The 72089-nt window shown below is 40.0% G+C and overlaps 2 protein-coding genes across 2 annotated transcripts; both read left to right on the top strand.

Moving 5' to 3' along the window:
* Positions 1–13325: 13325 nt before the first annotated feature.
* On the top strand, positions 13326–14238 carry LOC114687728 (UBX domain-containing protein 2A-like). The gene is given in 2 exon segments (XM_028862363.2): positions 13326–13597; positions 13600–14238. Coding segments are annotated over 2 exon segments (774 nt in total). The 5' UTR covers positions 13326–13452; the 3' UTR covers positions 14229–14238.
* Positions 14239–29390: 15152 nt separating this feature from the next.
* On the top strand, positions 29391–53090 carry LOC114687729 (carcinoembryonic antigen-related cell adhesion molecule 1-like). Its single transcript, XM_037211016.1, has 7 exons — positions 29391–29445; positions 30228–30503; positions 46161–46293; positions 46521–46623; positions 46872–46923; positions 51646–51798; positions 52965–53090. The coding sequence occupies exons 1-5, from the start codon at positions 29391–29393 to the stop codon at positions 46881–46883; spliced, it is 579 nt and encodes a 192-aa protein (XP_037066911.1). The 3' UTR covers positions 46884–46923; positions 51646–51798; positions 52965–53090.
* Positions 53091–72089: the final 18999 nt, after the last annotated feature.

Raw genomic sequence — 72089 nt, 5'->3', positions numbered from 1 at the left:
TATTGGTGGAATTATGCAGTTTATTACTATGCTAATCCTCATTTTAATATTTAAAAAGATAGTCAATTTAAGTGCCAGGATAACAGCTTTAGAAAAACTTGTTAAACCTGTAAAAATTCAGACAGAAGAAATTAACAGTGAAGTTGTTTCAAGTCTGGATCATAAGGTTACAGAAAGAAAGCCTGTTTTCACATAGTCACCCTTAATTTATCCTGTAACTGTACAGCAGATGCCTGATCAAATGGCTACACAAAATATTTCGGATCCAATTGAAATGTTGGATTTAAAAAGGTTTAAGGAAGCAATAGTATCTTATGGCATGCATTCCCCATATGTAAAGCAAATGTTAAACTCTTGGTCAACATATAATAGGATTGTACCACAGGACTGGCGGGACCTTGCACAAGCTGTTCTGGAACCCTGCCAGAGACTTCAATTTCTGACCTGGTTTAAGGATGAGGCTAAAAACATAGGAAAACAATGGAGGGATAAAGGAATACAAGTTTGCCAGGATCAGCTTATTGGAGAAGGCCAATATGCTTCAGTACAAACACAATGTTTATATGATGTCCAAACCCTAATTTTATGTCGAACAGCAGAATTGAATGCGTGGGTCAGAGTTGAGGAACCAGGAAAAAAATCTGAGTCATTTATAAAGGTTATGCAAGGCCCAAAAGAATTCTTTACAGATTTTTTTTTACAAAGACTGGCTTCAGCAGTAAAGAGAATGGTCTCGGATTCAGAAGCTAGTAAGGCAATAATTGAATCTTTGGCCTTTGAGAATGTGAATGCAGCATGCAAAAGAATAATCAGGCCGTTAAGGGCAAGATATGCACCTTTGGAAGATTGGATTAGAGACACAGTGCTGAGGCTGATGAGCATGATGATATGTGGGTAGGAGAAGCAATTTCAAAAGGTTTGAGGAATGTTAGATGTTTTGGATGTGGAAAGCAAGGACATTTGAAAAGGGACTGTAAAAAGGTCATTCCTAGAAACAATGTTTCTTCAAGGAACAATGGCAACAGAATGCCCCTTCCTTCTGGAGTATGCAGAAGGTGTGGTAAGGGAAAACACTGGACCAACGAATGTAGATCAACAAAGGACAGACAGGGTAATCCTTTGCCTCAGGCTTCAGGAAACTCCCAGAGGGGCCTCATGCAGGCCCCCATAGCAAATCCAGTTCAAACCTTTCCTGCAGTTGTAGAGGAAATCCCTACTCAGAGCAACTAAATAACCAAATGCCTATTGGAATAAATCATGTTGCTCGGGATAATGAAACAGAGAGAATAGAAAATTAAGGAGAAAACATAAAAAATTTTTTTGGCAAACTTCTATTAATGTACAAAGACCAAAACTAACAATAAAAATAAATGATGTTTTGTTGACTGGTCTGGTAGACACAGGTGCTGACATTACCATAATTGCACAAGAATTTTGACATCCAACTTGTCCTCTTCAGAAGATAAATGTTCAACTGTTAGGAATTGGAACATTATTTCAAGTGAAACAGAGTGCAAGATGGCTCAAATGTATAGGTCTAGAGGACAGAGAGGAAAATTAAAACCATATGTGGCTAACATAGCTATGAACCTGTGGGGTCGAGACTTGTTGCAACAATGGAATACTCAGATTAACATCCCTGCAACCTCAGAAACATATCATAAACTATCAGCTTTAATCTGAGAGCAATTTTAGAAGATATTATTCTAATGTGTGGTTACCAGCCATCCATATTATACGAGAACAGGGCACAACTGATGATCTTCCAAAAACACCAACAGCTCTACCTTTAAAATGGTTAACAGACAAGCCTGAATGGGTTCAGCAATGGCCTTTAACAACAAAGAAACTCCAGGCTTTAGAAGAGCTGGTAGAAGAACAGTTAAATGCTCAGCATATTGAAGAATCAACCAGCCCTTGGAATTCTGTATTTGTTATTAAAAAGAAATCTAGTAAATGGAGAATGGTAACAGACCTTAGAGCAATTAACAAAGTAATTCAGTCAATGGGCTCTCTACAATCTGGAATTCCTTTGCCTACTCTGTTACCAAAAGGATGGCCTCTCATAGTTATTGATTTAAAAGACTGTTTCTTTTCAATACCCTTACAAGAAAAAGACAGAGAAAGATTTGCTTTTACAGTGCCTACTTATAATAATTCTCAACCGGTTAAAAGATTTCAATGGAGGGTCCCCCCTCAGGGAATGTTGAATAGCCCAACTCTGTGCCAATATTTTGTACAACAGCCATTGGAAATGATACGTAAAAAATTTCCTAAATCTATAATTTATCATTATATGGACGATATTTTACTAGCTGACTCAAATGCAGATACTTTAGAAAGAATGTTTGAAGAAGTAAAGAAAATTTTGCCTTGCTGGGGATTATAAATTGCTCCTGAAAAAATACAAAGAGGAGATTCTATTAATTATTTAGGATATAAAATAGAGCTACAAATAATTAGACCCCAAAAGATGCAAGTTAGGAGAGATCGACTACAGACTCTTAATGACTTTCAAAGGTTATTTGGAGACATTTCTCATCTCCGAACTGTTGTTAGCGTAAAAAATGATGAACTAAATAATTTGATCAAAACCTTAGAAGGTGACAAGACTTAAACAGTCCAAACGAATTATCACCTGAAGCTGAGAAAGAATTGGCCTTGCTAGAAAAGAAAGTACATGAAGGGCACATGGACAGTATTGATCCAAAGCTGGATTTCATTTTGGTTATTTTACCCTCTAAGCATTCTCCTACAGGAATATTAATGCAGAGAGAAGATATTATATTGGAATGGATTTTTACCAAATAAACCAAATAAAAATTAAAAAATTATGTGGAAAATATCTCTGACTTGATTTTGAAAGGAAAATTGAGACTTTGTCAATTAGCAGGAATAGACACAGCAGAAATTGTACCTTTAACTATGGAGGACATTGAAAAATTATGGACAGAAACCTTGGCAAAGAGCTTGCAGTAATTTTTTGGGAGAAATTAACAGCAAATATCCCAAAAGTGATAGAATTGATCTAATAAGGAGAGCTGATTTGATCTTGCCTCAAATTGTACAGGAAAAACCCATATCTGGAGTTCGTACATTTTAAACAGATGCCAACAAACAAGGAAAGGCAGGTTACAAATCAGAAAATTTAAGTAAAGTGGTTCAAAGTCCTTATAATTCTGTTCAAAAATTGGAATTGTATGCTATTCTGTTGTTATTAATGGATTTTTCAGAACTTCTCAACATAGTAACTGACTCTCAGTATGCTGAAAGCATGGTATTACATATTGAGACTGCAGAATTTATCCCTGATGAATCAGAATTAACTGCACTATTTATTCAGTTACAAGATACAATCAGCAAAAGGACTCATTTTTTATATATAACTCACATCTGATCTCATATGGGTCTGCCAGGCCCTCTAGCACAAGGCAATGATGAGATTGATAAATTATTGATAGGAAATATGCTGGAGGCTTCAGAATTTCATAAAAAACATCATGTCAATAATAAAGGTTTAATAAAGGATTTTTCCATAACCTGGCAACAAGCCAAAGAAATAGTAAAGAAATGTCCTACTTGTTCCTTCTACAATCAAATGCCATTACCAGCAGGATGTAACCCAAAGGGTACTCAGAGGAATGAAATCTGGCAGAAGGACGTGTTTCACTTTGCAGAATTTGGAAAATTGAAATATGTATACCATACCATCAACACTTAGTCAACATTTCAATGGGCAACTGCTTTGAGTTCTGAAAATGCTGATTTTGTAATCACTCATTTGCTAAAAGTTATGGCCATTATGGGCATACCTGCACAAATCAAAACTGACAATGCTCCATCATATGTCTCTTGTTAAAATGAAACAGTTTTTTGCTTATTACAATATAAAGCACATTACAGGTATACCACATAATTCTACAGGTCAAGCAGTTATAGAAAGTTCAAGCAGAACTCTAAAGGATATGCTAAATAAACAGAAAGGGGTAACAAACCCCCCCAGAAATAGACTATATAATGCTCTATTAACTTTGAATTTTTTCAATGCCAATGAGAAAGGAACAACAGCTGCAGAGAGAGATTGGATAATAGAAAAAAACTACAGAATTAAATCAGCCTATCTACTTTAAGCATGTGCTGACCTCAGAATGGAAACCAGGATATGTGTTACATTGGGGACGAGGTTTTGCTTTTGTTTCTACAGGAGAAGATAAGCTGTGGGTATCATCAAAATTGATAAAGGTTCCATTTGAACAAGGGAGGGCTCTTAATTAGAGGAGGTGATAGTTCATCAACCAGCATGAACATCCAATTAAACTGAAGAACACTGGACAAATGATACAACTGAAGAAAAGGGACAAATTATCTATCCCAGGATACAGAGTGAAATGGCGTATGGGTATATCATCTAAAAATTTTATAAGTCTTCCTAAATGTTTGTTTCTGCTCTTCTCTAAAGAAATTTAACACTATTGGTCTTCTACTAGTCCCAATTAAATTAAAATTTAAAGCTGACTATGGAGTTGGAGGATGGCTCTCTCCTTCTTTAAACTCAAGCATGTTGTTAAAAGGAAAATGCAAACTCCCTGTATCATGCCAGAAGAAAAGAGCCATCTTTTGCTATGGAACAGGAGAAAAACCAAATTAATTAAGGGACTATTCTATTATTAATCTCAACTCTTTGATTCTAATCTGATTCTTTAAACTTTTCTTAAAATATGAATTTTATATCAAATTTAAAAGATTAATACACACACACACACACACACACATATATATATATATATATATATATATATATATATATATATATACATTTTAAACTTTGTTAAGATATGAATGGTCATACAGAGTACTAACTAATTCTAGAAAAAAGGCTTCAATTAACTGCATATATATGTCTCTGTGGTCAAGTTTCTTATCAGTTTTCTGCAGGAAATCACGGCCAGGCCTAACATCAACTGAAATCTCCAGGAAGAAGATGGGGCCCCACATCAACAATTCCACATGGACAATAATAATATCACTAAGCTGACAAACATCATCTACAGATCAGCTTTGAACTACAAAGTGCTCAGAGCAATTTTGAGAGGGCTAGCTGAGATGATCCAGTCTCAAAGACTACTTGAAAAAGGACTTGAGATAAATCCTGAACTTTGGCATTATACACAGACTGGATAACAAAGTATATAGTTACCTTTCCCAGAATTTGACAATTAACCTAAAATTTTTCTTTTCAGGATAAAGATACCTATGCCCATACCCAGCAGGAAGCAATATTACGAATATGATGTCCACATTCCCAAAGAGGTGGTGTGGTGTGGGTGGTTTTTTGGTCTTTTAATGGATTTTAGGTCTGGGATAATTTTCATTGTTTATGGGGGTTGGTTACAAGTTGTTGTCAAGGGTTAGAAAAAGGGCTAAGCAAAGGAGATTAGATTTAAGGTTCTTGTTTAAAAAAAAAAGAAGGAAAAAGAAAAAAGACAATTACTAGTTTTAAATACTTTACATTGGATTAGATTGTTTTATATTATATACAAATTATATATATTGAAATTGATATTGTTAGAAAATGCTATATGTATATTTCAAATTGTACTTATACTGTTCATTTAACAAATAATGCAATTTTCTGATCCTTGAATGTTATTATTACCAACCATTAGGATAAAAAGAAATGAAAGTTAGTAGTTAGACATTACAAAAGACCTTGTAGTCATATTAGGTATGATTTCAAGATTGAGCAGATATATTTTAGATAAACAGATCATCCTCAAACCCTTCAGAGATCTACAGAATATGGCATTTAAAATGTTTTAATAACTTAGAAAATTTTTCTTTTTGTTATGACTATGAGACATGTCCCCTCCTGGCAGTACCAATCTACTTCAGAGAAAATATGGGCATTGAAGAAACTTCATATGAAGTTAACTTTCAATGTGGCAAAAGTTAGCCACTGGACAACAAAGTATCTTCGAATCAACTGCTGACAAGCAGGACATACAGGACACGAAACAAAGGACTACCGATTCTTGACAAAACAAGTGTGGTTATGGTTTTATCAAAGGCATCTTCTAAGGCCAGGACAATATGGCACCATCCCTGAAGTAGCCTTCGCAATCTGGAAAAGGTACAGTGCCCTTTTCTTCGAAGGCAGCTGAACAGGCAGTGGGCTGATGGCTTCTGATGTGCAGTGGAACAGCAGCTGAAACAGTTATTCTTTTTTTTTCAATTCTGAATATGAATGGAAAGTATTTATTTATTTATTTATTTATTTATTTATTTATTTATTTATTTAGTAATACCTGAGTAAAAGATCGGGAACTTCAGATGCAAGTATAACCAACAGAATGCAAGAAATGGAAGAGAGGATTTCTGGCATTGAAGATACAGTAGAAGAAATAGTTTCATCAGTCGAAGGAAACACTAAAGCCAACAAAGTCATGAACCAAAATGTCCACGAAATTTGGGACACCATGAAAAGACCAAACCTACGAATTATAGGGATAGAAGAAGGTGAAGAATACCAACTCAAAGGCACAGAAAATATGTTCAACAAAATTATAGAAGAAAACTTTCCCAACTTAAAGAAGGAAATGCCTATGAAGATACAAGAAGCCTATAGAACACCAAACAGACTAGACCCCCAAAAAAAGTCCCCTCGACACATAATAATTAAACAACTAAATGTACAGAATAAAGAAAGAATATTAAGAGCAGCCAATGAAACAGTTATTCTTAAAGAGTAACTAAGCTCTCAATAGCAGACTGGCATTTAATAGAGTGATGTGGAGAATGGGATGCTGAGATGAAGCCACATATATACAGCCAAGAAGAATGGACAGCTGAATTAAAAAACCATCAAATAATATCCAGAATTTAAAATCCTGAATCATGACATGACACTAGTGGAATTCAAGTGTTTCTGGTACATGTACTGCTCTCACGCAATGTGAGGCTGAACTGTTGACCTTGTGTACATCCTACTTCACAAATGAGTCTGTCAGATATGCTAAGCCTATAGGCTGAAGATGATGCCCCAACACTGCGGAGAAACCTCAGGTGACTTTCAAGGCAGCTGGCTGTTTCGGTCAACTCACAATTTTTTGGAAGTTGCTTGCATGCACTTCCTGTTTTTATTTTTGTTAGGTAATATTATTTCCTTCTTGGGTCTCTGAAGGAATTGAAGATCAGTTAGTTATAGTTGAAGATTAGTTAGGATAGAAAGTGAATTAGGTACATTTTGGACTTACCAAAATAGGATAGAAAATGGAATTATTTTCTCTGAATTTGTCATATACAAATGGACTAGACATTTTTTAGGTATTTATTGCTGGTACATATTGTATATAGTTATTGTACTTTTGTATATAGTTTTTCTTATGTTAGTTATAACCTTTTTCCTTTTTCCTTTTTATTAAAATAGAAAAGGGGGAATATGGTGATATTTTATTTGTACTGAAATGTGATTTTATTTGTATGTTAGTAAATAATGTTGCCTGGGGGCCAGAGCTAATAGCAAGCCATAGCAGAGCTGGGTGTTTGTGGCACACACCTTTTTTTTTTTTTTTTTTTTTTTTTTTTTTTGATTTTTTTTTTATTTTTTATTTTTTTTATTTTACAACATCATTTATTTCAACATAATAGCCACAGATTCCCCTGTTCTCCCACTCTCGCCCCCCTTCCCCCTTCCCCCATCCCACCCCCCATTCCTACCTCCTCCAGATCAAGGTCTCCCCCGAGGACCGGGATCGACCTGGTAGACTCAGTCCAGCCAGGACCAGTCCCCCCCTCCCAGACCGAGCCAAGTGTCCCTGCATATGTCCCACGATTCAAACAGTCAACTCATGCAACAAGCCCAGGACCCGGCACTAACACACGGCTGCCTCCCAAACAGATCAAGCCAAATGACTGTCTCACCCGTTCAGGGGGCCTGATGCAGTTGGGGGCCCCTCAGCCTTTGGTTCATAGATCCTGTGCTTCCATTCGTTTGGCTATTTGTCCCTGTGCTTTATCCAACCCTGGCTTCAACAATTCTCGCTCATATAAACCCTCTTCTTTCTCACTAATTAGACTCCCAGTGCTCCACCAGGGGCCCAGCCATGGATGTCTGCATCCAGATTCCTCAGACCTTCCTTGGATGGGGTTTATGGCACAACTAACAGGGTGTCTGGCCATCCCATCACCGGAGTAGGTCAGTTCCTGCTGTCTATCGACCATTGCCACCAGTGTTTTGTGGGGGTATCTTTGTGGATCTCCGTGGGCCTCCCTAGCTCTCTGCTTCCTCCCCTTCTCATGTGGTCTTCATTTACCATGGTCTCCTATTCCTTGTTCTCCCTCTCTTTCTTAATCCAGCTAGGATCTCCCACTCTCTTTCCCTCGACCGTCGCTCTTCATTGTTCCCACTCATGACCAGGCTGTTCATGTAGATCTCATCCATTTCTCCATGTCTTTTTTGGGGTCCCGTTTTCCAGGTAGCCTCACTGGTGATGTGAGTAGCAGTTCAGTCATCCTTGTTCCACATCTAGTATCTTCCTATGAGTGGGTACATACCATATTTGTCTTTCTGAGTCTGGGTCACCTCACTCAGGATGATTTTTTCTAGATCCATCCATTTGTCTGCAAACCGTATGATGTCATTGTTTTTCTCTGCTGAGTAGTATTCCATTGTGTATATGTGCCACAATTTCTTTATCCATTCTTCAGTTGAAGGGCATCTAGGTTGTTTCCAGGTTTTGGCTATTACAAACAATGCTGATATGAACATAGCTGAGCAAGTGCTCTTGTGGTATGATTGAGCATTTCTTGGGTATATGCCCAAAAGTGGTATAGCTGGATCTTGGGGAGATTGATTCCCAATTTTCTAAGAAAGCGCCATATTGATTTCCAAAGTGGTTGTACAAGCTTGCATTCCCACCAGCAGTGGAGGAGAGTTCCTCTAGCTCCACAACCTCTCCAGCATAAAGTGTCTTCAGTGTTTTTGATCTTAGCCATTCTGACAGGCGTAAGGTGGTATCTCAGAGTTGTTTTGAGTTGCATTTCCCTGATGATTAGGGATGTTGAGCAGTTCCTTAAATGTCTTTCAGCCATTTGGGTTTCCTCTGTTGAGAATTCTCTGTTTAATTCTAAAGCCCATTTCTCAATTGGACTGTTGGTCGTTTTGATGTCTAATTTCTTGAGTTCCTTATATATTCTGGATATCAGTCCTCTGTCACCTGTGGGGTTGGTGAAGATCTTTTCCCATTCAGTAGGCTGTCGCTTTGCCTTGTTGACCGTATCCTTTGCTCTACAAAAGCTTCTCAGTTTCAGGAGGTCCCATTGATTGATTGTTTGTCTCAGTGTCTGCGCTACTGGTGTTATATTTAGGAAGTGATCTCCTATGCCAATGCGTTCAAGATTACTTCCTACTTTCTCTTCTAGCAGGTTTAGAGTAGCTGGATTTATGTTGAGGTCTTTGATCCGTGGCACACACCTTTAATCCCAGCACTTGGTAGGTAGAGCTAGGTAGATCTCTGTGTGGTCAAGGATACAGCCAGCATTGAGGACACACACCTTTAATCTCACTACCAACCATAGAAGACCTGAAGGTCTGTACAGACAGGCAGTGACGGGATGGTCATGTGGCTGGCTTTACAATCAATGAGAAGGCAGAACAGAAAGTCTATATAAAGACAAACACACAGGAAGTAGGTCTCTCTTGGCTGAAGAGAATCACTGAAGCAGGAAGGGTAAGGCTCTTAGCTCTGACTTCTTAGGCTTTTATCTTTACATTGGCTCTGTGTTTCTTATTTAACAAGATGGTTACTTCTACAGATATGATATCTGTGGAGGCAGAGAAGAAGGCATGTCTTAGATTGCAGTGCAGTTGCAATAGAATTTCTGCAAGGTAAAGGCTAAGTTCCCTAGAGTCACCAACCAGAGGTATTTGGGGTATTACAGAGTCTGACTTGCTATAATACCAAACTGCAGAAACCATGTTCTCTGCAGAGGGCCTGGTACAATGAGGGTCAATAGCCTGGGCCTTCTGTCACAGCCACAAGAGACGACTTATTCATGGCTGCCACAACTGAGACCCTGAGAATAAGATGTAGCCATGGAAACACTGGATATTGAACACACAAAGTTGCAATCACCCTGTCTCATATTCCCACAGCTTCTCGTGATTGCCTCGATGAAATTGATGGAATTTGAGGCTTGGAAGAAAGAGGGAGAACTAACCTAGAAACACAGTGAGGTGAAAAGGACACTTGCTAGGATCCTCACACTTCAAATCACCCAATCAGTCTTCTGCCAGCAAGGCTGGAAGGTGTTTATCAGCTGTAGGAGTTTCCTGGTTGAAATTTCTGGGTCACTTATGCATAGTATTGTATTGTCTGCAAATAGGTAAAGTTTGACTTCCTCCTTTCCAATTGTATCACTTTGATCTTCTTTTTGTTGTCTTATTGATCTATCTAGAACTTCGAGTACTATATTGAGTAAATATGGGGAGAGTGGACAGCCTTGTCTTCTTCCTGATTTTGGTGGAATCACTTTGAGTATCTCTCCATTTAATTTGATCATGGGTGTTGGCTTGCTGTAAATTGCCTTTATTATGTTTAGGAATGTTTCTTGTATTCCTGATCTTTTCAAGACCTTTGCCATGAGGGGTGTTGGATTTTGTGAAAGGCTTTTCCAGCATCTAATGAGATGATCATATGGTTTTTTTCTTTCAGTTTGTTTATGTGGTGGATTACATTGACAGATTTTTGTATGTTGAACCATCCTTGCATCTCTGTATGAAGCCTAATTGATCACTGTGGATAATTTTTTTTTGCTGTGCTCTTAAATTTGGTTTGCCAGTTTTTATTGAGTATTTTTGCATCAATGTTCATGAGGGAGAGTGGTCTGTGATTCTTTTTCTTTGTTGCATCTTTGTGTGGTTTAGGTATCAGGGTGACTGTAGCCTTGTAAAAAGAGTTTGGCAATGTCCCTTCTGTTTCTATTGTGTGGAACAATTTGAAGAATATTGGTATTAGCTCTGCTTTGAAAATCTGTAAGAATTCTGTGCTGAAACCATCTGGTGCTGGGCTTTTTTTGGTTGGGAGATTTTAATGATTGTTTCTATTTCCTTAAGTGTTATAGGTCTATTTAAATTGTTTATCTGGTCTTGGTATATGGTACCTATCCAGAAAATTGTCTATTTTTTGAGATTTTTTGAATTTTGTGGAGTAGGGTTTTTGAGGAATGATTCTCTGGTTTCCTCCTTGTTTCTTGTTATGTATCCCTTTTCTTTTTTGATTTTGTTTATTTGGATGCTCTGTCTGTCCCTTTTGGTTAGTTTGTGCAAGGGCTTGTCTATCATGTTGATTTTCTCAAAGAACCAACTCTTTGTTTCATTGATTCTTTGTATTGTTCTATATGTTTCTCTTTTATTGATTTCAGCCCTCAATTTGATTATTTCCTGGCTTCTATTCCTCCGGGGTGAGTTTGCTACTATTTGTTTTTGAGCTTTCAGGTATGCTGTTAAATTGCTAGTGTGAGATTTCTCCAACTTCTTTATGTGGTCATTCAGTGCTATGAATTTTCCTCCTACCACTGCATTCATAGTGTTCCATAAGTTTAGATATGTTGTACATTTTCATTGAATTCTAGAAAGTCTTTAGTTCTTTCTTATTTCCTCCTTGACCCATTGGTGATTAGATTGAGCATTATTCGGTTTCCTTGAAACTATAGACTCTAATTTTTGTTCTTGTTGAAATCTAACTTGAAGCCATGGTGGTTCAATAAAATACAGGATGTTATTCTTGAATATTAAGGATCCACCTTAATAATATTCTTCTCATGGGCCAGAAGAGAAGTTATGAACAGCGACAATTATTTTTGGAAAATGAATCTGAGAAAACCATGCTCTTTCTTTGTCTGTCAAGTTTATTCCTCTGGGACACAATCCTGTCTACAGAGGTACAGTTCTATTCTCCTGCCTAGCTCTTTTTACCTGATTTCTCTCTATATGTATCTACTGTCCCCTCTAAGTTCTATCTTAATTCTTTCATCTTAATTCTGGCTCATCAGGGCTTTCTCATCTTGGCCTTACTCATCTAGTAATTCTCTATCTGGATCTTCCTCATCTTCCATCTTGTCCTCAAGTTCTCCCCTCAAAATCTTCCTCTAAGTCTCCTTATACCTAACAATCTCCAAGTCTCTGAGGTATTCAGTTATAAACCCAAGCAATAGCAATCCTCTGCCAGAGCAAGTCATCAGGCTTGAATTCGTACAGGGTTATAAAGGCAGGTAAGAATTTTCCTCAAGGAGTGAGTATCAGGCTTTCTTTTACAATGCAAAAGGGAATGGTAAAAGAAGAGGTCAACTGAGAGCTAATGATTGATTACTATATCAAGAAAAGGGGATTAATGTGCTCAGTCTACATTTCTAGAAGTGGTTAGGTAAGAAGTTAGGTGTTAGTGAGGTTCTATAAGAAAGGAGGGTCTCTGCTTAAATTGCACAAGAAATGAAGCTATCCTCCTGACCTAGGAGACAGGCATTGTTTCTATAAGGTTGTTACCTTAGTTCAGGAGATTGTTTGGCCTCGGATGCTTGATAGGTATTTTAGACAAATACACTGTTAGGAGTTCTTGGAAGCACACATAGCATACAAGAAAATCATTGTAAGAACCAGCTAATATATATGCAAAAGCTAAACTATCACCAAAACTTCTTAAGCCATGACTTGACGTTTACAAATTTCCCTGATCTTTCCAAGTAGTAGCTTTTGGGATAGTAGCTGAATTCCATTATGTTTTCCTATGGCTTGCAGCAGTTCCAGTTTTTTGTTCATTGAAAAAAAGAGAATGTTTTATTCTCTCTAGGGTAGTGAAAAACATGAAAAATTTAAATTTGTAGATGACTTGAAAAATGAAAAATTATGGTTAATTAGTATTTATAATCAGTAATCTATGTAGATGGCAAGCTGAGATTTAGTTTAGCCATCTAATAGGTGTAGTTGTATATGATCAGAATATTTCTGTCCCAAGAAGGGAGCAGAGGAGTACCATAAAAATCTATCATTAGCTAGTATAGCATAATATGGTCACATGTGTCTAAATACTGTAACTGTGACTTATCAAAAAATTATTAGTTTGGAACATAACTCTATCAATCTCTGATTAGTGGTATTAATTTGGTTAAACTGTATTTTAAAGAGGCATTGTTAGATAAGGAGTTACTCGAGTTAGTCGTGAGCACCTGTGGGACCAAGACTGCAGTTAAAACTGACCTAATGGGCGCGCTCCCGGGGCGCGTCCGGCGGACCGAGGGAGGCGGACCGTCTCTCCGCGCCGGTCCCCAAAGAGGGTGTCCCCCAGGCGCCCCTGGCCTGAGCGGCTCCCGCCTGGCGGCGGCGGCGGCAACGCTTGCGGACCCTCAGGGACCCGAGGACTAGGCCGCGGGACCGCGCCCCCAAGTAGCAGAAAGAGAATGAAAGAAGTAGATAATCTTGACAGTGTAAAAGAAGACTGGGTTTGTGAAACAGGACCTCCTGACAATCAGCCCCTCAATGATAATCAGCAAAGGAACTGTGACTATTTCGTTGACAGCCTTTTTGAGGAAGCAGAGAAGGTTGGTGCAAATGCTTGTCCCCCACTGAACAGAAGAAACAGGTAGATGTAAATATAAAATTGTGGAAAAATGGATTCACAGTCAATGATGACTTTAGAAGTTACTCTGATGGTGCAAGTCAGCAGTTTCTGAACTCCATCAAAAAGGGGGAATTACCTTCAGAATTACAGGGAATTTTTGATAAAGAAGAGGTGGATGTTAAAGTAGAAGATAAAAAAAATGAAGTATGTATGTCTACAAAGCCTGTGTTCCAGCCCTTCTCAGGACAGGGTCACAGACTAGGAAGTGCTACACCAAAAATCGTTTCTAAAGCAAAGAGTATCGAAGTTGAGAATAAAAGTGCTCTGTCTGCTGTTTCACTGAACAACTTGGAGCCCATCACCAGGATCCAGATCTGGTTGGCCAACGGGGAAAGGACTGTCCAAAGATTTAATGTTTCTCATAGGGTGAGCCACATCAAAGACTTCATTGAAAAATACCAAGGATCTCAGAGAAGCCCCCCCTTTGCCCTGGCAACAGCTCTTCCTTTTCTCAGACTTCTGGATGAGACACTGACATTGGAAGAAGCAGATTTACAGAATGCTGTAATCATTCAGAGACTCCAGCAAACTGCGGAGCCTTTTAGAAAACTCTGATAGTTTTGAGAGACTTTTGAGAGACTGAGAGAAATGATGGTTGGAAGTGGACATGCAGAAGTGGGAGACAGAAGTCAGTTTGCCTGAGCTTGTGGTTTGAGTGCTACTTAATTCCTTAGGAGGATGTTTAAATAATCACAAGTTAGGAGAGTAATGTATGGCTGGAAACCACAGTTAATGCACTTTTCTCAAAGGCCACTCAGAAAAAAATGTGTATCTTCAAATACTAGTTAACCAACATGATATATTAAATAGCTATATAATTAATCTTCATGTGGTCTAAATTAGCAGAGTATTAGCATTGAAACATTATTTCCAAATAGCAAATATTAATATAAATGTTAGCTCTCTCAGTTTTTAAATAGCAATACATTAAATATTGTACATGACATGTTAAAAGCATCAATGTTATTATTGTATTACCTATACCTAACCCTCACAGCTTCTCAGTTTTCACTCTGTGATAACAAGAGATATTCAAGTATTAATTTAGCAAGAGTATCTAAGATGTATAATCTTTTAGGAATAAAATTGTGTAGCTTAGTACAATGTTAGTATTAATGTGCCTACACACTTTTCTATACCTTCTATATGTAATTTTATGGACTGAGGTAGATGGGTTCAGTGGTAGAGTATTTGCCAAGCATATATGAGACCCCAGGTTCAATCAATCCCCATCAAATTAAAAAAAAAACTTTAAATATGAAATGTAAAAGCACTCACAAAAATTCTCCAAGAACCACAGTTGATTCTCTTCCTACTTTCTCCCCAAAAACTAAGAATTTATTTTTAGCTAACATTTGTAATTAACCATTCATTTGCACCATTCAACTAAAATCTACTTTATCATATTACATATTTGTGAATGTTTCTTAAATTCACAAAAAGTACACATTTTCTACTTCATATCACAGTAAACCTGTGTGTAGACATTCTAGGAAAACATGCTTAGTGTATTATACTTTTAACTGAAAACCAATTATGTTTCAATTTTCAGATTAAATCTCTGTGTTTGGAAATAAGTTAAATGAACTATTTTGCATATGATCTATTGAATTAAACTTTAAGTAATTAAAATATAAATAAAAATTAATAAAAATTAATAAAAACAAAAGTGAAGTATATATTATAGAAAGGATTAAGTGGCCCATACCAGCAACAGTATCCATAGGGTGCTGGGTGTATGCTATAAACCTTTTATGTGAGTGAGCTATTTTGCAAATGGTCTATTGAATTAAACTTTTAGTAATTAAAATATAAATAAAAATTAATAAAAACAAAAGTGAAGTATACATTGTAGCAAGGATTAAATGGCCCATACCAGCAACAGTATCCATAGGGTGCTGGATGTATGCTATAAACCTTTTATGTGAGTTATATGTATAATAGTATTAAAAACTCAAAAGTTTGGCCAGGTGATGGTGCATACCTTTAGTCCCAGCACTCTGGAGGCAGACACTGGCAGATCTGAGTTCGAGGCCAGCCTGGTCTACAGAGTAAGTTCCAGGACAGCCAGGGCTATATAGAAAAACCCTGTGGGGTGTGGGGGGAAAACCTCAAAGCTTTCAAGTATTTATTCCTTTAAAAATAATAACTTCCAAGCTGCCCACAGTGGTGCGTGCCCTGTAGCTGTCACTCACCCTCACACCAAACTGAGAGGAGAGGGTCACTTGAGCCCAGGAATTCAGATCAGCCTAAGGAACATAGCAAAGTCCTGTCTCTACAGTAACAACTTTCAATCCTGGAGGGATGGCTCAGCAGTTAAGAGCACTGGCTGCTTTGGCTGTGCACCCAGGTTCAATTCCCAGCACCCACAGGGCAACTCACAACCTGTAACTCCTGATTCTAGGCATCCAGCTCCCTCTTCTGACCTCTGTGGGTACTGCACTCAAGTGATACATGACAGGAAAAACACATATACGCGTTAATTTTTTAAAAGATTTAAATAAATAATAATTTCCAAAGCATGAAAAGATTTCTTGAGAAAGGTGATGTGTTTTTCCCAAAAGTTTGTCTGACAATGAATATAAATGAGTCTCACCTGTTCCTGTATTCACTATGTTGTAGTATCACTCACTTTATAGCCTCTAGAAGACAGCCTTTTTCATTGGTGAGAGTGAAAAAGAAACACTACATGATTAGCAAAGACATTCTGACAGAGGGTCATTTGGGAGTCCTTTCCAAAGGGCCAATACCCGGCCAAACATGGTAGCCCATATCTGTGATCATAGCACTTCGAGGCTGAGGCAGAAGGATTACCATGAATGAGGTCAAGGGCAGCTTGGGCTGCAGAATGAGACTGTCTTAAATCAACAAAGTCCATTCCTGCCACCTTCCACAAACACGGTTCACCGTGTCTGAGATGGTGCCAGCTCCATCTGGAATCTCGAGTGATTCGTAGGCAGTTAGTGTTCTAACTGTAGGAGTTCTGTACAGGCCTGAGTCCTGTGGAGGTCCACGCTGTGTGCTTCAGCACAGACAGTGAACCACTCCAACGAAATGAAGCCTCTGCACCTCGCTTAGCTGCGCCCTCTTCCCAGGTTTACTCAGGCTGTTCTCTAAGCTGAACCATTCATGATGTAACCTGTGCCTTGGCGCTCAGCCACAGATGAGGCAGGAGTGGACAGTGTGAGTGAGGTTTTAACTAAGGCTCAGGAATGCCAAGAGGGAACCCGTGTGCGTAACTGGATGTCCTGGATCAGCCCTTTCTTTTGCAGTCCTGTTTTAAAGATGCTCTCTTCCCTAGCTCCAACCTTCCACATGCTACACCCTGTCTTTTGGGTGGACAGTGTGGAACAGAGGATGAAGGAGAGCATTTTCATTTTGCCCTTAACCTAGGAATTCAGCAGGTACATAATAGAAAAACTAAATATTTGTTGTCGATAATGTTTACATAGCAATATCAGAGCCCTCTTTAGCAAAATAGAAATAATTAGGATAGTAAAATCAATAATTTTATCTTTCAGATATAGGCAAAAACTTCTGATTGTTAATATGGTCAGGAATCTAAGGAAATGTTTCATATAGACCTATCATGAAACCTTTCTATATGCATAGTTGTAATTTTTGAAAGGCCTCTCACAAGAATGTTTCTCATGTATCGACCAAAAAAAAAAAAAAAAAGCCTCCTTTGTGGATTTTCCAGTTTCTCATTAACCGAAGCTACAGGGGGTTTCTTGTGTATCTTGTAGAGTACATGCCAGTGGGAAGTTCCAATAGGAAGAACAGTCATCAGCAATAACTTGTGTTTTTTTTAAACTGTGAAAATGTTAGTGTAAATCATGTTCTTGATGATAATCATCTGATAAAGCTGTTTACTTGAAAATTCAGAAGTTGTGAAGTTGCTAGACTCCTTACTGCAGGTTGACTTTGGAAGCATAAATGGCCAAGGGAAGCAAAACCTGAAACAAATGAACATCTTAGGCGTGGAATGCAATCTGACCCAAGTCATTGCTTCAAATCCGTCACTAGTCCTTTATCTTGTGGATAAGATGGAAGTTCAGAAGTACATGTCTGATTTACACATCCGAATCTGCTAGCTAGATTACTATGCATTCAAAACTAAAATAGTCTTACTTTATCAGTCAGTGCGCGTCATGATGTTTCCATACATTGACAATGCAGTATGTGTGTATTTATTTTAGTGCCTTAATATATTTTTGATGTGGTATTTTGCTAATGGTTAAATGAACTGTTCTCTTAAAACGCTGTTCATTGAAAGGGTTTGTTAAATGATTTACACTTGTTAAAATAGTACATGTGAATGCTTTTGTCATTTTTTTTATTTGGCTACGTCATTCAGTTTGAGAATCAGTGATTATTTATTAGATGCCTTTTCTTTAACCAATGTTATTTTCATGCTCAGAAATGTGAAAAAGTGATATTTTAGTATCAATCCAACGGTCGTATTTGTTCTCATGGCATAGCATGGAGGTTTATTAATACACTCTTTTGTTTTTCTTTGCCAAAGAATAAACCACTCTGGTAAAAAAAAAAAAAAAAAACAAAAACAAAAACAAAAAAAAAAACTGACCTAATGATTTAAGTTTGTAATCAAGGCAATATTGACCCATTTAGCTATGGGAGGATTGTAATAATCTGTGTCAGGATATACATAGCAGACTTCTATACAGAACAATGTCAGAAGTACTTGAGGAGAAAATCTGATAGGATATACATTTCAGGATCATGGGCAGAATTTATAGTATTAATTAATCAATTAATTAATAATAGAGCATTTTTAAGGTCAGTACAGCCCCTGGGCTGGGGAGTTTAGCACTGAAAGAGGGTTAAGTCACAACCGGTCTATAGAAATTTTTCATGGTTACTTCCTGCTGATATGGGTCTGAAGCTGAGGGTGTTGAAGGTTGGAATTCAGTGGAAACCCAGGAAGAGCAGGTTCTTTCAGGCTCCGTAAGACATGGGTAGCAGGATTTTCTGTCTCATGTGTGAGAGGGCATGATGCAGGGCTGAGATGGACAGCATATTCATTTGGGCTGGAGAATGGAGGATGGGGTGCAGACCTGTAGCTAAATAGCAATTCTGTGATCCAGAAGATGACAATGTGTAACTCTTTAAATCATCAGAATTTCTTCTGGAAACAAAAATATGTATTAGAACATGCATTTGATGAGTTTTAAGGAGGAAACTTTTTCACTTAAGTGTACCTATAGAATATTAAAAGCATGGTTTTGGCAGATGAGAGAAGGGGATATTAGGCCAGCAAGAGCGGGCAAGATCCATCCTCCCAGAGAAGAAAAACAAAATGTGTAATTGGAAGACATAAACTGTAGTCAGGTTGCATTCATTCTGATATTTCTTGGCTTGTTGAGTGTTGGTGAATTTAGATCTCCTGAAGCTTATAAGAACCTTTTAAAAGAAAAAAATCTTTAGATCTATTAGCAATATGATAACAGTGGTGATTTTTCAGAGCAAAATTGTGAATCTTTGTTGTTTCAACAAAACAGCAGCATAGTCAGAGAATGAAATCTGAAAAGTTTCATTTATAATATATCTCGTCTTGATCATCTTTTGATCAAAATTAATAAAAATTCATTTAGGACAGGATTATTTCTAATTATAATTCTATAAGTTTTGATATCATTGATGAACAGAGTTCATCAAAAAAATCTGGAATTGTATCATTTATTTTTAAAGTCACAGCTCAATATTTAAGTATCTACAGGTAAATAACAGCCTGTATTCAGACTGGCAGCTTTAAAGCACCTTTTTCCTGCAGCAGCCTAATATTTGGTGTGACCAGTCAATCCAGGATTCATAAAGATGGGTCAGTATCCTGTGAAAACATGTAAGTACATCCTCTTTTTGACATTATGAAAACATCAGGACCTTTACAAATACAAGTGCGAAGGTTCTGACTGCTTAGGTATAACTTTGTGGCTTGGCAGGTGGTATTAAGGAATGCCTGTAGTGGAGATATGAAAAATTAAGCACCAATTGTTAAGAGCTCTTGAAGTATATGTAAGGCCTTTGTCCAATTATGAGCTCTAGGCCTTCCTAAAATAGAAAAGCAGTGGAAAAATTCTGTTTTATCTCTTTATTTCATACCCATAAGTCATAATGACATAGGCCTCATGGGTGAGCTTCCACAGGGAGAGAATTTGTAATTGTTGGACAGACATGAGAAAGTGCCAGTATAGACCTATCTGCCAATCAATGGGACATAGCTTTATAGTTTTTTATAAATGTAATATCACCTGTGTAATAAATATATTGTTATATATATGTGCATGTATATATATATATATATATATATATATATATATATATATATATATATATAACTGAGTTAGGGACTGAGAGGAAAATATAATTGACAGATAGCTCTTATAGTTAATCTGTATATATGATGTGGAACTCAGCTCAATCAATGAGTTCTGGATAAACAGAACTCATATTTCCTGCTCTGCATGTTAGCATTTGAGTTTCATTATGTCAGGGATACAATGCAAACTGAAAGTGAAATGCTAACAATATTTAGGATGAGGAGGTATGATGAAGAAACAACTCGTAAGTGTATGACAATTATATTTTGAATTCTCGGTGTGGCTGTGGGCGATGGCAAGCCAGGCTGTGAAGCTCCTTTTGGCTCCCATAAAGTTCATTTAATATTTTAAGGTCTTGTAACAGCCTGTAAGCCTGATTTTGTTTCTAATCTACAAATATTGGGGTGACTCAAGGGCTGGTGGGAGGCTTTATGCCCTATTTTTAAGCTTTCCCTCCACCAGACAAATAGCTGCTACAATTCTCTTAGCATTCGAAGTCCATTGTTTAACCCAGATAGGAGCATCAGATTTCCATGTAGAGGGGTCAGCAGTCAACAGTGGCCGCTAAGATAAATTTTGATACCCTAGGCCATGTCTATCATTTATAATTTCTAGAATAATGGGCTCAATTATGCCTTTGGTTTGTTTACCTGGGTTCTTTTAAGTTTAACACCCGTCTATAGCATCTGAGCTGATATTAGTCCATAGCAGAGATTAATGATACACAAATTAATTGCAGCATGTCTCTTCCCCACAGAGTGTTAGGTATAAAGGGGATGCCTGTGGGCAGAATAGGCTTTAATTTTATCTATCTGATTGTTTTAATATTTCTGAGCTTTTGGTTACAATATTAGCTTGACCTAGACCTGTAAGAGATGAAGGAGTAATAATTATTTTAAGTACTTGTCCAATCATTTTCTAAAATGTAAGAAATGTCTAGGCTTATGTCTAGCAAGTCAATTATTTTCTTTCCATGTCTTATAATGATTTAGTTGTTCCATAATATTCAGTTTCCTGAACCCAGAAGACAATAACACTAGAATACAAACTGGCATCTCCATTAGTCACTGCACTGTAGAATCTGAATTTTTTTTGTGGGAGGTTGACAATAATATTAATTTTCCCAGTAAACTCAGGATCAATCATTCCTGGGACTATTATTATACCTTGTACAGTGGAGGAGCTATGGCCTATTATTAGACCGAGTGTTCCTTCTGGTGGACGTCTGTATACTACTATATTAATGCAAACATGAGTGTATTTCTAAAGCCTATTATCTCAGATTTCAATAAAAACTTTATCCATAGATCTAACTTAGGCATACCTTCTCAATATCTCCAGGTTATTTACTGAGACTTGATTACCATTCATACCATATCTAGATGTTTATATGTTATAATTATCTATCCCAATAATTGGCAATTCATATATCATAAGATATTATTTAACTTTCCTAAATGGTCTCTATATCTAAACTTTCATACCCTTATCAAAACTTTACATCAAACAGCATTTATGTATTTAATAAATCAGGGGACATAGGAGACTGATTATTGAGAACATCCAATATAAAGTGAATTTCTTTTAATGAAGGAACAGTAAAAGCTTATTCTGAAATCTGTTTGGTGAGATATCTTTTATTCAAAATTGGATAGCAAAGCATATTCTCTTCAGACATGGTAAATGGAAATATTATCTAAATGATCTCAAAGTGTAATTTGGGCTAAATTCTCGGAGTAAGAGGCATGGGATAGTTAAAAGTGGGAAGCTTAAATTTTTTTAATGTCATGGGTGAAGTAAGAAATTTTATGTTAATATTCAGCATATTTATCATGTTTCTAAACATAGTTATGTATAGAGAATTTGATGATTTATCAGATGATCAAGCTTTAACTTGTATCCTAATAACTATCTTTAATAGCTTATAATTTATATATGACTTATCCTTAAGAATGTATAGTTTAGGTTGGCCAATCATGTGTATTTTTAGAACGACTGCTGGTGTTACACAAATTTTGTGTTTTTGGTTGTGAGGCAGGGTCTCACTACATACTCCTGCTGGCCAGCCTAGAATTCCTAGAGTAGTGAGATTGAAGGTGTGCACCACCATGCCTGGCCACTAAGCATTTCTTTTTTCTTTTTTACATTTTTGGTTTTTTGACACAGGGTTTCTCTGTGTATCCCTGGTTGTCTTGGAACTCACTTTGTAGACCTGTCTGGCATGGAACTCAGAGAGATCCACCTGCCTCTGCCTTCTGAGTGCTGAGATTAATCATGTGCCACTAAGCATCACTCCATAGCATTTCTCTTCTTTTGTTTTCATACATGAAGATTTAATTAAATGAAAATTTATTTAGATCAATTTTTTTTTTTTTTTTTGGTTTTTCGAGACAGGGTTTCTCTGTGTAGCTTTGCGCCTTTCCTGGAGCTCACTTGGTAGCCCAGGCTGGCCTCGAACTCACAGAGATCCGCCTGGCTCTGCCTCCCGAGTGCTGGGATTAAAGGCGTGCGCCACCAACGCCCGGCTAGATCAATTTTTTTAAACCCACAAATGTTTGTCAAGATTAGAAAGTGGAGATAGTATGGGTCATACACCATGATTGACAACATAACTTTATGAAATCATTAGGTTCTGTATATTCAAGTATATATAGTTCATACTTGCCTAATAAAAAATGATGCAATTCTAGCAAAGCCATTAAAATTTAAATAAACTTTCTTGAGTTTTACACCATGGCTCCCAAATCTGAAAGCTTAGATTTGTTTTATGACCAAAATTATCTTTATTTCTTGCAAATGTGATCAGCTTTCTAAATAAGGCAAATATCAGTTTACACAGATCTCATGAAAGACAGGAGGAAATTGCAATCATCTAACTGTAGAGTTTGAACCATAGACTCAAATTGTTCCATTATCTCCATTGTCAGATCAAGTCAAGAAAGCCTGTTACAGACTGAGTGAATGTGATTTTGTACGAGCCACAAAGGTGCTTTTTGAAAACTGATCATTCTCAATTAGTACTATATAGCTACTCAGAAATTATTTTCAACTGTGCTCCAAGGGATATCTCTTAGTGAATGAACTTTCAGGAATCCAAGGGACAATACCATTACCTACGTTTCACAGGCAAATAAGACAAAAGAGGATTTAGGATTGAGTTATCCATTCCAGATTACAAATTAGAAACACTATCTTGGAGTTAGTTTTGCCCCAAAGCCTTTTCTACTGGATAACCATTACTTTATGTTTTTTCTTCATCTTTTTTTCTTTGGATTTTCTTTTCTTTCTTTTTGTTGAGACAGGCTTTTGTTATGTAGCCTTGACCTGGAATTCACAGAGATCCACTGTCTCTGCTTCCCAAGTGCTGGGACTAAAGGTGTGCACCATCACACTTGGCTAAATAGGCTATTTTAAATATTGTTTTATCTTCAGGACTGTCTTAAAATTAAGTCTATAGTCTGTGAAATTTGTCCTGCCAAAATAAAAATATGCTTGTCTACTGGATTCTGATTATATTTAAAGTGACAAACACTTTAATGAGAAGAAGGTAAGAGATCTCAAAGCACCTGTTTCACAGGAAAGAAGTGCTCTATTACATGGATCTATAAAAACAACCCAAACTTCAGAGACAGGAAGTTGATAATCTGATTTATCTTAATGGCTTTAGCTCATGAATAAATGATAAAGGCTTATGTTTTTTTCTTATAAAAAGATGATGAGTCTTATTTGTACATTTGTTTTATATTTTAAAAGATTTCTAATTACTAAAGCATTCTTTATCTTATTTGTAGTAAGTCAAAACATTAAGTGAAAGCCATTCTTTGACCACGGTTAGCCATTAGCTGAAAGTCAGCAAAGAACACAGGTTTGTTCACCAAATCAATAAATCTAGCCACAGGCCGTCTAAAAGCTTCCTTTAATATTCCTATCAGGTTCCTTTTAAATTAACAGACTCCCTCCATAGAATTATTCAGGCCAATGACATGGTTATATATCAGAAAGATCACATAACTCTTCACAGAAAAACACCCAAGGAAACGAAAAAGAACCCATTCAGCATATTTCAGGAATTACTCAAGATGTAGGTTTAGTGAAGAGCAGAAGGGCTTGTCCTGAAAAGCTTCAAGAGAAATGGAAAAGTCAAGTTCATTTCCTGATTGTGCAGATGATTCCCAAGGCAGTTAGCGTCTGGTCCAGACGAGCTATTAGTGGTAAAGTAGTTCCCTTTCCCTGGCAAGGCTTTTCCCTGAGGTAATGCCTAAATTTTTAAATTTTAATATCTTACCCTGTTTCTTTTAGATCCATCCTCTCTCACAAGTAAACTCTACATATTTCTGCCATACCGACTGCATTTCTTTCTTTTTTGTGTTTGTTTTGAGACAGGGTCTCACTATGTAGCCTGGCTGGCCTGGAACTCACTCTGTAGACCAGGTTGGCATTCAACTCTCAGAGACCTGCCTCTGTCTCCCAAGTGCTGGGATCAAAGATATATGCACCCAGCCCTGCACTGGACACCTTTTCAACTGGAATTGACACTATTCAAATGGTTCAAAATTCAACTCAAGAGTTACAACATTACCGTTTAATTTAGACCTGTGTACTTCATAAAATTTATTCATTTTAGCTATTTAACTCAGTAAATACATTTAAATTGTTTTTTACAAGTTAGTTTTTGAATATAGATGTTCTTCACAAAAACACAGGGAAAGTGGGTAATTTCTCTAAATTCAAATTCCCTAATATTTTTGTCACTCTTTTCTCTTCCCTTCACAATAACTAGTTCTCTTCTCAAGTCTTTACAAATCTTTACTTTCCAATTTCTTTTCATTGTAGTAAGTACCAAAGGAAAGATACAGGACATTTCAGCGTAAATCAGTCTCTCTCCTGTTCTCACTTAATACACACTTCAAAGCTACACATATGGCAGTATTCTGAAAATATTAACAGTTGTTAATACCTTGAAAATGAAAAGAATAAAAAAGTCAGAGAAAATACATCATAAGCAATCAGTCTGAAGTATATTAAAAACTAAGCAGATCTTTACTTTCATATAAACACTAATTTTACCACTATAAAAGACATGATTATATTTTACTTTTCTTTATAAAACTACCTTTTAACAGAATATTCGTAAGCTAGTCATCCCTTAGATAGTTCTGCACTGATAAAAAGTTACTTGTAAAAGAAAAATATTAAAAATAATTGTTTCACAGAAACAGAAGGTTTTATCAAATTCTGATAAAAAGCTGTATTTATGAATAGAGTCTTACCACACTATAACTTTTGCCACCAAAGATGTAGACTTAGGAAATGTTATACTGGTTAATAAGATGAGCATCTCAGCAAGTTCAAAAATGCCACAGCAAAGATAAGGTAGTCGGAGACTCCACTTTCAGGAAGGGTCAGCATCATCTTTGGGGGTATGTAGTTATCCGACATGTGTTCATAGCCTGAGCTTCATTACATCTCTAAGAGGCAATCTTGAGTGGCTACCTCTCACAGAGATCAAGACAATCTTTAGACCACTAAGGCAAAAAAAATTCTAGAAGAGAATGGTACCATTTTCCCCATTTTAATTTTGTAATTGGTGAAAAAAATTAAAGCTATTAGTTTTTGTTTTATGTCTTTTGGTTTTTGGAGACAGGGTTTCTCTGTGTAGCTTTGCGCTTTTCCTAGAACTCATTCTGTAGCCTAGGCTGGTCTCGAACTCACAGAGATCAGCCTGCCTCCACCTCCCAAGTGGTGGGATTAAAGGCGTGTACGTCGTCTACAGCCATACCACCCTGAACACGCCTGATCTCTTCTTTTTTTTTTAACTTAAGTTTTTTTTGAAATAGGGTTTCTCTGTGTAGTTCTAGTGCCTTTCCTAGATCTCACTCTGTAGACCAGGCTGTTCTCAAACTGGCAGAAATATGCCTGCCTCTGCCACCCAACTGCTGGGATTAAAGGCGTATGTAATCACTCCCTGCACCCATAGCAGTTCTAAATAGCTTTCCAGTTACTGTATTGAACGGCCACAACCCAAACCAACTTGGCAGTTAGGGTTTATTTGGCTTAAATGTCTTGATCAGGGTCTGTCATTGAGGGAAGTGCAGGCAAGATCCATGGGGAAAGCTTCCTGGCTTGCTTCCACAACTTGCTCAGCTGCTTTTCTTATAGGGCCCATAAGAATGGGGCTATCTAAAAGGGGATAGCACTGGGTCATTCTCCACCAAACAGTAATTAAGAAAAAGCCTTGCTGACCATTGTGGTGGAGGTGATTCCTCAACTGAGGTTTTCTCTTCCCATGTGAATTTAGTCTATCAGATAGACAAAAACTAAGCAGCCTGTCTTTGTTGGTCATCTGTTCCTCTTTCTTTAAAAGAAATGTCAGGTCTTTTCCTTCTCTTTGGATTGAGCTGCTTGTGGTTTTATTGTTACTATTGTTGAACTGTGAGAGTTCTTTATATATTTTGACCCATGTTCAGATGTACAATACATAACATTCTCTGGCATTTGAAAATGATCTCTCCACTTTCTTGATCCATGGTCTATTACTTGTTAATAGTCCTTTAAGTTGCCTTCAAACTGAAAGTAGTCTGGAGAAAGAGTGTAATCTTTGATGTCTGTGTACAAGACAGAATGATTAAGTCAACTATTTAACATGTACTACCCCATTTATCTCCCATTTGTTATGGTAAGATATTGGAAATTTGTCTTGGCTACTCTGAAATATACATGGCCATTGACTACAATTCTCTATGGTTTATTTCAAACCTGCTCCTCTTTCTTATATGTAATTTACATCATGCTACTGAAGCTTCTTGGTGTTTCCTTCCCACAATCTGTTTAGCCTCATTTTATATTTATTTATTTATTTTATTTAATTATTATTTATTTATTTATTAAATTATTTATTTATTATGCAATGTTTTGCCTGACAACCAGAAAGGGACACCATATTTCATTATAGATGGTTGTAAGCCACCATGGGATTGCTGGGAATTGAAATCAGGAACTCTAGAAGAACTGCCAGTGCTCTTAACCACTCGGCCATCTCTCCAACCGCTGTTGAGCGATTATTTCATGTAGAAAAATAGTAATAGACACTGCTTCGTGGAAGATCAGGTCATTGTTCACATTTATGGTTAACTTGCAGGCCTAGCAATGATCTTTTACCATGTTTCCTATTATAGGAAAACTTAGACAGGAAACACAGTGGTTGAGTCAGGGTCACATAGGCCATCAGTGGCACAAGCTATTGGTCCACAACCACATCTCCAGGTCCCCATCATGGAGACCTACTAAGTGACCTTCACTCCTCTAGATCATTTCATAGACTCAGGATTCTTATAGGGCTCCCAGATTCATGTCAATCAAAATCAAACACCTGACAAGAATAGTCTACCTGTGACCCAGCATGACCTAAATATCAGGCACATCCTGAGCTGTGTGAGATCTCTCACAGTCTGTCAGGTTTCTCAGGGAAGCTCAATGGGAAGACTAATCATAACTTATCTGTAGGACAGCCCTGAAGAGCAAAGGCTTGGAGAGCTCAGGTCTACACTCAGCAGGAGAGGTCAGTGTAGCTGGAGGGACCTGATCCTTGTGTCTCAAGGCAGGCAATGGTTCAGTGAGGACCAGGAAATAAAATGAGGTCTCTCATTCTAAATCTTGAGTCTGACCATCACAAAACACCACAGCTCAGTTCACTCATGAGAAAGTCCTTGCTTCTTCCATACACAGCACAGGAGGCCCCATTATCTCTGAGCACTCAGCCACTCCATCTGCCTTTAACTTACTTCCTGCCTGATTCTTTAAGGATCTGGGTAAGCTGGGAGTTAAGAGACTATCTCTGGTTGTAAGAGGCCTTTGCAAGAATCAGAAGTAAAACACAGGGCAAATATCTCTCTGTGGTCAGCACAGCACTGCTACCCAAGCCCAACATCACAACCAACAATTCCAATCCCTTGGACGGTGATGACTCAGTAGCATTAATGTGTGAGCCTAAGACTCAGAATACAGCCTACCTGTGGAGGATAAATGACCAAACCCTCTCAGGAGAGGACAGGCTGACGGACAACAGGACTCTCACTTTACTCAGTGTTGTGAGGACTAACACAGGTCCCTATGAATGTGAACCTAGAACCAAGTGAGGGACCCCAAAAGGGACCCATTCTCTCTGAACATTACCTGTAAGTATTTTCTGTTTCATCCTGGTACCAAATGCCTAAATACAGAGGGCTAGAACTACCATGCTTAGTCCCAGTTCCCTTGGGTTCACGACACAGACCTAATATACAGATACCTAGGCTGCCAGGGCATCCTGAGCCAGCCCAAGCATATGTGGACAGGCCCACCATTGAGCTTGAATGGGCTCCAGGGTCTTCTGCCTAGAGAGGTTCAGGGTGATGGAGACAGGGAACATGTTAGACTCAGGCTCAGTGTACACATGAGCGTGCAGTGGTGAAATGTGTGTTGTGCTTGAAATAGATCAGGGCTTGTGATGCTGAATGAGTACTCTTCTACTAATCTCCTCCCCAGCTCTGGGTGAAATCTGCACAATTAGGTTATAGCACAGCTCAAAGAGATACTATGTCTTCTGCAGACCAGTATTTCCCCTTCCCTCTGCTGACATCACCTGTGGCTTTGTTCTGTTTGCTCCAGATGGTCCAGGTGTCCAAATCATATCCCCCCATATTTTTTTCCATTCAAGGACAATCCATATATCTCCTGCCACACAGATGCTAACCCACCCCCACATTACTCTTGGCCTGTCAATGGAGAGAGCTCATGTCATCCTCCCAAGAGGTCTTCATCCCCAACATCAATACTAATAATAGCGGATCCTATTCCTGCCTCATCTATAACTTTTTCCCTCTAATCAATAGGACCACAGTGAAGAACATTATAGTTCTTAATAAGTGGATCTCTGTAATATCAGCAGAAGGTCTGAAGTAGAGTCCTTAGGCTTTTTTTGGAAGGTGCCGAAGCATTTAATTTCCAGCCCATGTCTATGGGAACAAGCAAAACTCAGTCTTCCCCCAAAGCTCCTGCTCCATCCCTATGTCTAATGACTTTCTGGTTTCCTGATTTCTGGCTGATAGGGATGGAGCTTGAAATGTAAAGAGGAGGTTATCCAAGTCTTGAAAAACCTAAGGTTGTGCAGAGGGTCTTTTCATGGTTAGGAGAGACTCAAGATCAATATTTATTTCTGTGCCTAACACAAGCTTTCTGTCCCCTCCATTTTCATTTTATGACCTCCATGACTTATAAGGAACACCCAGGGCTTTCAAATGTGCTCACATTCTTATTCTCCAAATTGGAGGAGAAAATTCCCCACAGATGGGTATAGGAACTCTGCTCCCAGGTGTGCTCCTGTCTCAGCTCTGACTCCATGGAATTTGAAGAGTGGGTGAAAAAGGTTCCTGGGAGCCCTGTTCTGAGTCAGGGTGAGCCATGTCACTGACAGTTGATGATGCTCTTTTGCATATTCTTCTCAAGGCTCAAAAAACAAATATCAGCTGAGTGTGGTGGTACACATTTTGATGCCAGCTCTGAGGAACTAGAGGCAGGTAGATTGTGTGAGTTTGAGACCAGCCTGGTCTACATAGCAAGTTACAAGCAAGCAAGGACTGTACTGTGACCCTGTCTCAAAATATATCAATACTGAGGATTAGAGTGGCAGGCTGTGGTCAGCACTATGATTATTCACTTCCTCCTCTGTAGTTTTAAATCCATATCCATGGTCAGGAAATACTATGTTTTTCTACAAGCAGAAAGCCTTCAGTTAGGGATTTCTCCCAGTTCTTAGGTCTAGCTTTTAACCCCTTTAAGATTAGCTAGGCCATTTTAACCCCATGAAATTTATTTAATAAAAAAGAAACAGAAGACTATTTAATAAAAGAGTGACTTGACTGTTCACAATTACAGAGAGTGTGAAAAGAATTCCCACAAATATCATTGGGAAATACATTTTCCCTCGCCACCATGAGATTTCTGGACAGGTGGGTTGAAGAGGCTCCCAATGTCAAATCTACACAAATACCCTGAGTCAGGGTCAATGCGGGTGGTCTTGGTAGCAATAAGATTCAGCTCTTTCTTTACAGACCATATCTTGATTCCAAACATGCAATCTTGAAGAGGGTCCCTTCATTCTACGGGCCCTATGAGCTGGCTGAGATCTCTGATGCTGAAGGACTCTCAGCTGGTCTCCTCCAATGTTTATCCACAGATCCAGTGACTACACCCTTCATCCAAGTCACCAATACCACAGTCAAAAACCTGATCTCTGTGTTCCTGACCTGCTTGTCAAATGACAATGGGATCTCCATCCAGTGGCTCTTCAAAGGCAATATTCTTGTGATCACCAATAGGAAAATGCTGTTTGAGAACAACCACACCCTCCAAATATTCCCTGTGAGGATTGAGGATTCTGGGGACTATCAATGTGAAGTATTCAATAAAGTCAGTTCCAAGAGGAGTGACCCAATCCAGCTGGACATAATACGTGAGTGACCTCTGTTTCCTCTATTGATGAAATTATTAAGGCTACTTCACGTAGTTAAAAGGATATTTTTTTTAATGGCATAACTTACAAATTAAGGGATAGGTAGGTTGCGGGGTCTGGGGAATGTGTATCAAAGTCTAGCGGTGTTCTCTGGAGCTCCGTTCGGTCCACCTCCACCGTTCAGGGTCCCGGAACCAAGAGAGTGCTGGCCCATCCAGATCTTGGGTCTCTAGATGCCTCCCTTGGCCCTGCCTTGTAGGCATGACAGATGCCGAAGTCTCGATGGGGGTTGGAACTTCCAGATCAAAGTTGGAATGGCTACACACTAAATCTCCCCCTTTTTTTGTCTAAATAAGAAGGTTCTAACCTAATACAAGACTACATGCAAAGGAATGGTTATCAAATATTATCCAGGAATAATGAGAGATAATGACCTAGATAAGATGGAACTACAACCAATGCAAACAATATCAAGCAAAAAACACATACTAAAATCCAGAGAAGTATAGAGCTTAGGTAAATGGCATGTTACAAAGATCATTCCAAAAGGTGTCCTATCCTAAAGAACCTGAATCTAATACTTAATATGTTCTATCTAAGATATTATATATACTAAGTTGTAACTATAACTGCTAGTCTTCAATACCATCAAAGACCTGAGAAGGAACATAATGGTACCTGAGAAATGGTAGATGGATGCAAGCAACTTTCGGGAACCTTGAAAGAGCAGACCAAGACAGCTGGCAGCCTGGACAGTCACCTAATGTTTCTCAGAATTGTTGGTGCATTCAAATTGGCTACAGACATAGAGTATCTGACAGACCATTTTCAGAAGCAGGAATTCTGAAAGACCATCTTACCCTGTCTTGGCAGAGTACAGTGGTCGCTTTCCTTGTGTCCCGCTTGTCCAGAAAGGACAGCATTGCATTCGTACTGTCAGCAATCAAGGCAAGGGCAGTTCTTTGTCCAGTAGGCCATTTTGTGCCAAGAAGACAAACTTCCAAATGGAAATGTCTTAGAAGCCCAACATTATCTCGGGATCATTGGTGCAGCCAGGAGCAATTGTGTCTCATGTCAACAGAATTCTAAGTTATTTCAATGCCATATTCTCTAGGTCTATGAAGTGTTTGAAGATTACCTGTCCATCTGACCTATGTATCTGTAAATCTGGATAACCTAACTAACGTAACTATAGAGATGACAGGCATAGGTGACTATAAATCTATAAGTCTTATCTACCGAAATAACCTAAGGACTAAGGCTTTATATAAACAAGGTAAACAGTCTATAAGCAAATGTATGGTAAAGAACAATGACTTCAAAACTGTGACAATACACAAGATATTTATAACAGAGGTAGGAATATATAGTGCGATATGCAATATGACAATAATCTTAAATATATATCAATATACCAAATAACCTAAACAGAAGCAGAACATACATAAAGTATGACAGATATAAATTTACATTTGTATCAATATAAAAATATTTCAAATAAAAATCAATATAAAAATATTTCAAATAAGAGTAGAAATATATGTACATTATAACAAATATAGTTATGTATTTGTATCAATATACAAATTATCTTAAACAGGAATATAAAAATAGTTTACATTTGTATCAACATATAAGAATCCATAACAGTACAAATTACAGTGCAAATTATCTAAGGTTGCTATTTTACTAAATTTGTTTACTAGTATATACAATAATCTACCATAATATCTTATACCTATCCATTCCATTTCTTCTTTTCCCTTTTTTTAGAATATTGAGTCTAATATTTTCTTCCACCCCCAACCCTATAACCATCATCCATAACCCTGAGAATTATGAAACCTAAGGGAGAAGGGGTGTTGTTTTCTTAGAATTGCTTCCTGCTGTTTAGGGGGTGATGTTATCTCTGTTGGGTACTGTGAGAAAGCTCAGATAGTTAAATCTCAGACTAACTGTAGGTTCTCACCAAGTCTTAGAGTAATGGATAAGATTGTCTGAAATTCTGGCAAAAAGTGTAGTATGATGATTATTACCATGTCATCATTCTGGATTGGGTAGAGTTGTTGTTGTTGGGGCCCCATCTTCCTTCTGGAGACTTCCAAGATTTCTATTGGAAAAACTTATTTGTTATCAAAAATGGAAGGTTTGGATTTAAAGAGGACACAGCATGTAAGAAAGGATTCTGAGAAATCAAGAGTAAGCATGGAGAGAATTAGAATTTAGAAGACAATGGTCCCTTTTATTGGTTTCCTTCTGTCCCACACCAGAGGGCTCTTATGATATGGGACTGAAGAATCTCTCAAACTTTTTTTTAGCAATATGCTTGGGCTTAGAGAAAAAGTGAGCCAGTTCCATCTCCAAAGCCAGCTTGACTTATAATTGAATTGGAACCACAACTTTTCTAGATTGATAGAGAGATAGATGTTAGACAGTGAGATTTTACCATGTGTAGATTGGTACCAATAGATTCTTTCTTTCTGCTGTAAATATTCGGATATCCAAGGCCTTATAATTTTTGGAAAATGGGTATTTCCATTATCCTGGAAAGACAAAAACAGAACCCTACCCCAACCTTTGTTTGTTAAATTTTTCTTACAATTTGTAGAGATGTCACATTGGTGGATGATCTTTTACTTCTCTTCATCAAGGAGTTTTTCCTGTTCGAATTGAATTTTTATTAATTTTGTTGGTATCCATAGCTTTTCTTCTCCTGCAGAAACAAATGTAAAACCCCTCCCCAACGTAGAACATATCCAGTTTTCCATTCTGAGGTCAGCACATCCTTGAAATAAACCGGTTGGTTTAGCTCAGGAGTTTTGTCTGTTGTTCAATGTCTCTCCGCAGCTGTTGTTCTGTTCTCATCAGCATTGAGAAAATTCAAGGTTAATAAAGCACTATGCAGTCTATTTCTAGGAGTCATTGTTACCTGTTGCTGTTTATTTAGCATAACCTTTAAAGTTCGATTGGATCTTTCTATGACTGCTTGGCCTGTGGGATTGTGTGGTATACCTGTAACATGCTTTATATTGCAATAAGCAAAGAATTGTCTCATTTTATTGGAGACATACGCTGGGGCATTGTCTGTCTTAATTTGTACAGGTATTCCCGTGATGGCCATAACTTGTAATAGGTGTGTAATCACAGAATCAACCTTTTCAGAACTCATAGGAGTTGTCCATTAAAATCCTGAATAGGTGTCAATGGTATGATGTACATACTTTATTCTTCCAAATTCTGCAAAATGAAACACATCCATCTGCCAAATTTCATTTATTTGTATACCTTTTGGATTGCCCCCTGCAGGTAATGGAGTTTGGTTATAGATGGAACAAGTAGGACATTTTTCACAATATCCTTAGCCTGTTGCCAAGTGATGGAGAAATCCTTTTTTAAACCTTTGTTATTTACATGGTATTTATTATGAAATTCTGAGGCTTCTAGCACATTACCTATTAGTAACTCATCAATCTCATCATTACCTTGTGCTAGAGGTCCTGGCAGACCTGTATGGGATCTGATATGTGATATATATATATAAAATCTCTTTTTTTGATGATTTCCTGCAATTGAATGAATAATGAAGTTAATTCTGTATTATCAGGAATAAATTTAGTAGTTTCAATATGTAAAACAACTCTCTCTGTATATTGAGAGTCAGTGACTATATTGAGGGGTTCTGTGAAGTCCATCAGTACCATAAGAATGGCATACAGTTCTGTCTTTTGTACAGAGCTGTATGGATTTTGTACCATTTTACTTAAGTCTCCTGATTTATATCCTGCTTTCCCTGATTTATTTGCAGTATAGAATGCGAGGAGTCCAGAAACTGGCTTTTGTCGTACAATGTGGGGAAGGACCCATTCAGTCTTCTTTATGAATTCTATTCTCTTGCTTTTGGGATAGTGGTTGTTAATCTCTTCCAAAAAGTTACTGCAGGCTCTCTGCCAGTATTCATTATCTTTCCATAGTGATGAAATTTCCTCATTAGTTAAAGGTACTACAATTTCTGCTGGGTCCATTCCTGTCAACTGGCGAAGTCTTAATTTACCCTTTTGAATCAAATCAGAGATCTTTTCTATATAAGAAAATGGTAGGAATATCCATTCCAATATAATATCTTCCCTCTGCATCAAAATACCTGTTGAGGAATGTCTGGAGGGGAATATGACAAGAATGCATTTAAGTTCTGGATCCACACAGTCCATGTGTGCTTCTCGAATCGTCTTTTCTACTAGAGCCAATTCCTTCTCAGCTTCGGCTGATAATTCTCTTGGACTATTTAATTCTTTGTCCCCTTCTAGAGTATTAGCCAAATTTTGTAGTTCATCTTTGGGTATTCCTATGATACCCAGTAAGTTGGAAATGCTTCCTAATAACTTTTGAAAATTGTTAAGAGTCTTCAATCTATCTCTTCTTAGTTGTACCTTTTGGGGACTAATTTTTTGTAGCTCTATCTTATATCCTAAGTAATTAATAGAATCTCTTCTTTGTATTTTTTAGTAGCAATTTGCAGTCTCCAGTGAGGCAAATTTTTTTTATTTCTTCAAACATGCTTTTTAATGTATCTAACTTTGGATCAGCTAATAGGATATAGTGATAAATTATGAATTGTGGAGACTTTACATGAATTATCTCTAATGGTTTCTGCACAAAGTATTGGCACAAAGTAGGGCTGTTTAACATTCCCTCCGGGGGTACCTTCCACTGATATCTCTTGACTGGCTGAGAATTATTATAATTAGGTACTGTGAAGGCAAATTTTTCTCTATCATTTTCTTGTAAGGGTATGGGAAAGAAACAGTCTTTTAAGTCAATAACTATTATAGGCCATTCTTTGGGTAGCAGAGAGGGCAAGGGCATCCCAGTCTGTAGGGAGCCCAAAGGCAGAATCATTTTATTAAAAGCGCTCGGATCTGCCAGCATTCTCCAATTACCAGACTGTTTTTTAATAATAAGTATAGGAGAGTTCCAAGGGCTGGTAGATTCTTCAATGTGTTGAGCATTTAACTGCTCTTGAATGAGCTGTTCTAAAGCTTGTAGCTTCTCTTTTGTCAAAGGCCATTGTCCAACCCAGACAGGTTTATTAGTTAGCCATTTTAAAGGTAAGGCAGTTGGTACTTCTGAGAGTTCAGCAACAGTCATGCTCTGTTTGTCAACAGCCCGAATGGTTGGTGACTGATTTTTATAGCATGTCATGATATTATTCCTAGAAACATGCATTGGTCTGTATTCCTTTTCTGAAAGTGTAGGAATTTTAATCTGGGTATTCCACTGTTGTAACAGATCTCGGCCCCAAAGAGTTACTGCTACATTTGCTACATATGGCTTCAGCCTTCCTCTCTATCCTTCTGGCCCTATTCATTCAACCCATCTCGAACTCTGTTTTATCTGAGATAGGATGCCAATCCCTAAAAGTTGGACATCTACCTCTTGAAGAGGCCAATTCGGATGCCATGATTTTGGTGTAATTATAGTCACACTTGCACCTGTGTCTACCAGGCCCTCCAGAACCAGGCCATTAATTCGATTTCTAAGCTTTGGTCTTTGTTCATTTATGGAAGTCTGCCAAAATATTTGTTTTATAGTTTTCTTTGTAAACTGTGATCCATCTATCAAAGCTGTTTTTATCATCCATTGTAGTATCAGTTTTTACATTAGGCATTGGTTTATTCAGTTGTCCTGGAGAGGAATTTCTTCCACAGTGGCTGGGAATGTTCATACTACGTTTGATTTGGGAGCCTGCAAGAGGCCCCCTGAGGTTTTTCCCGCCAGTAAAGGGTTGCCTTGTATATCTATTTTTGATCTGCACTCACTGGTCCAATGTCCCCCTTTGCCACATCTTCTACATAATCCAGGAGGTGGTTGGGGTCTCCTGTTTAGGCTATTCCTAGAAGGAGTATTACTTCTAGGAGTACCCCATGTACAGTTTTTACTTATATGACCTGGTTACCACATTTAAAACATTTGGTACTACGGGGCCTTCTTTTACCTCTGGGATTTGTCTCTCCTATCCAAGCCTCATTACTGTAGTTAAGAGACTGAACACCATTAGTATATTGAATCCATTCTTCCAAAGGAGCTGATCTGATCTTCAATGGTGGAAGTATTCTTCTGCATTTTGCATTAGCATTGTCGAATGCCAAAGACTCAGTTAATAATTTTCTTAATTCTTTATCTGACACAACTCTTGTTATCACTGTGTTCAGTCTTTGTAAAAAATCAGTGAAGGGTTCGTGCGGTCCCTGAAATATCTTTGTGTATACCTCAGTTGGTTTTCCAGGTTCTGGAATTTTTTCCCAAGTATTTAGAGGTGCTGTACGGCATAGGGATATTGTGTGTTCATCATAAGTGGCTTGTACATTCCTGTCAGCGAAATATCCCTCACCAAGTATCTGATCTTGGGAGATCACAAAACCTCTGATTTTACTTGTTGTTCTAATTTTTTGCCTCTTTTATCAACCAGCTTTTCCACTGTAACTGCTGGCTATATTCTAGAACAGCTGAAATTAACTGATGCCAGTCTTCTGGAATGATTCTATGTGAGGTAGACCACGAATTTAACATCTGTTTTATCTATGTGGAGTGTATCTCATATGTGACTACAGCTTTCTTTATATTTTTAAAGTCCCTTGTTGAAATTGGTTGTAATGTGTATGTCATATATGGCTCGGGGTGTGTGTCATCTGCTGGCTTCTCATGGATGCTAACAGGATAAGCCATTGTATGAGAGCCATTTGGAGATGTTACAACCTGTATGGTCTTGCCCTTCTGTTTATTATTAGGTCCCTTGTCATGTTAATTGAGAGTTTCCTCCAGGGCTTGCAAACAAGCACCTAGGGTCTGTTCTAGGGAGTAAACCTCCTCTCTTGCAAGGGATTCCAGATTTCTCATGGAATCTTGGAAGTTTTTATCTTCTTCGGAAACACATGATTCCATGGACCTTATCTTATCAATTAGCGATAATCTTTCTTCCTTATATACTGTCTGAGTAGCCACAATTTCACTCTGGAGAGTTAGTGTTCTATCCATTAAATATTCATATTTATTATCAATAAAATCAATTTTGGGTACAAGCCTGTTTGTAAATCCTGATTAGCAAATTCTAGAGAAAGAATCGTTTTCTATAAGCCTTCATTGCTATGTTTGAAAGCCTGTAAATCCTGGTTAGCAGATTCCAGGGAGAGAATCTTTTTCTGTAAGCCTTCATTGCTATCTTTTAAAGCCTGTATCAGTCCCAATAATGACTCACCTTTGTTCTTGTTATTAAACCAGTGTTTGAACCCAACTAGCTCAGTCGGTAGAGGATGAGACTCTTAATCTCAGGGTTGGGGGTTCAGGCCCCACGTTGGGTGCTAGATATTGGTGAAATTATTAAGGCTACTCCATGTAGTTAAAAGGATATTTATTTAATGGCGTAACTTACAAATTAAGGGATAGGTAGGTCATAAGGTCTGGGGAAAATGTATTAAAGTCCAGCGGTGTTCTCTGGAGCTCTGTTCATTCCAACTCCACCATTCAGGGTGCCAGAACTGAGATCACACTGGCCCATCCAGATCTTGGGTCTCAAAGCGCCTCCCTTGGCCCCGACTTGTAGGCGTGACAGTTGCCGAAGTCTCGATGGGGGTTGGAACTTCCATTCAAAGCTGGAATGGCTACCCACTATATCCTCCTTACTCCATAGTGTTGGGGATGGGGGCAGTGTATTTATCAACAGAGTGCAGAATGGGTCAAAGTAACAGGGAGAAAAACATTGTTCAGGAAACAAATACAGCCAGTTTGGTGATGGATGCATGTAAATCTCATGATAAAACAACGAGCAAGTTGAGCACAGTGCTGCATGCCTTTAACCCCAGCATACAAGAAGCAGAGACAGTTGGATCCCTATGAGTTCCCAACCACCCTGGTCTTTGTACCAGTTTCAGGTTAGCCAGAACTACATAGTGAGACCCTGTCTCAAAAGAGAGAGCACGAAGTGGGAGGCCAGCTCAGATTACATTGTGAGACCTGGTCAATAATAACAACAGTAGATGTCAATATAGTAAATAGAAATGCAAAATGATTAAGACTTTAGGGTCTGAGTCAGTCAAGCAGTCAACCCTCACAAACTAGTAAAATATTAAAGTTACTCTACACTTCTTTCCACATATTCAGATCTTCTTTAGATTATTTTCAATGCCTAATATGAATACTACATAGACCCTAGTCTTATTGTGTTAAGTACAGGACCATGATAGGAGGAAACAATACATTTTTCACTGTAGAGATACTTTTTCAAGTAGTTTGTTTCCAAGGTTTCAGTCCATAAATATAAAATTCATAGATAGAAAGGACCTATCATGAGATTCTTACTATATTTGCATATTTATTCATTTTGTATGCATGTCCCACACCCATGAGTGGAGGTTAGGGGAAAATTTGTGAGGGCCAGTTCTCCAGGGACAGGGGATTGAACTTAGGTATGTGAACAAACCCTTTATCTGGTAAGCCATTTCACTGGCCCACATTTGTTTGTGCATTTATTTATGTGTGGCAGTTAGGGGTAGGTACTGGGAGAGAGTATGGCAGGCACTCTTTCCAACTGAGCCATCTTGGTGGTCCATATACTGAGTTTCTTAACCTCATGCTGACATTTGAAGCATGGCATCCCTGCACAAGAAGCTTTTTTCTAATAACTTTTTTTGTGGTGTGTTGTAGTATATATATATGTGTGTGTGTGTGTGTGTGTGTGTGTGTGTGTGTGTGTGTGTGTTTGTGTGTGTGTGTGTGTGTGTGTGTGTGTGTGTGTGTGTATGGTTTATGGGACTGGAGAGATAGCACAATAGTTAAGAGCCCTAGCAACTCTTTCAATAGACAGTGGTTCAATTCCCAGTACTCACATGGCCCCTTAATACTGTCTATAAATGAAGTTACAAGGAATTCAACACCCTCTTCTGTCCTCCTCAGGTACCAAACAGGCATGTTTGCAGAGACATATATGCAGCCAAAAGGCCCATATGATGCATCTGGCATCATAACAAAGACACCATTTGAAATCCAATTTCAAGGTGCTTTCATCCTGTCTACTAAAAGTCTGATGACTTTCAGCTCTGATCCATTTTAGGTCTTTGATCCATGTAGAGTTGATTTTTGTATGTTGTTAGGTGAAAGCTTAACTTCATTATTTTACCTGGATATCCCATTTTCCCAACATCCCTTGTCTTACTGATTATTCATCTGTCACTGAACAATCTTAGCTACCTGATCAAAACTCATCTGGTCACAGAGGGTCAGATGGACATCAAGAAGGCCTTCCAGGTTCTGTAACTCAAAAGGACAACTCTGTTTCACACCAATAAATTCAAAAGTGCCAAGAGAAATGAATTTTTTTATATTTATTTTTTCTTTTTTATTAAGAGATTTTCTATTTGTTTTACATATCAACCACAGATAGCCCTGTCCTCCCTCCTCCCACCTCCCTTCCTTCCTCCCACAACCCACCCCCATTCCTACCTCCTCCAAGGCAAGGTTCAAGCTACACAACACTCTCACTTTTCCAGAGGGCTTAATCCAGTTCCATGGGAGTTCCTCAGCTATTGGACACAGTTCATGTTTTACCACTATTTTGGCTAGTTGTCTCTGTACTTTTTCCAATCATGGTTTTGATGTCTCTCTCATATGCTCCCTCCTCTCTCTCATCCATTGGACTCCTGGAGCTCCACCTGGGGCTTGGCAGTGGAGCTATGCATCTGCTTCCATAGTCCCTGAATGAGGGTGCTATCTTGACAGTTAGGGTGTTCGACCATCTGATCACCAGTGCAGGTCAGTTCAGGCACCCTCTCTACTATTGCCAATAGTCTATACTGGAGTCATCTTTGTGGATTTCTGGGGACCACTCTAGCACTCTGCATCTTCTTATTCCCATAGTGTCTTCATTTATCATGATATCTCTTTCCTTGTTCTCTCACTCTGTTCCTGATCCACCTAGGATCTCCTGCTCTCCTAAGCTCTCTTGTCCCTGACAAGAGGACAGCAGACAGCCTTGTTTTGTTCCTAATTTTGGTGGAAGTGCTTTGAGCTTCTCTCCGTTTACTTTGATGTTGGCTGTTGGCTTGCTTTAAATTGCCTTTATTATGTTTAGGTATGTTCCCTCCATTTCTGATCTCTCCAAGACCTTTATCATGAAGGGGTGTTGGATTTTCTCAAAGGCCTTTTCAGCATCTAAGGAAATAATCATGTGGTTTTTTTTCTTTCAGTTTGTTTATATGGTGTATTATATGGACAGACTTTTGTGTGTTGAGCCATTCTTGCATCTCTGGGAACAATCTACTTGGTCATCGTGGACCATTGTTTTGATGTGTTCTTGGAGTCTGTTTGCCAATATTCTATTGATATTTTTGTTTGAATGATAGAGATTGGTCTGTAATTTGCTTTCTTTGTTGCATCTTTGTTTGGCTTGGGAATCAGAGTAAATATAACCTAACAGAAGGAGTTTTTTAACGTTCCTTCGGTTTCTATTGTGTGGAACAATTTAAAGAGTATTGGTATTAAATCTTCTTTGAAGATCTGGTAGAATTCTGTATTGAAACCATCTGGTCCTGGGCTTTTTTTGGTTGGGAGACTTTTAATGACAGTTTCTATTTCCTTAGGTGTTATTGGTTTATTTAAATGGTTGGTCTAGTCTTGATTTAACTTAGGTATGTGGTACCTATCCAGAAAATTGTTCATTTCTTTTAGATTTTGTAATTTTTTGGAGTACAGGTTTTTCAAGTATGACCTGATGTTTCTCTGGATCTCCTCACTACTAGTTTTATGTATCTCTTTTCATTTGAAATTTTCTCTCTCTCTCTCTGCCTTTTGGTAGTCTGAATAAGAGCTTGTCTATCTTGTTGATTTTCTCAAAGAACAAACTCTTTGTTTCATTGATTCTTTGTATTGTTCTCTTTGTTTCTATTTTATTGATTTCAGCTCTCAATTTGATTATTTCCTGGCATCTATTCCTCCTGGGTGACTTTGCTTCTTCTTGTTCTAGAGCTTTCAGGTGTGCTGTTAAGTCACTAGTGTGAGATATCTCCAACTTCTTTGTGTGGGCATTAATGCTATGAATTTTCTTCTTAACATTGCTTTCATAGTGTCCCATAAGTTTGGGTATGTAGTATATTCATTTTCATTGATCTCTAGGAAGTCTTTAATTTCTTTCTTTATTTCTTCCTTAACACATTGGTGATTAAGTTGAGCATTATTCAGTTTCCATGAGATTGTAGGCTTTCTGTAATTTTTGTTGTTGTTGAAATCTAACTTTAAACCATGGTGGTCTGATAGAGTACAGGAGGTTATTCCAATTATTTTGTATCTGATGAGGTTTGTTTGTGACTGAGTATGTGGTCAATTTTAGAGAAAGTTCCACAGGGTGCTGAGAAGAAAGTATATTCTTTTTGGTTAGGGTAGAATGTTCTGTAGATATCCATTAAGACCATTTGAGTCATAAGATCAGTTAAGCCCCTTATTTCTCTGTTATGTTTCAATTTGGGAGATCTGTCCAGTGGTGAGAGTGGGGTGTTGAAGTCTCACACTATAAATGTGTAGGGTTTTATGTGTGACTTAATGTTTCTTTTACATATGTGGGTACCCTTGTATTTGGGGCATAAATGTTCAGAATTGAAACTTGCTCTTGGTGTACCTTTCCTGTGATGGGTATGTAATGTCCTTCTTGATCTTTTTTGATTGATTTTAGTTTCAAGTCTATTTTGTGGGATATTAGGATAGCTACACCAGCTTGTTTCTTAAGACCATTTGATTGGTAAGACTTTTCCCAGCCTTTTATTCTGAGGTAGTGTCTGTCTTTGAAATTGAGGTGTGTTTCTTGTATGCAGAAGAAAGATGGGTCCTGTTTTCATATCCATTCTGTTAGCCTGTGTCTTTTTATAGGTGAATTAAGTCCATTGATATTAAGGGATATTAATGAACAGTGATCCTTAGTTTCTGTTATCTTTTGGTGGTAGTGAGTGTGTATATCTCTTCTTTGGGCTTTACTGCTGGGCGGTTATCTATTGCCTGTATTGCCTGTATTTCGTGGGTGTATGTTACAACAGGCTGTAGGAATTTATCATAAGACCTCAGCTGGTTATGGCAAAGTCACTACCTGGAGGGGTAGGGTATTCCTCCAGAGGAAGCCAAATATCAAGAGTTTTTGTTGTTATTTGGCTTGTTGTATATCAGCTATATTCCTGTTATGAAAATCATGTGTGCCTTCATAGTTTTCCCAGTTGATTTTTCCCTAAGAAGGGCTAAAGGTATGGACTTATCACTCTCTGGACATACACATTCCAGGTATTTGGAGAACAGCCTCAGGAAAGGCTTCCTCTGGAATCAGATATCTCCCTTAGCCACTTTTAAGCACTAACAGTGATATACTAACTAGTCATTAGCACTCAGTTGACCTTCTCTTTTACCACTCTCATTTTGGATTGTTAAAGAAAGCCTGGTGGTCACTGCCTGAGGAAAATTCTTACCTGCCTTTATGACCCTGTAGAATTCAAGCCTGGTGACCTTGCTCAACCAGGGGCTTGATATAACTGGATTCCTGGGAGACTTAGGGAGGACACAGATGATGGAGAATTGAAAAGGGAATGGAAGAACTAGATGGGTAAAAACTTGAGAGGAACACACTGATGTGGGGAAGGACTAGATTAAAGGGCTAGAAGAGAGTACTAGAGGAATGAGATGGAAGATGAGGAAGAGCCAGTTGGGGAAGAACGAGATGAGGAAGAACAAGATGAGAGAGAAGGAGATGGGCGAGAAGCTGACATGGGAAAGAACTAGATGTATGAGAACCTAGAAGGGACAGAACTAGATAAAGGAATTAAGATAGAACCTGGAGGGGACAACAGATAAATGTAAAGAGAAATTGGGCAAGAAAGGAGCCAAAAATGAGAGTAGAGTATAAGCTTGTAGAGAGAAAACTGACAGAATAATAAATATATGGACTAAGGAATTTCGTGTACATAGATTTATTTCTTTTCATCAAAGATTAATTATCAGCTGGTTGTAGATTCTTCCTGGACCCTGGGAGGGGACTATTGAGGACCCTCATAGTCTCTGATAGTATCTGACTTCCTTAGGTTGGAATTTTCCTTCTAGTGCTTTTTGTAGGACAGGATTTGTGAATAGGTATTGTTTAAATCTGGTTTTGTCTTGGAATGTCTTATTTACTCCTGTCTATGGTGATTGAAAGTTTTGCTGGGTATATTAGTCTAGGCTGCCATCCATGGTCTCTTAGTGTCTGCATTACGTCTGTCCAGGTCCTTCTGGCTTTTGAAGTCTCCATTGAGAAATTGGGTGTTATTCTGATGGGTTTGCCTTTATAAGTCACTTGACCTTTTCCCTTTGCTGCTCTTAATATTCTTTCTTTATTCTGTAGATTTAGTTATTTAATTATTATGTGGTGAGGGGACTTTTTTTTGGGGGGTTAGTCTGTTTGGTGTTTTATAGGCTCTTTGTATCTTCATAGGTATTTCCTTCTTTAAGTTGGGAAAGTTTTCATCCATGATTTTGTTGAATATATTTTCTGTGCCTTTTAGTTGCTATTCTTCTCCTTCTTCTTTCCTTATTATTCTTAGATTTGGCCTTTTCATGATGTCCCATATTTCCTATATGTTTTGTGTTATGATATTTTTGGCTTTGGTATTTTCTTTGACTGATGAATCTATTTCCTCTATTGTATCCTCTACACCAGAGATTCTCTCTTCCATCACTTGTATTCTGTTGGTTATGCTTGCATCTGTGTTTCTTGTTTATTTACTCAGATTTTCTATTTCCAGCATTTCCTCTGTTTGTGTCTTCATTGTTTCTATTTCCTTTTTCAGGTCTTGAACTGTTTCCCTCACTTGTTTATTTGCTTTGCTTTTTCAATGTTTTCTTGTCTTTCTTTAAGGGATTTATTGATTTCTTCCAATTTTTTGTTTGTTTTTTCCTCAATTTCATTTTTCATTTTTTCTTGAAAAGCCTCTAGCATCTTCATGATGCTGTTCTTAAGGTTGCTTTCTTCTGCTTCTTCTACATTTTGATGTTCAGGTCTTGCTGTTGGAGGAGGCCTAGGTTCTTATGATGCTGCATTATTCTTTATGTTGTTGTATGTATTTTTGCCTTGACATCTGCCCATCTCCTCCTCCAATAGGTATATGAGGTGCCTGTGTCTGAGCGAGTTGCTATTGGTCCACTCTGTGCTTGTTGTGTCTGTGTCTCAGGGGGCCCCTCTAGGTCCAGTCTTAGTTCTTGGTCTAATTGGAGCAGGCAGATTCTGTGTCTCAGGGAGCTGCTCTTGGGTCAACCCAAGATTGTTGATTCTATGACATACAGCTGCTCTTGGTCTTATCAGGATTCCTCATCCAGTCAGAGCTGACAGATTCTGTGTTTCAGGAAGCCTCTCTTGGACTAATGAGAGGTGGCAGATTCTACATCTTAGAAAGCCACTCTTGGTTTAATGAGGGGTGGCAGATTCCCTGTCTTAGGGAGAGAATTGAGGTTACTCTTGTTCCAATGAGAGCTCTTTGTCCAATGAGGGCTACAGGCTTGAAGTGACTGAGGTCTCAGGAGGATCGGTATGGGGGTAGCACATGTAGATTGCAGGGTTTGGTGGGGATCTAGGTGAGGGTAGGGCCATTCCAAAGGAGCCCTGCCTGCTGGCGAACAATTGGGACAGAGTAGGGCAGGGGTTTCCAGGACCAGATGTGTCCCAGGGATGGGGCCAAAGGGCAGGACTCTCTTTGAGTGTGAGCAAAGTCAGTCACCTTGGTCCTATGAGAGCTGGGAGTTTGATTTCTGTGCCTCAGGAAATGGCTGGGGTCTCAGATAAATGGATATGGGGGCAGGGCATGTAGATTGCAAGGTCCAGTGGGGGGGTCTTGGTGAGGGTGGGGCCTTCCCACAGGAGCCCTGCATGCTGGCAAGGAACTGGGATAGAGTTGTTGTGGGGGTCTGCAGGCAGAGAAGCTGTGTCCCAGGGATGGGGCCAAGGGGCAGGACTCTCTGGTTATGGAGCTTCAACATTTTGTTAGTTAACTTCTGGCCACAGGAAGGAGAGAGGTAAATATTTACATCTACCACAATTTGGACAATGAGAAACAGATATGATCATTAAAATTAACTGTAATTTTGCCAGGCAGTGGTGGCACACACCTTTAATCCCAGCACTCAGGAGGCAGATGCAGGAGGATCTCTGTGAATTCAAGGCCAGCCTGGCCTCCAAAGTAAGTTCCAGGAAAGGTGCAAGGCTACACAGAGAAACCCTGTTTAGAAAAACCAAAAATAAATAAATAAATAAATAAATAACTGTAATTTTAATGTAAAAAATTGCTATGTGACATTCTTCCATCTTCAGGGCCTTCCAAGATCTGACAGAGTGGATAGGATTTAGGCTGCAGCCTAAAGCACACTCTCTCCCCACCCACTGCAGGCAAGACTTGAAAGAAGATACATGGCCAGCCTAGAAACACAGTACTTATGGGAGTACTAGGAGAGAATACCCTGCTTATTGCCTCACCTGTCCTAATCTACCTTCTCATAGAAAGTGCACTCCCCAAAGGAATAAACAGATGCCAGACACAATCAGAGAGTTCTTGTCTACTTGCTCGGTGAGGATGAATTTATGGTGATACTTCTCTTTTCTGTCCATGACAGGAGAACGTTCCAGACCAAAAAAACATCGACCCTCATCAAGGGGTATTATTGGCATTATTGCCCAATGTCTGATGGGGCTGATTGCAGTAATATTTGTTGTACTCTTCTTACTGTGGCGCAGACGTCGTGGCAGGTGAAGTATCTTACACCCTTCCACCTACTCTTCCATTCCCTCCATGCTTGGGAAAGGGAAGAGGCTTCCTTCACTTTGTGTCTGGACTCCATCTTCTTCTCTCTGCTATGTGTCTGCTGTGTTCCTCATATCACTGCCTTCCTATGTCCTGTACCCCACTGTCTGTTGGTCATGCTCACTCCTTTCCCTGTGAAGTTTGGGGATAAAATGACTTCATCTTTCACCAGAGAACCACAAATTGAGAACAATGTTAAACAAGTGGACAATGAGCCAACCAACCTCAATGAAACCTCAGAAGGTTCAAATATGAAACCTCAAAAGAAAAAGAAGGTAAGAGTAAATTCTCAAAGTACCACCCCCAGCACCAGTTAGAAAACAGCCAATATGATGGGGTAAAAGGATCAAAGGCTAGGAGGGGCTGGTTAGATTGGAAAAGGAGGCAGCACCAAGAAAGGCAGTGGCAGCCATGGTGTGAATGCACAGCAAGGACACCAAGCAGCTCCCAGGAATCATTGGCTCCCAGGGTCCTTCCCAACTGAGTAACCAAACAACAGTGACAGTGTCTCCCATTTCTTTAGAGCAAGAAGTAAGAGCATGCTCAGTGAGGACAACTGGACCCATCCATCCATAGTAAGTAAAGGCACTGACCCTTGGGAATCAAAGCTCCCACCACCTACCTGTCCTTCCACGGCATCCTGGACACCAACCACTGTCTCCTGTCTGACTTACAGAGCAGATCTTCTCTTCCTAGCCTCAGGCTGGCATTTCCTTTATGCTGCCAAGCAGCTCCCAAATAAAGACATGGAGACTTATTATTAATTATGAATGCTCAGTGTTAGCTGAGGCTTATGTAACTAGCTCCTTTACCTTAATTTAAACTGTTTCTATTCTTCTATGTTTTGCCTTAGGCCTTTTTACCTTTCTTTAATTCTGTATGTCCTACTTTCCTGCTTCCTCCACATCTGTCTATCTGACCCCAGATGACACCCTGGCTTCCTTTTTTCTTTCTTTTTTGAGCCTAAATAGCTCCTCCTACTTATTTCCCTGCCTAGATGTCCCACCTATATATCCTCCCTCACTATTAGACATTCAGCTTTTTCTTAGACAAGTCATGTGCCTTAGGCAGGCAAGGCAAAACAACAACACATCTTTACATAGTTACACAAACAAAACACATCTTTACATTGTTAAAAAAAAATATCGCACAATACCAACCCTCAGGTATCGTAGGTCCTCACAGCCTTCCCAGCCACAAGAGACCAAGTCAGTGCTCAAGGGAGATTCAGTCCACCTAGGCTAGGCTGGCATGAGGGAACCACATGTCCAAGAGCAAGTTCCTCACCCTAATGCCTTCCCTGTTGTGTGTGAAGGTTGTGGGCATTCATTCTCCCTTAGGAAGACTCTCTACTGTATGTGTCTGGGTACCATGGACCACTGTGCTCCTCTTTGTCATAGAAGCATGTCAGTCACAAATAACCACCGAGGAGAGAATAATCAAGATTTTTGTGAACTTGGAGATTTCCTGAACTGAATAATCCAGGTCTCTTTCCTTGTTACCTCTCCTCTGGTCCTAATAAGCTAAGTCTGTGAAACAGACTCCGTAGGATGCAAAACCTCTAACTGGACTTGGGCATCTGCCCCGCCAGCAGGGCTTCAACGGGTTCTCGACCACCCTAAGGAGGGAATGTAGGGACAGGAGATACAAAGGAAAGACACCAAGTCTAGATTCTGATCAAGGTGCCACTTTATTTCTCTTCCAGAAAGGTTTATATAGTTCCACAGGGTGGGGGGAGCAAGAAGCTGCCATCTGCATAAGGTGGGGCAAGCTAACAGGATGTTTGTATAGGATGTTTATAGGGTGAGAGGGTCAAGGGCTCTGACTCAATGTCCTGTTGCTAGGCAACCTGACTGTAAGATGATCTAGTTCCCCATCTTATTGGGGGTCTGTATTTTTCCACTAACTAGAGATTCTGTCCTTGTCCCTGACATCTCCCCCTTCTTAGTAATAATCTAAGGGCCAACATAAACCAGGTTCGAATGGTCTAAAAGGAGGGCTCTGAAAGAGGCTTTGCATGGAGGATTATGGAGGCCCTATCCTCTAAAGGTTGTGAAAAGGTCCGAGAGGGAATGTCTCTCCAGACTCAAGCACCACAGGCGTCCCCATAGTGCGGGAATCGATGGACTGTGCAGTTTTTTGAGGGAGCGGAAATGGGTAAGCGCAAGGCTGTTACTGCACAACCGCTATGCAACAGGGCATATAATCCAGGCTCTTGGGATTTTGGGGTACCATGGTCCCCAGCCTGTGCAGTCCCAGCTGCACTCCAATCATGCCTTAAGTGAGCCCTTTTCCCACACACAGGTGCAGCCTCCCCCGAGTGAAGGGGTCTGTGTGGGGCATCTCTTATCAGGGGAAATTTCAACCCTGGAGTCCTGCATATCAAAGCAGTGGTAATGAACCTGGATCTGCCTGGCTGGCAGGTCTGTTATTTGGCTTCAGATGAACCCAGTGAGCCAGGAAAGTGCCCATAGCCCAAAGGCAAGGACCAGGAGCAGGCCTACAACAGGTCCTAGGAGGGAGGAAAGAAGGGTTGTTAGCCAAGGGGAGTCTGAAAAACTAATTCTGGAACCACCCAAGCTCTTGTTCTCCTTTTCTTTTTCTCTTTGTCTAGTCCTTTTCTAACTTTTACTCTACTATCTCTGACTACTCCGTTGTGGTCTGTAAAGAAGCAACATTCCTCTTTGAGCACAGTACAAAGGCCACCCTGTTGTAAAAGGAAGAGATCCAGGCCTCTCCTGTTCTGTAAAACTATCTCAGCTAGGGAGGAAAGGGATGACTCGAGGGCAGAAATTCCCTGTTCAAATTGGGCAATATCCTCATCTATGGACAGCTGAAGCTCAGAGTAATGTTGGTTGAACAGGACCAGAGAGGCAATTCCTGTGCCTGTTTCCGCTGCTCCGACCCCCAGAAGGACTGCTGAGGTGATGGCAGTAACAGGCTCCCGTCAAGGCAGTCGTCTCAGTGCGGCTTCTCTTCCTAGAGATCTAGGAACTGATCTGAGGAATAGGTTAGTCTAGGTGAAAGGGACCTAAGTGTCCTGAGTGGCATCATGCTCTGGTGCTACTCTGTTTGCTGTGTTACCTGTCAGCTACAGGCTGTGTCAAGCTGGCCCAACATGGCTATGACCACCTGTGACACCAAGGCCAGCAAGTCCAACAAGCCTTTCTGACACTTTGGATGGAAAATTCAGCACTGCCCTTGGAAACATGACTCCTGTTGTCAGACTGGATTTGACAAGCAGTGTCCCTGCTCAGCCCAGAACGTGATTGACTATGGGACTTGTATACTGTGTGAAAGGTCCCAAACACAGTTTGCTGTAAAGTTCCTGCTGTCCCCCCACAGGAACTCTGAGCAGAGTGATAACAGAGCTAAAGGGCTGGTGGGGGTTGCTGTGGGTGAGGACAATAGCCTGGATAGCTTGCCGGAGGGACAGCATTTAAAACAGAAGAAGTTTCCTCAGGAGAGGGGCTATCTCACCTGGGCAGATCTGGTATATTTACAGCTCTAACAAGGCCTTCAGGCAACCATCTGGGAGCAGAGTGTATCTCTTTTATGGCACCATTAACAGGATTTAGTCTTTCTGTGATGATCAGCAATGGTGTTAATGCTGAATGTTCTCCTACCTCACACCATGAGAATCAGAAGGCTGATGCCCCCCCTCCCCATCCCCTTGTGACTCTCTCACCATGAATGAAGGAGCCAGCAGGAGCCAAGGTGGAAAGGCTCTCCCCTCCCCCATCCAAGGCTCCACAAGCTCCCCTCCCCCCAGTGCCACTAAGACCAGACCTTCCACAACAGCAAGTATCTGGCCCCATCAGCACCCGAGTCCTGGGAACCACCTCCAAGGCCAGCTCCATCCCCCCCATAAAGACAAACCAAAGCCAACATCTCCTACATTTTGAGATTCCTTACCATCACTACCTCCAGACCGGCCTTACTCTGTTGGAGCAGAAACATGATCTCAGAGATGGCCCCATCCTGCACACCAGGCGACTGCCCATCCAGAGACAAAATGTCCCCCATCCCCTCTAGCCACCCAGGGGACTCATGGTTGCCTCGGCAAATCCCGAAAGCACCAGTAGCTACCCCAAGCCCTAGTTCCTGGCAGGCAGGGTTTGCGTTTTTCAAAGGCCAAGTGTTTAAGGAAGGTACTTTTGTTTTTGTCCGGCCCGAACAGTCTCTTGGCAGGAGGGGATTTTGTCTGTGCTGTATTTGTATCATAGGGAGAGTTACCGAGAAGTTTCTTTAGCGTCCAAGCTTTTGAGAACGGCTGTTCAAGTGAAGTAGTGGGAGTGGAGAGGGAACAAAGAAATCTGCAACTGGTTGTGATCAATCAATTGAGATAACTCAATACCTTCAGACCAGCCCTCTAGGAAAGCCTCCTAGGCAGGGTCTAGAGGGAAGTCAGAGGCAAAATTGTTAAGAGAGGGATAAAGATGGGCAGGGGCAGACTCCTGAGGATTCCTAGGTTTAAAAGTCATGAGCGTCCCCTCTTCCATAGAGCGCAGGTCGTGATCCAAGGGACAGACCGAAGGTGCTCGAGAAAGTGCTGGGGGGATCTTAGGGCAGGTAGAGGGGGAGTGAAAAGCTTCTTAGAAGATTTTTTCTCCTATATTATAACCTCTTGTATGTCAGGGGAATGTTTATAGACCCTAAGAATGTCATTAATAAAAAAAAGGCTTTAAGGTCTTTTTTCTTTACCCTAGTTCCTTGTATCTTGAGGGACTCATTTAGGCCAGAAATGAATAAATCTTGTGACGATGTTGCCTGTCCCATGACTTGTCACTTTCTTACCTGCCTCGTCTCCGCTCTCCTCTGGGATTGAGTCCTGAACCGGGCCATTTCAGGGGGATCCAACAACTTCACCAAGGCCTTGGTCTTCCTCCGGGAGATGACGTTCCGAACCTTAAGAGGTAGTTTCATCCACGTTGGGCACCAGTTGCCCCGACTGCAGGGCTTCAACGGGTTCTCGACCACCCTAAGGAGGGAATGTAGGGACAGGAGATACAAAGGAAAGACACCAAGTCTAGATTCTGATCAAGGTGCCACTTTATTTCTCTTCCAGAAAGGTTTATATAGTTCCACAGGGTGGGGGGAGCAAGAAGCTGCCATCTGCATAAGGTGGGGCAAGCTAACAGGATGTTTGTATAGGATGTTTACAGGGTGAGAGGGTCAAGGGCTCTGACTCAATGTTCTGTTGCTAGGCAACCTGACTTTAAGATGATCTAGTTCCCCGTCTTATTGGAGGTCTTTATTTTTCCACTAACTAGAGATTCTGTCCGTGTCCCTGACAGGCATCACCCACTTCAACCCCCACCCCACATCTACTACTACCTCCTGCCGCCTCCTTCGGCTACAAATCACAAGTCTCAGATGAGCTTTGTACTTCCATGCTCTGGTGACTCTTCTCTTACTTCCCCAGGTCACGTGACAACTCTCCTAATGAGGTAAGTGCTGCCACTTTCACTGTCTGCTTCCTCTCAGATGACTCTGGAGAGATGGGGACACTCAGAGCCACAACTGTGTGTCCTTAGTTCCTCCTGCATCAGATGAGGAGCTGCAACTCTCTTACCCTTATCCTGCTCACCTGCATTCTGCCCACTACAAAAGAGGTTACAGGTGTGGGTGAGCTAACACCTGTGTAGTTCCCAGCACAGACCCAAAGGAGGAAAGGCCACACCCCTCTCCCTTGTCTCTGCTCATCTGAACCTGCTCTGGCCTTCAAAGGAAAGACTCCATTCCAACCAGTCAGAAGTGCAGGCTCTGGGATCTCACTCTGACCCCTCTTCTGCCCAGCACACTAGTCCCTTGTAGTCTGGCAGATGGATTTAGACAAGAGACATCCTGTCGTGTAGAAGACTGGCAGGTTTCTTAGAGAATGATGGGAGGCATGCTCAACAGTGAGGGTGGACATTGGCCAAAGGGCCACTGCAGATGAAATGCTCTCAAGGAGCGAGAGTGGACAATGGCCAGGGACCACGGCTGCATGTTAAAGTGGGCCAGGTGCTGTCCTCTAAAGTCTCTGGCACAGGAGGCCTCCATGAGATGTTTTTCTGTGCACGACAAACAGACCATGTGGGTTGACTATAAAGGAGGGGACTATTGTATGTCTATGTTCCTTTCCAGAAGCCTCTAGTCGCATAGTAACTTATATTCTTCTTAGCAATTGAGATGGTCACTTAGAGAATTTAAAGGCTGGAAATGTAGTCCTATTGCTAGAGTGCTTGCTGGCTGCCCCTGGCCTTGGTTTGATCCACAGAATCATAGTGGAGCACACCTGCAGTCACAGCACTTGGTCCCTGGAGAACATGGGGACTCCCTGGGCTACACGAGAGCCGGTGACACACACACACACACACACACACCAACACACACACACACACAAACCAGGTTTAGGGCAGATAAGATGGTTTAGTGTGTAAAGTGCAGTTTACAAATCAGACACCTGAGTTCAGTCCCCAACTGAAAGGTGAAAGAAGGGAAAGAGGAGACCCCTCCTGCAAGTTGTCCTCTGAGATGCACCCATGTTCTGTCTGTCTGTCTGTCTGTCTGTCTGTCTCTCTCTGTCTCTGTCTCTGTATCTGGAGACTGACTGTATGATCATACTTTTCAGGTGGATGGCCTTCGCATTATTTCCTAAAAAACAATGTCCAGCAACACAAATACCTAAATTCAGTCTTCCCAACTCCACCAGCAACAGCAACTGTTTTCTATAATAAAAACACAGTGATGAGACCTGTCCCATTGCCTGCTGCTCATGTATTCCCAGTCTCCTGCCCCTCAATTTGGGGGGATAGAGGAGGAGAGTCCCCAAAGGACACAACTCTGTAAACCCAGCCTTCAGAGTCAGCAGAGAGAAAGGCAGATAGTGGATTGGGTAGCCTGTGGCTAGCAGAAAAGGGATTGCTGGTGAGGGATTGCCCCTTTAGACTACAGAGCAGGAGCACTTTATGAAGTCCACTGTAGCTGGCTAAGTAGTGATCAGAAACCTGGCTGTGGCAGAGAAAAATGGGCTGTGGTAGGGGATGACCTCCACTGGTGAAAGTCCTCTGACAGTTAGGTGACTATGTGTGCAGGTCCTGGTATGAGATCTCTGCCCTCAGAAGCATGACAATGTGGATTGGCTGCTGTACAGTTCTAGGAGTCCAGTGGTAGCCACACTGTACCTATTTCCTGACATGGGATTTTTGCTGTACACATGGCAGGCCATGAAATCCAAGGTCCTGCAAACAGGAACTGTTGTCTTGGTTGGTCACAGCTGCAGTTCCATGGTGGAGAGATACAATCTCCCATGCATGTGTGTTTGGGATTCCATTTCACCTCTCAGCTGTGACTTGTTCTCTACTCCCACAAAGCCAAAGTGATGCCAGAGATAGGTTCTGGAGAGGTGGCTCAGTGGATCTAAGCACTTGGCTGCTCTTCCAGAGGACTCAGATCCCCATCAACCACACAGCTAAAAACCTTTTGTAACTGTAGTCTTAGGGGATCTGACACCATCTTCTCTCTCCAGGGGGTACTGGACACATACATAATGTACACACATACATGCCAGCAAACCACCAACCACCACCAGCACCACCAACACTACCATCACCACCACCACCATCACCACCTACATACACAGGCATAGAAGGACAGGCAGGGAGTGTACACAAACACAGAGAAGTGATTGCTAATTAAAGTCCTATAGAGGGCCTTGTGGATCCTAGCTTCTACCTAAGAGCTCAGTGAGATAAAAGGAAAATCCGAATGAATCACTTTGCATTCATAGTTACATCTGTGCTGACACATATGGACCCCCGGTCCTGGATCGAAGCCATGATTATTCTTTCTCTGTGTCTTTATTTTGTTCTTTGGGGCCCACACACCTGTATTCTGGGTACTTTCTTCTGTTATATCCGTGCTTGAGATCCATTGTTTGAGAAATAAAGCAGTGGCCGCCCACATTTCTATATTCCCCATGGACTCATGCCCTGGTGAGGTGTGGACTCATTTATCATGAGCTGACCTCACCACACAGAAAGAAACCAAGTGACTTTGTTGCCATCTTGGCTGGTGACTTCATCAAGATTTAGGTGACCATATGACTTGGCCATTATCTTGGTTAGTGACTATTGAAATGGTTTCCAGTGTTGAGAACCCTCAGAGGATCACTGTACTCCTAGGACTTCCTGTGCCACAGGCAGTCAGGTACACATCCCAGTCCTCCTCTTCCAACTTTTCCATTTTAATTTCATCTTCTGTATTCCTAATGGGATCATGGAATTGGGAGACTCAGAAGAGACTCCAACATGGGCTCTATTACCACATGATAAAAATCAGTACTAATGTCATTTTTTTTGGAGGGGGGAGACAGGTGGTTCAAGACAGGGGCTTTCTGGGTAACAATTCTGGCCCTCCTGGAACTTGCTGTGTAGACAAGGCTGGCCACAAACTCATTCATATCTGCCTCCCGAGTGCTGGAATTAAAGGTGTGTGCCACCACCACCCACTGTCTGTGTATCTTAAGGAGGGTATACCCAAACTCCATGGTACAGTTTTTGGATTGGCACATTGTTTTGCAGGATATATTTACAGATATATGAGTTTTCCCAGCCATATGCCTCCAACAATACCAACAGGAGCTAACGCTTTCAAACTGATAGTCTTTTAATGGAGAGAATAATGAGAGAATGCTTTGTCTAATATAAAAATCATAAGATGGTTAATGTCACCAGTATAGAAAAATTGGACACTTATAAACATATACAAAATAATATATAAGACTTATCACTCATAAATTTTGAAGGGGATGGAGAACCAGGGGTTCTTTTTTTTAAATACCAGGAACTTCTGTTTTAAGCATAGGATTGGAGGAGGAGAAAATGACTTTTGTACCGTGGGGCTAGAAGGTCTTATTTTCTAGTTAAAACAAGGGGAATAAATGTCTTCTATGATCTAAAACTGTAATAACAGCTAACATGTCAGTATATATGTGCCTTCCTTTCTGGATTTTGTATAGAGAGAGTATTCCCTCACATCAAGGTCATTTTTGATAATGTGCTAAGACGCTTTCTAAAATGTGAACATTTTTTTTTTCTGTCAGGTTAGGAAAGGGATATAAAAGTCCAAGCAGAGGGTGTTGCTCTATTCATGTAGTGTGGACTCGACTTTCTTTTAATAAGGAGGTGTTGCCCAGCAGCTCTCTTCTGAGTCAGCCAGCTCCCATAGTCAAGACTGCTACTGTGCCTGTTTAGAAAAGATCAACAGCCGGGCATATGGAGAGCTGGTTCTTTGAGAGGGTAAACAAGATTGACAGGTCCTGGGCCCAACTAACCAAAGGGAAGAGAGGAAGGACCCAGAGTGACTGAATCACAAAGGAATGAAGAAACATCACAACTGACACCAAAGAAATTCAGAATATTGTAAGGGAATATTTTAAAAATCTGTTTTCCATTAAGTTGGAAAATCTAAAGAAATGTAGGAAATTCTAGATTCACCCAAGCTACCAAATTTAAACCAAGAAGAGATCAATAAATCTAACCCAACTCAAAACAACAAGATAAGATACTCTGTTCGGGTCTGGCAGTGAGTTGTGGGGCACACTTGCAGAAGTTTAAGGGCAGTGAACTGGCTAGTAGTACATCAATTTGACACAAGCTAGAGTCATGAGAGAGAAGGGAACCTCAATTGTGAAAATGCCTCCATAAGATCCAGGTGTAAGGCATTTCTCAATTAACGATCAATGGGGAAGGGTCCAGTTCATGGTGGGTGGGGTCCTGGGTTCTATAAGAAATCAGGTTGAGAAAGCCATGAGCCCCAGGCAGTAAGCATCACCTCTCCATGGCCTCTGCATCAGCTCCTGCATCCAGGATCCTGCCCAGCTTGAGTTTCTGTCCTGACTTCCTTCATTAATGGACTATGATATAGAAGTATATGGCAAATAAACTCTTTCCTCTCCTTTTTGCTCTTTGGTCATGGTGTTTTGTTGAAGCAATAGAAACCCTAAGACAGGCAGTGATCCTGTTATTTCCCAGAGAAGGAGTTTAAACAAAAAAGCACAATCCACAAAACATCCAGGATCAGTCCATGCCCTCCTTACACAATTCTACCAGGCAACTGAGTGCTCAGGAACAATGTCAAAACTTTCCAGAAAAAAATGAGGAGGTGAAACCTCTTTCCTGTCTACCTTCAGAGAGGTGAAAACCCCTAAATGAAATACTGCCAAAATCAGTTGCAGAATTATAACCTTGACTATGTTTTAGGAATGTGGGTGATTTAACATTAGAAAATCCATCACTGCCTTTTAGAAAACCAACATATTAACCAGAAAACCATGATCATTTTAAAAGTAGGAAAATGGCCTTTGATTCATGCCCACCTATTATTTAGGTACCAAAGAAACAGATTGTGAAAGAAGGGGACCATTTGGATTGATACAGACATCTACTAAATGTGAAATCAAACACTGTGATAAGCCTGTGGTTTTGCACTAAGCCCTCAGTCAGGTCAATATGGAGTCACTCACACTGTTAGCCTAATTTTCTTAGTAGTGCACACATGTCACCTGTGGACTGGTGTGTGCTACTTAGAGAAGCTGGGCTTCACTCAGTCATAGGTGTTGGTCCTGGGTAGCAGATGGGGTTGAACAAATCCTTAAGTTTGAGATACCTCACTCATTTTCCACCTGTAAATTCTTCCAGAGTACATTGCAGCCCCACAATTTCTGAACCTGTCCTGATTTTAAGGACAGTCTCATTCTAGACACAGGAATAGAAGTCAGTGTCTGTCTTTCACACAATTATTATTTTGTCTTTGAGCAAATGTCAAGTATCAGGGTCAATGGGGACCCATGAGAACACTGCCTGACAGCCACACACCCACCTCCTACAGACATTCTCTCTGCCCAGCCCGTGGGAACATCACAAAAGCAGAGAGCACACACCTGACACCCAGAGCATGCAGAATCTGAGGCCAGAGCCGCCATAGGCTTTGAGAATAAAATCCTAAGGGCCAGGCTCATGACTCACCTCAGACCACAGGAAGGCCAGTGCCCTGTGCCTTCCCAGGTATGGTGCCCATGACTTTGAGGTCAAATGAAGTTTGTGACATACAGTGGGTACCATGGATGTACAAAATTCAGAGGGGCCAATCATAGGGTACACTTGGAATGTCAGATTAGAAGAGTGAGGTTGTTTTAAGCCCCCTTTGCAACTGTGACCAAGCCTCATGGTCAGGTCCAGTTAGGTGTATAATGGGGAGACATGCTTCACTTTTGACAGGTGGAGGTATATGGACAAGGACAAACAACTCAGGAGAAAGTAAACAAAAGTGTGTCAAACACCCATCCAGAGACCACTATTTACTCTTACATTTTCTTTCCTGAGTTTTTTAAAAATTTTTGTGAGTGTGTCTCACACAGCCCAGGCTAGCATCAAACTCAGTACATAACCATGGATGACTTTGAACTTCTCATCCTTCTGTGTGTATCTTTTTGAACAAAGTCCTGGGGATCAAATCCAGAGCTTTGTGCACACTAAGTAAGCTCTGCCTACAGAGTTACACCGTAGCCCTCAAATTTTTACAATTAAATATTTGTTGAATGGTTCTTAACTTCTCATATCTGAGACTGTACATGTGTCCAGGTACACACACACCTGCCCAGCTCAGAGTTCTGTGAGGGCTAAGCGGGGCCTGGAATTAGCAGAGGAGATGGACCTGCAGTTAGAAAGCAGGAGTGAGTCCTGACTCCCTGGAGAAGGTAACTATTCTGAACACATTGCCACAACAGGGATACAAGTGACAGTCCCTGGATAAAGACAGGCTGGTGGTGGCCCAACCGGCTGCCTCATAACGGTGTAGAATATGATGTTTGTGTCACAGGTGGATGAGAATGAGATTGATAGTGACATGCAAAGAGAACCTGCAAACTCAAAACCTTCCAAGCACAAAATGTAAAAACTCTCAGAAGCTAAGAGCACTTGCTGTTCTTCTGGAAGACCTGAAGTTCCCAGGACACACATCAGGAGGTTCACAGCTGCCTGCAGCTTCATATCCAAGGGCAATGATGCCCTCTGCTGGCTTCAATAAGAACCATACACACATGTGGCATACTCACATACAGAGAGAGAGAGAGAGAGAGAGAGAGAGAGAGAGAGAGAGAAAGAAACAAACAGACAGACAAAGAGACAGAGACAATGACACAGGCTAAGAGACAGGGAGAATAAAAGCAAATCTAAAATAGGAGAAAACAACCTCACATTTCTCATTATAATTCAGGTTCTCACAACACAAGCCACCACCTTCTCACTGAGCAAGTTCAGGCATTCCCTGGGCTGATCTGCAGCCACAGCATGTCTGACATTGGGTCCTGTCCCAGTGCTGCTACATCTTGGAGGATGACTGATAATCAGGTCTGTCTTAGGATTTCTATTGCTGTGAAGAGACACCATGACCACGGAGACTCTTACAAAGGAAAACATTTAATGGGAGGGCTTATGACTTAGAGATTCAGTCCATTATTATCATGATGGAACATGGCAGCATGCAGGCAGACATGCTGGAGAAGAAGCTGAGTTTTCTACAATTTTGATCCAGAGGCAACAGGAAGTAAACTGAGACAATGGGTATGGCTTGAGCATAGGAGAACTTAAAGCCTGCTTCTAAGTGACACACTTTCTCCAACAAGGCCATATCTACTCCAACAAACCACACCTCCTAATAGTGCCACTTCCCTGTTATCTTGTGCAGGACAATTACATTCAAACCACCACATCCCACTTCCTGGCCCCCATAAGCTTGTAACAATATCATAATGGAAAATATATTTAGTCCAGCTACAAAAGTTTCCATAGTCTATCACACATCAACAATGTTTAAAAGTGCAAAGTTCAAAGTTTCTTCTGAGATTCATGCAATCTCTTAACTATAATCTCCTATAAAATAAATATTAAAAAACACATGCTTTCAACATGTAATGGCACAAGATTTACATTACTCTTCTAAAGTGTAGGGAAGGGAGCATAATGAAGAAATACTGGACCAAAGTGAGACTGAAAATCATCTGGGCAAACTCCAAACTCTGCATCTCCAGGTCTTACCTCAAACTGCACTTCAGATCTACAGCTTCTTTCAGCTATATTGACCACAACACATTACTCTCTTGGGCTGGTTCCACTTCCTGTTACAGCTCTTCTCAGCAGGTATCCCAGGGCTCTGGCATCTCCAACATCTTGGGGTCTCCAAGGCAATCCAAGCTTCTCCTTCACAGCTTCACACAATGGCCTCTCTGGTCCTGCATTTAGGGACACCCCTGACACTTGCCTAGCCTCAGTGGTTTTCCTTAGTCAAGGAGGAAAATTCCATAGTCCATTTCTTCCATCCCTAATCAAAACCAGGTGGCCAAAGCTGCCATGTTCTGCTGCTTGCTGGTGCTGTAGTGTGACCCCCTTGTTTATTTTCATCTTCACCAATTTTCTGTTTTTCTTGGTTTCCTTCACTGCCTAAGCATGTCTGTCCTGAAATTCTCTTCATAGACCAGGCTGGCTTCAAACTCAGAGATCCCCCTGCCTATGCCTTCCAAGTATTGGGAGTAAAGGCGTGTACCCCCACACCCTAATTTAAGCTTTTCTTTAATTTATTTTCACCTGTTGGAAACTTAGCTTCGTAGGATCTTGCCCTGAGGCCACCACTCCCTGTATTCCATTTCTTAATATGTTTATCTCTTTGAATACTAGAATTAGTTCCATTCCACTTCCTCGTGCCATTTCTCCTCAAATTGTACATTTTGTATTTTTTCCGTGCTCAGCTTCCTCTTTTTCATTATAAATCTGTATAAGTGTGGCCAGTCATAAAAACACAACAGAGTCTATGCTAGGTGGTTTTGAGATTTCCTCTGCCAATGGAATTAATCCAAAACACTTCACTTTAGCCTCAGGCAGACTTTTGGGACAAGGACAAAATGCAGCCATATTCTTCACCAAAATATCACAAGAACAATCTCTAGGCCACATATTAATATTCTTCTCATCTGAAATCTCTTGACAGGGCCCCATAGTTCAAATAACTCAACACCAATGTCTTCCATGTTCCTACTAGTCTGGCCCATTAGCAGTACTTAGAGAATTCCACTGCTTTCCTACTCTGAACTCACATACTCCACATTCCTCCAAATGAAAACATGGTCCAGCCTATCACAATACTCAGTCCCTGGTACCATCTTCTGTCTTAGCTAGGGTTTCTGTTGGTATGAGGAGACACCATGACCACTGCAACTCATTTTTTTGCTATAGCAGAATTATTTGTTGAGAGTGAAGAATATCAATTTTGAAACAATAATAATATGACCTTAAAAACACACACCAATTCAGTTAACTTTACTTTGTTATTTGTTTAGATGGAAATTTCAATAGAATTTAACACCTGATTGAAGCCTGCTCATTTTGTGGCTCAGTTCACCATCTTTGTTTTTCTGGTAACCTCCTCTGATAGACTGTCTGTAGTTGCATACATAGATCTTGAAAAGCATCCATTATTTTTTCTTCTTTTTTTTTTTTTGGAATTCTCAAAAGCCATTTATCATTTGAGAGGTCCAAGCTCACCTTCTAGAGAATGACACCTTGTAGGGCAATAATAATCTCTTCTGGGTAACCCTCACTCAGTAGAAGGTAAAATGTTCTTCACATTTAAATTAACCACAGAGTTCATGAGCCAACATAGAATAGAAAGGTAGAAAGGTTAGCAGGAATTTAGATGAGTGGAGTCAGGGAAAGCAGATGAATAGAATACATGTACGTATATCAATTAATAAATAATTAAGCAAGTTAGTCACAAATGAAGTGAATTTTATATGATATCCACAATAATTAACCTTTTAAATCGTAATCCTCAAATGCACAATAGGACCCAGAGTTTATTCTGCAAATTTAAAATGCAGGATATTATCCATTATATTTTACTTCAAGATTTGAAGTTTAAGGGTGTGTCTGTCTAATCCAACCTGTTCTCACTGTTCTATTATTTCTGAAAAAATCCATTTCCCTGTTTTGGAAACAAAATTCTATATAAGTAACACCAACAGTTAATTTTGTCAAATTATCATAACCTAAAATTATCATGGAAGAGAGAGAGAGTTTCAGTAAAGAAGAGTATACATTGGTGAATCAATAGGTGTATTAGCTGCTGTATGGTGACTTCCCCTGAATTAAAACATCCTTTTTTGGGGGGGGCGGGGGAGGAGATTCAGGAAGCAAATGAAATTCACAAGTTTCAGGAAGTTTCTGAAGCTTAAAATATTCATAAGTCCATTCCCAAGGTTACACACAGGCTAACAATTGCTGGGGAGAAGAGAATCTGAAATCAGTTGAACTGCCTATGAGTCACATGAGGAGTGCAAATAGATGCAGTTTCCATGAGTCATCATCCATGTTGGGGTGGTCTTTTTGATATTGTCTTCTGAAGTTCAGTACCAATATCACTTTAATATTATAACCCTAAAGGAAAAGTGAGCTGTTTGTTACCCAATGTTAAAAAGATTAGCTACACTAGCTAATATTCCTAGTAGTGCTTCTCCTTGTTTTTAATATATAATCTTTTCAGATACCATCAAACAGGTAAGGAAATAGATCATAATAATATCAAATTTTACGCTGTAAACCTTATTAAAAGCAGTTTTAGTGTGAGACTTTCCCCTTTTCCTGAATGCTAATTTCCTGGGACCTAACAAACAACACACACTTGATCAATCTTCAGAGTTACAAATATTTGCTAATCCTCACTAGGAAATAATCTGTACTTCACAAAAAGTAAATAAGAAATTTTTACAAAGTAAAATAGTAATGAGAGTATTATGTGTTTTTATTACTTTATTTTATTTTTTTATGTTTTTATTATTTTATTTTTAAGATTTCATGTGTGAAAACAAGTGTAATTTTAATAGGCCATCCAATGTGTTTGCATGAGAGATTCTTATAATTTATTGGATAGTAAGTAAGTGTGCTATTACGTATTTCTACCATAAAAATAACAATTGTAAACCAAGATTGACAAGTACATTAAAAACATATGTCACTATGTTGAATGTGATTTTTTGACTCCATGGAAAATAAATACACAACATTTTAAGAATGACATAAGTAATAGAAAATTATTTACACTGAAATTCTTGGATTTTTTTTTTTTGGCCATTAAGCAGTACTTAAAGAATTCCCCTGCTTTCCTAATACAAACTCCCATACTCTATACTGCTCCAAATAAAAACATGGTCCAGACTATCACAATATCCAGTCCCTGATACCATCTTCTGTCTAAGTTAGGGTTCCAGTTGCTGTTAAGAGACACCATGACCACAGCGACTCTTATAAAGGAAAACATTTCATTGAGGTGGTGGCTTACAGTTTCAGACCTTTAGTCAATTATCGTCATGGAGGGGAGCATGGCGGTGTGCAGACAGACATGGTACTAGAGAAGGTGTTGTTACATCTTGATCCACAGGTAACAGGAAGTGGTCTGAGACACTGAGCTTGGCTTGAGCATAGGATACCTCAAAGTACACCCCCACAGTTACATACTTCCTTCAACAAGGCCATACCTACTACAACAAAGCCCCATGTCCTGATAGTACCACTCCCAATAATCTTATAGGTACCAATTACATTCAAACTACCACAAGGACTCAGGACCTAACAGCTTGTCTCACATTGGCCTCCAGCAATACAGTCACTTTGCTAGGGACAGGGACAAGAGGAGAGCCATTATGAAGACCTGAATGTTCTAGAAAAGGTAGTTGACAACAAGAGCACACAGTGTGATGGGGACAAGTGACTTATGAAGAGGTCTCAGTTGTTGGAGTATATTGTGTCTGGAAGTTCAGAATAAAGCCAGGAAACCCTATCGAGAACCATTCAGCAAGAAGGGCTCCATAAAGTTGTAGCACAAGGCTGTATTCTCAGAGGAGCCACTCTGCCAATAGACTTACTCTACAGTACCCAGCAATTGTGCATCACCTCCTGGTGACCATCAGCCGGGTGCTCCACCACCAGGACCTGCAGCTGCTCCTCAGCTCCACCTGCCAACACTCACCTGCATTCTCTACTGTCTGAATCTGGGAAGATCCCACTCCTCGGCTCTCAGGAGGGTGGTGGGAGAACCAGCTTCTCATAGACAAGTGAGAATAGGGTGTGCTGAGGGGAAGTGTGCAAAACTACACCCCATTTCTAGGGTGACCCTGAAACCCAGAAGCCATCTGCTCCCTCAGGAGCAGATAGCATCTGTCCCATTGTGGCTGTCACATCCTTCTGATCTTCTAGGTGACGGTGCTACTTCAAGTCCTTGGGAAGACCTTGCTCCTACTGTTTAAGATACTGTCTAGAATGTTCCACAGCATCCCCTTCAAGACCCATGTATATAGATCTGAAGTGGCTGAGCCCTTGGGGGCACAGCTTCACAATTACAGACAGAAGAACTGGACTCTGAGTGTCTAGCCATTGTGCCTAGAACACTGCCCCTCTAAGTTATCTGGGTCCTGCCTCGGTTCCCCATCACCAGGTCATGACATCACACCTTCCAATTGAGGCCCTTGTGGGCCAGGGACTGTATCAAGAATTTCAATTCCAGGCCTGTGTGTGAACTGAGATTGAGGCTGTAAAAGCAGCCCCACTTGTCTTAGGGATGACAGGGTCACATGATCTCAAAAAGGAGCATGTCTGTGCTCTACACCAGTGGTTCTCAACCTTCCTAATGCTGCAACCCTTTAATACAGTTCCTTATACTGCGGTGACACACCAACCATAGAATTATTTTAATAACTATAGTTTTGATACTGTTGTGAATCATAATGTAAGTATCAGATATGCAGGATATCTGATATGCAACCCCTGTCAGTGGGTAGTTCATAACCTCTCAAATGGGTTGAGACCCACAGGTTGAGAATTGCTGCTCCAGTGAAGCTTCCTGCCAGAAGGAGCAAAGCAGTCAGGTTTTTGGCAGAAATGGGGAGAAGCAGCATGATGTGAAGGGAGGACCCACAGGAGACTGAAGGGGTCACAGTGGGGTTCAAATGTTGTCAGTGGTCATGAGGAGCTGCAGTCAGCAAGGAGCTTATGGAGTTTGATTCCCCAAATAGCAAAGCTAAAGGCTGGAGAGGCACCTGGGGAGTGGAATAGTCTCCAGAATGCCCCTTGCTGCTTCTGAGCTTCCTCCTGCTTGCTGCTGCTGTGTTCCTGCTGTATGCGACATGGTGTGCATACTGTGTGAAAGGATCCCACTGTATCCAGTACAGTGTGTTGTTGGATTTTCTTTTACTCTAGCCCCACATAGGAACATCATAATTTTGTTGTTTTCGCTCTTTTGGGCACTGGCCACCTCCCAGCTCCCAAATAAATCACACACGGAGGCTTATTCTTATTATAAATGAACTGCTTTTGCTTGGCTTGTTTTTAGTCAACTTTTCTTCTCCTTTTTGCCTCTGGGCCATTTCCTTTTCTTTCTTCTATAATCTTTCTTTCACTCTCACTCCATGGTTGACTCTGTAGACAGATGGCTGTCCCCTAGCATCATCCACCCATTTTGTCTTCTCCTGCTTTTTTTTCCTCCTTCTATTAATTGTTGCAGGAATCTTAACAGGTCCTATTAGTAAAATCAAACCTTGAACCAGGTATTGGGGTGAATGCGGGAAGATCAGAGAAGCAGAACAAGTCACAGCAACATCACCTTGCCAATTCCTCAGCTGATCCTGTTTCCTCAGACTGGAAGCTTCTGTGTCCACATTCATGGGTCTCAGCTGAACTGTGCTGCTCAAAGCCTAAAAGCTTAACCAGCCAAATGCTTCTAGTTTCTAGTCCTCATGTCTTATATACCTTTCTGCTTTCTGTCATCACTTCCTGGGATTAAAGCCTCACTTTCTGGGATTAAAGGTGTGTGTCACCATGCCTGGCTGTTTCCAATGTGTCCTTGAACTCATAGAGATCCAGAGGGATTTCTGCCCCTGGAATGCTTGGATTAAAGGTGTGAGTGCCACCATTTTCCAGCCTCTGTATCTAGTGGCTGTTCTGTGCCCTGACCCCAGATAAGTTTATTAGGGTGCACAATATTTTGGGGAATACAATACCACCACAATTAGTCCTCTCTCCTGCCAGCTCCACCTATCCTTTCTCCTGCCTTGCTATTGGCTGTTCAGCTCTTTAGTATATCATCAGGTGTTTTAGACAAGTCAAAGTAACACAGCTTCACAGAGTTAAGCAAATGCAACATAAACAAAAGTAACACATCTTAAAATAATATTCTCCAACAATAGTGTGATTGTTTGCTGTGGATATCATTCTATATAAATAAAACACTGATGGCCAGTGACCAGGCAGGAAGTAGGTGGCCAGGCAGGAAGTAGGTGGGACAAGGAGAGAGGAGAATTCTGGGAAGCGGAAGGCTGGGGGAGAGACACTGCAGCCACCGCCAGGACAAGCAGCATGTAGAGACTCTGGTAAGCCACCAGCCACGTGGCAAGGTATAGATTTATAGAAATGGGTTAATTTAAGATAAAAGAACAGTTAGCAAGAAGCCTGCCACGGCCATACAGTTTATAAATGATATAAGCGTCTGAGTGATTATTTTATATGTGGATTGTGGGACTGCGGGGCTTGGGGAACCTGGAGAGAAGCCCTCCAGCTACAATTGTTTCTAGGGAAAATCCCACTCCTCACTGGGCATTTTACTTTCAGATCATAATGAAGATAATTTTTATAAGAGCAATGATGCTTTTTGCAGTTGAGAGGCAATTAATGATGGTTTCTATTTTCTTAGTGGTTATTGGTCTATTTAAATTGTTTTTCTGGTTTTGGTTTAACTTTTGTATGTGGTACCTATTTGTAAAATTATCCATTTCTTTCAGATTTTCCAGTTTTGAGGAATAAAGGTTTTTTAAGTATGACCTGGTGATATTCTGGATTTCCTTGTTGTCGATTGTTACATATCCCTTTTCATTTCTGATTTTTTTAATTTGGATGCACTTTCTTTCTGCCTTTTGGTTAGTCTGGATAATGGATTGTCTCTCTTGTTGATTTTCTCAAAGAACCAACTCTTTGTTTCATTAATTCTTTGTATCGTTCTCTTTGTTTCTATTTTATTGATTTCAGCTCTCAGTTTGATAATTTCCTGGCATCTATTCCTCCTGGGTGACTTTGCTTCTTCTTGTTCTAATGCTTTCAGGTGTGCTGTTAAGTCACTAGTGTGAGATTTCTCCAACTTCTTTATGTGGGCATTTAGTGCTATGAATTTTCCTCTTAGCACTGCTTTCATAGTGTCCCATATGTTTGGGTATGTAGTACATTCATTTTCATTGACTTCTAAGAAGTCTTTAATTTCTTTCTTTATTTCTTCCTTGACTCATTGGTGATTCATTTGAGCATAATTCAGTCCATGAGACTGTAGGATTTCTGTAATTTTTTTTTTGTTGTTGTTGTTGAAATCTCACTTTAAGCTATGGTGGTCCAATAGAATAGAGGAGGTTATTCCAAATTTTTTTGGAAATGAAAAGGCCAAACATAAGAATAATAGAGATAAAAGGAGAAGAATACCAACTCAAATGCACAGAAAATAAACTCAACAATTTCATAGAAGAAAATTTCCCCAAATTAAAGAAAGAAATACCTATGAAGATACAAGAAGCCTATAGAACACCAAACAAACTAGAATCCCAAAAAAAGTCTCCTTGACACATAATAATTATACAACTAAACATACATAATAAAGAAAGAATATTAAGAGCAGCAAAGGGAAAAGGCCAAATGACTTATAAAGGCAGACCCATCAGAATAACACCCGATTTCTCAATGGAGACTTTGAAAGCCAGAAGGACCTGGACAGATATAACCCAGACACTAAGAGACAATGGATGCCAGCCTAGCCTAATATACCCAGAAAAACTTTCAATCACTATAGACGGAGTGAACAAGACATTTAAAGACAAAACCAGATTAAAACAATACCCATCCACAAATCCAGCCCTACAGAAAGCACTAGAAGGAAAATTCCAACCTAAGGAAGTCAGATACACCTATGAAAACACAGGCAATAGATAACCACACAACATTAAATCTCAAAGAAGAGAAATACACACTCACTACCACCAAAAGATAACAGGAATTAACAACCAATGGTCATTAATATCCCTTAATATCAATGGATTTAATTCACCTACAAAAAGACACAGGCTCACAGAATGGATATGAAAGCAGGACCCATCTTTCTGCTGCATACAAGAAACACACCTCAGCTTCAAAGATAGATACTACCTCAGAGTGAAAGGCTGGGAAAAGTCTTCCAATCTAATGGTCTTAAGAAGTAAACTGATGTAGCTATCTTACTATCCAACAAAATAGACTTCAAACTGAAATCAATCAAAAGAGATTTGGAAGGACATTATATACTCATCACAGAAAAGATCCACCAAGATGAAGTTTCAATTCTGAACATTCATGCCCAAATACAAGGACACAAACATATGTAAAAGAATCATTACTAAAGCTTAAATCACAGGCCAATGGATAGAATTAGAAAAAAAAATCATCCTGAGTGAGATAACCCTGACCCTAAAAGACAAACATGTTATGTACTCACACATAAGTGGATATTACATGTAAAGCACAGGATAGCCAGGTTACAATCCACAGCCCCAGAGAAGCTAGGTAACAAAAAGGACCATAAGAGGTACTATTGAGAGCCACTGATAGTGAAAGTCCATGAGAGTAAACAGCAGTGACAACTAGTGTTCAGAAGGTCAACCTATCATAACTAAGGGTTCTGTTAGAGGAAACCATCACACAAGGTGTTATGGAATTACTGCCTTTTGAATGAACTGGCTGTCTCTTGCTGTAAACTTCTTGTGAAATAACAGATATGAGTTTCCCCACTTACCATGCATCTCCATGTTACGTGTACATATACTCTCACAATTGCATCTCAATCTTGGGCACAACCTTCTCTATGCATTGGGGTAATTGTCCCAAGCTGTGTTTATTTTTCATTAACAAACATCTGGCTAGGGCCATTCTCCAGACAAAAGTACTTCAGCAAAGATACCTTTTTCCAAGGACAAAACTGCACATAGATAAACATTAGCTCATCTCACTCACAGATAGAGAAAAGAACCACTAACAATTAAATCCTCAACCCCTAACCTTCACCCTGGGTTATTTACACAAGACCCCAACTTAAAAGATTTACTGCTCACATTCCTGGGATGAATTTTTAGCCATTTGCTAGATACTGAATTAAGGCAGTTACTTTCCACTGACCCAAGGAGATTGCCTCCAGGCCAGGCAGGCAACAAGTGCCAAACTTCTTACTTGTACAAATTAAGTTTTTATTCCTCCTCAGCCAGGTGCTATTCCTAGATTTTCTCCTCAGCAATTATTCTGAGTGAAAGTGCTTTTACTAACCAAATACTACACATTCTGACATAGGTTACTTAGCCACCTAGCATATGTCCCCCTCCCTATCAGAAAGCAGCTACAGCTGAGATGAGAGGGAAAAGCGGTGCCAAAGACAGTTTACTTTCTTGTGACATATTGACCCCTAACATTCTATCTAGCCATTTCTAGATTATAGTTTGAGCACATAAATTCCCTAATTGATCTTAGCCTTTAGTTGACCCTACCAGAGAACTCCCCTTTAGTCACTCCCCTTTTGGGTTGTAATTGGAAATTGATAATTAATTGCTTTATGAGTGGGTCCTCATCACCTCTTTCTGAGACCCTTAAAACTTCAAGCCTCACAATGCTTTACCAAAGAATTACTGCATGTGTATATATACTGGTTCTCTAAGAGCACAAAGAGGATTGATGGAGAAGAACAAAGATGAGGACGGAGATGGAAAGAACTAGATAGAATGATGAGAAAACAGCAGAAGGGACTGAGAGCAGTGGGGACAGAGAGGAGCTAAGTAAGAGAGCAGAAAAGAAACTGTGCTGATAGAATCACCATAGAAGAATAAAGTGAATGGACTAAAGAAATCAGTGTGCATAAATTCATTGAATATCCCTCAGAATAGAATCCTCAGCTGGTTGGTAGACTCTTCCGCAGACCCTGGGAACAAGCAATATAGGCTGGACCTAATATTGTTTGTGTTAAGGGACACATGGTTTTCCCTGGGAAGGGGAAATACTTGAGATCTTCTGGGTAAACTGGGAGTGGGAGCAGGGGGAAAGAAGGAAAGGGATGGAGGGATGGGAGCATGAGTGATCAGACTGGTTGAGCTGGGATGGGATGGAGGGGGAAAGTAATGAAAGAGATATGCTGGGGATGCTATGAATGTGTTGCTCTGATTAACTGATAAATAAAATGCTACTTAGCAAGTAGCCAGGCAGGAAGATAGGCAGGACAAGCAGAGAAGAGTATTCTGGGAACAAGAAAGCTGAGTCAGGAGTCACCAGGCAGACACAGAGGAAGCGAGATGTAAAAGTACTGGTAAGCCACAAGCCACGTGGCAAGTTATAGATTAATATAAATGGGTTAATTTAAGATGTAAGAGCTAGTCAATAGTTTTCCAGAGCTAATGGCTGAGCAATTTTAATTAATATGAGCTTCTGACTGATTATTTTATAAGTGGGCTGCAGAACTGTGGGGGCCCGAGAGGGACTGGAGAAAACTCCAGCTACAAAAGGCGCCCAACAGCTCAAGTTTCCACCTTAAACTTGAAAATATTTAATAAGCAAATCAAAATGGAACCAAAAACAGCTTCCTAGTGTGTCTCACACTGGCAGCAAGACACTGCAACATGCAGGCTTGAGCTAAGCCACATTACACAGAGGTGTCTCCAAACTGTGTACTATGCTGCATGATGGATTTAGCCTTTGCTAGTACAAAAAAACAAGGTTTCTGCTTGGATAGAAACATAGACCCACTGCCTCCCAGAGTCAGTGGAAAGCACGGCTCCCAATGCTGGTGGTGAGTTATCGCCACCAAGTTGAAAAGCTAAATTGGGTGGAGCTAACAGCTGAGACTTCTACTTCAGTGCTAGCTGCTGTAGTTTAAAACAGTAGGTTCACAATAAGACAGATTCAGATGGAATAGTTTACAATGTATGTAAAAATGTATGTAGTCTTGAAAGAGAAAAAATCAAATATATATAGTTATATGCAGTTATATAAAGAAGTAGATAGTTTTTAAAATAAAGTCTTTTAAGAGACAGTAAAGGTAATATAAAAATAAGCCACTTAAAGATGGATATTACACAGAGAATCTGGATTGTGTTGTCTTTGATAATTTTAACTGCAGAGAGACATTTGATTGTAAAGGCAGGTAAGTTAAACCAATATGTGTATTTTAAAGGTACCTTGACTTCAAAATTTGGATATAAGGATATGTTGCTTTGGAAAGGAGGCTCTGCTTTTGTTTCCATAGAAAGCAAGAGGCTATGGATTTGTTCCAGATTAAGATACATCAGGTTTGACCAGCCAAGACCCCCTGAAAGGTCTCTGATGACACCATGGCCCAGATGATCCAACATCCACAATGGTTTCAAGGCAACTGGCTCAGACAATACACCCTCACAGACTACTCCATAATACTAAAATTTTCTTTATGTCCCCATAGGAATACAGCACACTCATCCAGCAGGAAGTAGTATGAGAAGCTAGGCCCAAATTCCCAAAATATTTTTATGAATGTTTATTTTTATTTAAATCAGGTTGATTATAAATGCAATATCTTTCTAAAAAGGGGGGAGGGATATGATATAGATATGATAGGATGAAAGGGTAGATTATTAAATCTACTTTTGAAGAGCAACTTGTTTAAAATGTTTTACATTGCTATGGATTTTAGTTTATTGATACAAGTTTAAACATAACTTTGTTATACTGTATATATATTTCTACTCTCATTTGAGGTATTATGTTTATGTAACTCATTTAGATTGTAATGGATAATTAGAAAATACAGATTAATAATTAGTCTTCTGTGATAGTCAGACTTGTAGCCATGTTAGTTAAGTTTTCTAGGCATACATAGATACATTTCAGATAGATAGGTAATCTTCAAATACTTCAAAGACCTACAGAATATGGAATTTAAAATGTTTTAAAAATTTAGACTTTTGCCGGGCGGTGGTGGCGCACGCCTTTAATCCCAGCACTCGGGAGGCAGAGCCAGGCGGATCTTTGTGAGTTCGAGGCCAGCCTGGGCTACCAAGTGAGTCCCAGGAAAGGCGCAAAGCTACACAGAGAAACCCTGTCTCAAAAACAAACAAACAAAAAAAAAATTTAGACTTTCTGGACAATGAGACATGTCTGCTCCTGGCAGCACTGATTTACTTCAGAAATGAGGATGGGCATCAAAGCCACTCTGTATGGAGTTTATCTTCTTCTTGGCAAAAAATAGCCATTTGGGCAAGAAATTTCTTGCCTGGACTACTTGACAAAATGTTGCATTGACTGGACATGAAGGACCCATAGGAAGGTGACCACTGAACTTTGCTTGGCAAAATGGTCCTTCAGGTTCCTGCTACGCAGAGGAAACTGTCAGACATTTTACAGGACACAGAGAGAAGTGACTGAGAGACTCTAGGCCTGTGGGCTGAAGACAGATACCCCTACTTTACAGAGGAACTTTGGATGACTGTCCAGGCTGCCAGCTGTCTCTGTCTACTCTCACAAGACTCCTGAAAGTTGCTTGCATCCCTCTCCCATTTCTCAGGTAATATTATATTCTTCTGAGGTCTTTGATGTAGTTGAAGACTAGATAGATATAATTTCCTTAGTTATGATAA

Source organism: Peromyscus leucopus, chromosome 1 (genome assembly GCF_004664715.2).
Source record: "Peromyscus leucopus breed LL Stock chromosome 1, UCI_PerLeu_2.1, whole genome shotgun sequence".
NCBI classification, from domain to species: Eukaryota; Metazoa; Chordata; class Mammalia; order Rodentia; family Cricetidae; genus Peromyscus; species Peromyscus leucopus.
Note: the sequence above shows the minus strand (reverse complement) of the source record. Positions and strands in the feature narration are given on the sequence as shown.

Bases quoted from the DNA above. Each gene is read 5' to 3' on its own strand.
- LOC114687729 (XM_037211016.1), top strand. From the start codon at position 29,391: ATGGAATTTGAAGAGTGGGTGAAAAAGGTTCCTGGGAGCCCTGTTCTG. The intron at 29,446-30,227 runs GTGAGCCATGTC...GTTTATCCACAG, and splicing joins GAGCCCTGTTCTGAGTCAGG to ATCCAGTGACTACACCCTTC. The intron at 30,504-46,160 runs GTGAGTGACCTC...TGTCCATGACAG, and splicing joins AATCCAGCTGGACATAATAC to GAGAACGTTCCAGACCAAAA.